General features: G+C 35.1%; 1 protein-coding gene, 1 non-coding gene and 1 pseudogene across 2 annotated transcripts; 1 reads left to right on the forward strand and 2 right to left on the reverse strand.

Moving 5' to 3' along the window:
• Positions 1-7,023: 7,023 nt before the first annotated feature.
• Positions 7,024-38,715, reverse strand: LOC150093038 (uncharacterized). Its single transcript, XM_090414131.1, has 4 exons — positions 38,666-38,715; positions 27,345-27,453; positions 18,982-19,073; positions 7,024-7,125 (listed from the first exon to the last, which is right to left on the reverse strand). Exons 1-4 carry the CDS (start codon positions 38,702-38,704, stop codon positions 7,024-7,026), a joined length of 342 nt encoding a protein of 113 aa, XP_090270257.1. The 5' UTR covers positions 38,705-38,715.
• On the reverse strand, positions 20,305-20,423 carry LOC150093039 (5S ribosomal RNA; annotated as a pseudogene).
• A 13,907-nt stretch (positions 38,716-52,622) lies between the features above and the next one.
• TRNAR-CCU (transfer RNA arginine (anticodon CCU)) lies at positions 52,623-52,695 on the forward strand. Its single transcript has one exon. It is a non-coding gene; the product is annotated as a tRNA-Arg (tRNA).
• Positions 52,696-72,089: the final 19,394 nt, after the last annotated feature.

Below are 72,089 nucleotides of genomic sequence, written 5' to 3' on the forward strand. Positions count from 1 at the left end.
AAACTAAATAACTGATTCTCATAACTATCATAATATATAGTTCATCTACATGCTTGAACAGTTTTCTCTGAATACCCTTGATTTTCTTGACTTTCATTAAAAACCTTGAGTAGGGAGCCATAATTCAGTATTTGCCTGACTAAAGACTTGCACAATGGTATTATTACTTCCTTTTCTTACGAAGTGAAGAATCTTTTAGTTCTTTTAATTTTATCCTAGTCTGCTGAGCTTGACAGGTTGTCTTACCAAATATAATGTTCCCGAATAACTAAAATATCCAAGTCTTTTGTATTCATTAACTTTCTTCTAAAACTCTTATAAATCCTGAATAACTAAAATATCCAAGTCTTTTATATTCACTAACTTTCTTCTAAAACCTGTCCATTCAACTTATGGATTGTGTTCTAATATTTTCTTCTTACTGAATCAGATATACTTTCATTTGTTCACACTATCCCACTTCCCTGTCCACTTTTCCAATCTTTTGAGATCGTTGTGTAAAGAATTTAAGTCATGTGAGCTAATAATTTGAACAATATATGTGATGGTAAAAAAAGTAGCCTGTTGTTGAAATGTTGGATATATCAGCCAACATGAATTATGCCAAAAATTAAGAATATTTCCTACAACAAAAACTGCTTGGCATTAAGTGGGCATTGAGACACTTATGATTGACAACTGATTTCTTAGAAGTGTAAAAATAAGAGGGGAAACTTTTAGCAATTATTTGGTTTAGGATTGATGCAAAAATTAAGTTTTAAAATCATGCTTAAACTCTTGCTGCTTCTGATGTTATGTATATTTCTTGGAAAATCTAAATGAAATAATTAACTGTTAAAATTATGAAATTTCAACAACAGTTATAATCATGAAATTTTCTTAAAAATCATTGAAATGGTGAATCAAAGTAAATGTTTGAGTTCTAGCTGATGAAACAACTATGTTGAGAACAATTTACTGTTTGTGTTAAATTTGTTGATCATTGTGAAGAAAAAATGAAAGTGAAAATTTCTTTGCAGTTTCTATAATATTGACACTTAGAAAAGATGTCACAATTTTTTTTTTTTTAGAAGCAGTGTTGGGATTTAACACTAGCCTCTGTTAAAATTGAGGCCAGTGTTAAATGGCCTTAATAACCTCACATTGATGGTGCAACAATTAGTGATGTAGAAGCTAAAATTTTAGAGAAGTATCCTAATGCTATCCACATACAATGTGCATCACATTCTCTTAATCTTACAAATAGCAGATGTTTTGCAAATAAGAGATATTAGAAATTGGATGGAATAGTTGAAAGATATTGTTCTTTTATGAAGATCCTAAAATGCAACAAGAAAATATAAATAATTTGCCAAACTGTATTCAAGAGAATGCTTAGAAAAGATTTTCCTCTTAGAAAAGAGGCATATCTTTTCTAAACATTTTCTTAAAGTATGTGAGCAAGCCAGATTGAAAGACATGAATTCATGATTATGATTGAATTGTTAAAACCATTGGTGGCATCATTAGTTTTTGTCGGTGTGTAGTGTTTTCAGAGAGCTCCCGAAAGCTAAGTATAATTTTGAGTGAAAATTAGAATATAGATTTAAATCATAATAATATTGTCTAATTTTGGTAGCTTGTTGTGTCTGTGTAATTTTGGTGTGAATTCCGTTTTATTTAATTTAGTATTTTAACGATAGAATAGCACATCGCGCCAACACGCCGTAAGATAATGGCGTCCAAAAATATGACGCCTTTTGTTCAAAAACTGTAATGTGAGGGAGTTTGTCCAATGTGTGTGTGGGATGTATGCATTCCCGAATGAGGCTGGAGTTTGGATTGAAAGTGATAGTGGTGGGAGAATGTGAAGAAGGTGTAAGCAAAGTGAGGAGTTGAAGTATGTGGCAGGTTGTGAGATGGTTATGGTTGAAGAAAGCCAGAATGTGAGTGAAAATAGTGGCTTGATAGGGAATTGCGATGTTGTACAAGATGGCAATGAGAGCGGTGATCAAAGAAAGAGTGAAAGCAACTATACAGAGAGAGAAAATGGTTTAAATGATGAAAAAAATGAGGAATTATTTGTAGGGAGTGAGATCGCTAGGTTGCACGCAGTGATACAAAATGCGCAACCGCAATTAGAGCACCTGCAAAGCTCTTTCCAGAGTGATTCGGCTAATGTAAATAAACAAGTGTTTGAAAGGAAAAATAAGCGTAAGAGTGGGAGAGTTTCTGAAATGAAGGAAAGAGTGTTGTATGGTGACTCGTTATTAAGAGGAGTGATAGATGGGAGTATAACTAAATCGTACTTACCGGGTGCGAAATTTAAGGATGTAAGTATTAGAGTGCAAAAACAGAGGGTGAAAGAATTGATAGTTGTGGCGGGTACGAATGAATTGAAAGGAGATAAATTTTTTATGAGAGAGGACTTGAAAGTATTGTTAAAGGTAATGAAAGAAAAGAGTGACAGAGTTAGAATGGTGAGTCTGTTAACGCAGTATGACAGAGAGGAGTTTAGAAGGAGGGCCATAATCGCAAATGACATTATGCACAGGTTATGCAGACGGTGTGGTGTAGAATCCGTGTTCTTGTGGAATGAGTTTGATGGGCGAAAAGATTTATACAAGATGGATCGCCTGCATTTGAATGGATTTGGTGTGTGGAGACTGGAAAAAGTGTTGCTGAATGAAGTGAAAATGGATGTGCAGAACCAGGGAAACTAGAACTACCAAGGGGGGGTGGAGTGGATATGCAGACATCAGTGAGACAGTTGAGTGTAAGAATGTATATAATGTACCCGAGCCAGTACTAAGGACAAAAAATCGGAATGGGATGGTTAGAATAACGCATCAAGATAGAGGTGAGACAAAGGTACTACTGCATTTCATGTATACTAATGCCAGGAGTATTAGGAACAAGAAGGAAGAATTTTTGGCCTTGATTGGCTCTTCCTGGCCACAGGTTATTGGCATTAGTGAAACATGGCTGATGAAAGATGATATAGTTAGTGGGATAGAATGTGTAGGTTATAGTATGTTTAGGAGGGACAGAGAGAATAAAATGGGGGGGGTGTTATTGATGATAGCTGATGAACTGCAGCCAAGGAGAATTGAAATTGTATTGCAGGATAGTGAAAAGAGCTCATTTGAGGCTATTTGGTGTGAGATTGAGACTGGCAGAACAAAATATACAGTTGGGTGCTGCTATTGACCAGGTGATGGAATAAATGGTGGAGATAGTATGCATAAACAAATTGATGAAATGAGTAGGAGGAGGGTAATTATTATGGGGGATTTCAACTATGGTAACATTGATTGGAAGGAAGAGAGGACACTTGTGAGGAAGGAAATGGATTTTATTCAATTATTAAGGGATAACTATCTGAGACAGCATGTAATTGAAAATACTAGGGGGGGGTGTGAGAGTGCTTGACCTGGTAATAGCATCTGAGAATTTGACTGTAATGAATATGACCATGTTGCCACCTATTGGTGAGAGTGATCATAAGGTCTTGACCTGGGAGGTGGCTAAAGGTGTGGAATTTTCGATTAAGACAGGGTATATGTGGAATTACCGTGCTGGCAAGTATGACAAGCTTAGGAGATTGCTTGGATCAGTGCCATGGCATGTACAACTGCAAGGGCTGGATGTCAACAGAGCATGGGAAGTGGTCAAGGAGCATTTACAGAAGGTTATGGCTGATTGTATCCCTAGGGTCCGAATAGTAAAACAAGTAGGGGTTAAATGGATGAATAACACCATTAAGCTTGAGCTGCAAAAAAAAAAAAAAACAACTGTGGAGGGAATTTAAAGAAAGATATGACCTGCAGACACATGTACGGTATAAAGTGCAGGCTAGAAGGGTAACGAGTGTGGTAAAAAAAAGCAAAAGCGGATTATGAAAGGAAACTAGCAATGCAAGCTAAAGAGAATCCCAAACAATTCTTTCAATATGCTGCAACCAAAAAAAAAAAACTGTACACGGCAAAATGATTTTAAGGAATGATGATGGTAAGGAGGTCACTGAATCAGTCGATATAGTGGAGTTACTGAGCGAGCACTTTGCAAAAGTATATCATCCAGGTGGTGACATGGAAAAAATGAAGGAACCATTAGTTTATACGAGAATTGTGATTCATCACAATTGGAGGTGATTAGTCTATTACCTCCAATTGTGAAATGGGTGAATAGTTTATTACAGAACCTTAATGTGAATACATCTGTGGGATTGGATGGTATACCGGCACGAGTCTTGCGTGAAGCAGCTAAAGAATTATCAGTGCCCTTGACCACGTTGTTAAATCTGAGTCTCGGGTCTGGTTTAGTCCCAAAGGTGTGGAAAGAAGGGAAAATAGTTCCACTGCATAAAGGAGGATCCAAGACTACGGTTGCAAATTACCGACCGATCAACATATCAGGAGTCATTGTCAAGGTCTTGGAGAAAGTAGTCAAGGGAAAAATACAGGAATGGATTGATGAAAATGAGATACTGTATGGGGGATGGCATTGCTTTGTGAAGGGTAGATCATGTGACGGCTGAACTGGATAAGGGTAATGGGGTTTACAGTGATACTACTGGACCTGGCTAAGGCATTTGACAGGATACCACATGGAATTCTAATCCGTAAACTACAACAGATGGGAATGGATATAGGATTGGTGAGATGGATAGGTGGGTGGTTGATGGAGAGATATCAAAGAGTAGTTTATTCAGGAGTAGAGTCCAAAAGATGGCCTGTGACTAATGGTGCCGCAGGGTTCTGTTCTTGGACCACTGCTGTTTAATTTGTTCATTAACGATATAGGGAAGGATCTAAGGGGAACAGTTCATTTGTTCGCTGATGATGCAAAATTGGGTAGGGCAATAGTGAATGCAGAAGATATCAAAATCTTGCAGGATGACTTGGATAGATTGGAGTTTTGGGGTAAGGAGAATTGATGTCAATTTAATGTGACAAAATGTAAGGTTATGCATTTTGGGGTGAAAAGATTAGCAGGTATACCACATTATCAGCTCATCAACTCACTTGGTTGTTGAAAAATACCTTGACGAGCAGAGACAAGCAAGTTATTGTACCTCTGTACCGAGCCTTGATAACACCTCATCTCGACTACTGTGCCCAGATTTGGTCACCTAGGTTCCTTCTCGATGGGGAGGAGGTGGAGAGGATCCAGAGGCGAATGACTAAGATGATAGCAAGTTTATGGAATGAACCATATGAGAATAGGTTGAAGATTTGTGGGTTGCAGAAATTAGTTGATAGGCAGAAAAGGGGAAATATGATTGAGACATTCAAATGGCTAAAGGGTTTCTATAGGATTAATTCAGAGGATACTTTTGAGATCAGGACTGGTGGTGGGAGAACTAGGGGACACCTATGGAAGCTGGGCAAGAGTGTGGTTAGCAGGGGTGTTAGAGCTGGGTTTTTTACTTTTAGAGTGGTATATGAGTGGAATAAGCTGCCAGAGTCTGTTGTGGGTGCTATGATGGTGAGTGAGTTCAAGGCAAGATATGATAGATACTGTAAGAATGTCATATAGTTGTGTGGACATGATGTTTAGGGCCTCCCTCGATGAGTCTAAGGACTCCCTGGAGTCGCCTGTAATAATAGTAATAAAAAAATTAGAAACAATTAGATCATGGAATTTTTTTATTAATAATGAAAAAAATGTTTTTCATGGATATTTCCACTAAGTAAAACATTAGTCTTAATTTAATAGTATGCTCCTTGAAATCAAGGAGCATACTATTAAATGATTAAAAGAAATGAGGAATTGCTTTAATATGTTTTATTTAAACTACTACATAAGTTCTGCAAAGTTAGTTTCCTCAGTAATCAAATAATAAAACAGCTGCTTGAAGTATGTACTTAAAAAAATTTTGGTTAACTAATTTAATTCCTGGTCACATCAAATCAAGATAAAAGATTTTTACCAAATTATTCTTCAGATTTGGAGAACTAGTGCCAGCTACCTTATTGGAAGATTATATTTATAGTAGACAAAATTTAAAGTTTTGGAAAAGATGCTTTTTCTAAATTAGCAAACGATGCTACAATAGTGAGATTTTATAATATCTGCATTCTTTTGAAATACTTACTTTATCAGCGTATACTCCACAGAATATACCAAAATACCTAAAAAATGAATTGCATGATTCAACAAAGTAGGGGAGAGAGAGAGAGAGAGAAAGATTAAATGGATTGGCATTGTATACAAAACAATAACTGCATATATGGATTTTTTTTTTTTTTTTTTTTTTTTTTAATTGTGGATGTGCAATAAACATTTATGTATAAAATTTGGTATATTAGTGTACATTAAATTTGTGATGATACCAGTGACAGCCTGTGAAGTTTTAAATGGGAGTGCTACAAAATATTCTACAAAATACTCCTATACAAAATAATTTTAAAAAATTCTTTTTTTCCTAATTAGTAACCAATTGATTAATAAATAAATATACAGATTTATTTATTAATCAATTGGTTACTAATTAGGAAAAAAAATTTTTTTTAATTATTTTGTATAGGCAGCACCCTACTTAAAACTTCACGGGCCGCCACTGGATGATACATAATTTGCAACTCCAAGAAAAATTCCAACTTGCATCCTTGTAGTCAAAAGTAATTATATATTTGTATAAACATATTAAAGCAAGGGTGTGGAAGGAAGATAAATTGGATTGACAAAGAATAAGATGGCAGTGCTATTTATATTGAATGAATTTAAAGCACTATATGGCAAAAATAGTAATACAATGTTGCCATCCCTTAATGACTTGTGGTTTCATGAAGAGGTCCATTTTTACTGCTGAACTACTAATAGTATTATTTACTATAATAAATGTTTTTGTGAATGCCTCTGAACAGTCAGTTTATATTGTTATTATTACTATTCACTACCCCATTAATCAGTAATTCCTAGCAAGAGTCCATTTTGCTCTATCATTAAATGTATTTTTGCAAAAATTGAATGCAGGCTAATAATATAAAAAAGATTATAGCAACATTGTTTTATTTGGCCTCTGTTCATTTGATTGTTTTACCCAAAATGAACAACATAATTGAGAGGAATGACTGCACTTTTCTTCCATAGCTTCACAGGGTCTACTCTTCGTTCATGAATTTTTTTGCACTTTCCAGACTATAAATGAAAATAAATTTATTGACTCAGAGAATACTTTATGAATATTAGTATACTGCAATAGATTATCTAAAATTTAAAATAAATAATATATATACTGAACATTTTCTATGAATATGATAGTTTTATCTAAATTTATTGAAGAACCATGCAAGTTAATATATAAATTAACATTTTGTAAATACAAACATTGTTTTTAAAACTATTTAGTATAATTTATCTGCTGAATTTCATGTTCATCTTATGCGTTCCTCTTCAATGAAATGACTATGAAATGAAATACAAAGAGAATGTGGCAATAGAATAACAAATTTCATGAAATTAAAAAAAAAAGTGGAAAAGGACTTAATGACCATACCAGCCATTATGGATGAAATACGCATCCTCATATGCTTCATATCCATCATATATTTCAATGGAATATCAATGGTATTACAATTTTAATATGCACTTTGCATCCATGGAAACTTGGACGTATATATACGTCCTGGCTAATAAAGTGAACACAAATAGTACCACTCTGCTAAGGAATTGGTTGTAACATGTCCAGTTTAATAGCTGCCAGAATTTTTATTATTTTCAGATAAACTTGTATGAAGGCATACAGTTGTTTCTGTTTACATTTGCAGTGTTCTTGAGTTCTGCACTAAATTTTCTACTTTTCTTCTTTTCTCTTTGAAGATTGAATTGAAAGTAAAAAACTTCTTTCACAGTTTGTAAGTTACCATAATTTTCCATAGTATGTTTTAAATAAGAAATTGGCAACTTCTAAACTGGATTTATCAATTTCTGCATATATTTCCAGTGAAACGATACCTTGTTTCACTGTCAAGAGTTCTTTTTATTTTTTAATTTTTTTTATTTATTTATTTTTCATGTTGAGCCCATATATGAGAGGTTGGTTGATCAACCTATAGTACATTGGTACCATATATGGATAGTGGGTTGGGAAAGAAGAAACTTGTTTATATTTAATTTAAAAGCCTGTATATTGTATTCCTTGGGAAATACATCAGGGGCAAGACTGTTCCACAGTACAGCAATAGCAGGGATGAAGGAGGAGGAAAAGAAACTTGTTCTGTGGGTTTCAAGGTGTACTGTTAAAGGATGTTGAGCGACAGCTGTACATGTTCCAATGGGCTTAATACTGAGTGGGTGAATTATTGATGCTATTTCAGATGAGCATTTGCTATGGAAATATTTATAGAATATACCAATTGCAGAGGCTGAACGTCTGTGTGAAAGTGGGTGTGTGTGTGGGGGGGTTGGTAAGATATGGGTCATTTATCAATCTATTTGCTCTCCTCTGTATTGAGTCAAGCATTTTGAGTGAACTTTTGGGAGCCCCACTCCAAATGTGAGATCAGTATTCGATAGCTGGGCAGATTTGCGATTTGTATAAGGTTAACAGCTGTTCCGAGGTGAAGTAATGCTTTGAGTAAAAGAAAAATCCTAGTTTTTTTGAAAGCTGAGGATGCAATGGTTGTGATGTGTTTATGCCAGGAGAGGCTTGATGTTAGAGTAATTCCAAGATGAGAAATCTCATCTTGTCTGGAAATTTGAGTGTTATCAAAAATAATACTAGGGAAAAATGGTTCTTTTTTGTGAGAAATAAGACAGAACTGGGTTTTTACGCATTGAAATTGACAAGGTTATCTGAGCCCCTTTGGAGGATGACTTGGAGATCACAATTGAGGGCAGTGGTGGTTGATGTTCTGTAGGTTAAGGTGAGTTGTGTCGAGTAAGGTTTATCAAATGAAATGAGAGCAGTGTGCTGTCATCTGCAAAACTATTGGGTTGGAGGTCAACTGAAGTCATTGATATACAGAAGGAAGAGAGTTGGTGAGAGACCAGAACCTTGTGGAACCCTGGCATTAGTTGGATGGTGAGAGGATAAGGAACTATCTACCATCACACAGTGTGCATCCAGACAGAAAGCTAGCAATCCAACTGCAGAAGCCCTGAGACAGTCCAAATGATGGGAGTTTGCTTAGTAAACCTTTGTGCTGACCTGGTCAAAAGCTTTGGAGATATCAAGTGCAAAACACTTTAGATTCACCAGATTTCTCCATTGCATTTATCCAGAGATGGGTGATATATGAGAGTAGATCTTCTGGCAGCAATGGAATCTATACTGGTGGTCGCTTAATAGCTGGGTACCTTCAAGGTAGCGTAAGAGTTTGGAATTGATGGTTTTCTTCATCACTTTAGATAGATGAGTAGGATAGGGTGGTAAGTGGCAGTAATTTGTTGCCCTTCTTGGGAATGGTTTGAATATAGTATATACTCCACCATTTCCAATTTGTGGTGGAGTAAGAGAGTATGTACAGGTGGCATAGAGTAGGAATTAGTTCTAGTGCACAAACCTTCAGGACAATTGGAGAAATGCCAGGGCCGGGAGACTTTTTTTGTGTCTAATTTAGACAATAGGTTTCTGATCTCTTTCTGGCAAAAGGATATAGGGGCATTGTATGTTGGGCAGCCGGAATGGTTTGGGGGGAATTTCCCATTGTCAGTTATGCCTGCATTGGCATTTCGTGGGTGAGGATGCAATAGAGCCATCTGGGTATAATAGGAGTGGGAATAGTGTTGGGTAAAAATTACAACCAACTGCTTTGGTAAGAGACCAAAAGGTATGGCTGCTATTTGGCAGGCTTCAAGTTTCCTGCTTTTTGCCTGTTCAAATTCTGTTTTGGAAGCATTGAAGGAGGAGGATGGAGTTTCTTGATGTAAGCCAGTTGTGGTATGCTTGATTTTTCATTTGTACAGCCTTGACACATCTTTTGGAGAACCAGGGTTTAGTTAGGGTACGGCAGTTCAGAGAGGAGTGGGGAATGTATATTTCCATGCCGGTGAAGATTACTTTGCATGTTTGGATTGGAAGACCAGAAACATAGAAGGCATATGAAAAACATAGAAGAAACATATGAGGCATAGAAGTTATGAAGGCTTTGCCACTTGGCACTATTATAATGCCAAACTACTCTTGTATAGAAGTGGCTGTAAGCATTGTTGCATGGGGGAGGAGACGAGCACTAGACTGTGGTCGGAATTACCCAGGGGAGCTCACTGCATTAGAGATCTGGGGTGTTTGGGGAGTGGTTCAGGTTATCTGGTATTCCAGTTGACGTGAACAATTTGTGTAAGGTCATTAGTGATGGCAAATGTTTCAGCATCTGCCTACAAGGTCTGTACAACTGGAGGAGGAAAGCCTGTTGTTGTTGTGGACATTAAAATCTCCTAGGAGGATGATGTCACTGTTAGGAGAGTGGAACTGTAGAAAATCAATTTTTAAGGAGAGGAAAGTAAAAAGCTCAGAGTGGTTATTGGCATTAGGAGAGCAATAGAAACGGCTAATGAATTTGACTGAGTGGGGAAGGGATATTTTCAACCAAAGAAGATCAGAGTTGGGTGATTCTAGGTTAGGTGCTCTCTGGCAAGGTATGTCAGAGCAGATATATGTGAAGATGCCACCCTGGGGTTGAAAGGAGTTAAAGAGTAGTTTGGAATGTTGAGATGGATAGTGCTGGGGGAGGTGAGATTTCAGTTTCTGTTAAAGAGTAGGTGAGGTTTGGTGGACTGAAGGTGGTAGTGGACACTATTAAAGTTGGAGTTGAGGCCACAGATGTTAGTGAAGTGGATGTGCAAGGTTCTGTGGGGCATATATTTGACTGCAAGGGTCTTGCATATTTCCTATGCAGTGCATGCATACTGGTCTATGGTGGCTACTAGTGGTGTCACTTGATTTTGACACTAACATGTATGATCCAACTGTTGTCCCCATTTTGGCATTTTTCTTCAAGTTGTCTTTGAAGATAGCATCCTTGTTCTCTCTAGGCAAATGCTAAATCAGGTCAAGCACATGCGCGACTGGGGGCAAGTATCCTTGAACTTGTTATTTATCGTCGTCATTAATTTGGATGTGCTTGTCAGTGTGTCACAGAATACTTTCACGAGATGCAGAAAGTTCGTTCTAGCCTTTTTTTATTTATTTTTGGGTCCGAAACAATATTTCTGGGATCGAAGTTGCAGTCTCCTGCTAATTTGTGGATGCTTCTTCTTTTAATGATTTACCATTTTCGGTAAGTTCAAAATAACGGTGTTTAGTCTCCTGTTTTCAGCCTCGATCGAATCGTGCCCGTTGATGTGATTAGGTCGCGGAGTTATTAGCGGGCAAGGGTGTACTTGCGATGCGTCGCTGATCGTCGAGTAGCTCGAGCTTAGTTTCTAGCGTTCGGATTTTGGAAGAGAAGGTTTCCATCATAGTATTAAGGTGTTCGAGATTTTCAACTCATTTGCCTAAGTTCAGAAGTTGTTTTATGGGAGGCACAGTAAGCAGGCAAAAGGCTGGTTGAGATCGAAAGAAAACTTGTGCGCCGATTCATCTATTTTTGCGCAGGAAGCATGTAGCCAGTAGCAACAGAAATCGCACAATATATCATTTTATCATTATTATTATTATTATTATTATTATTGCTTTTACAGCTGTGGCACTTCATATTGTCATTGGGTTTGTCGGCGATCGACGGCTCTACTCTGACGAGACCTGAGGTGCTCTTTCGTCGTTGGCCTTTGTTGCTGCCATCTTTACTTCGTACGGTAGGCATAGCTCACGCTTGCACGTGGCTTTTTTTTTTTTTATTGTAAGGATAACTGATTTGATGGACTAGGTACAGATTGTGCAGAAGTAATCGGTTCCTTAGTACCTGCTTAGTTTTCCGTTTACTGATTAGTTTGCACGAAAAACAACGATAAAATGTGGGAGCACAAGTTTAGAGCAGCTTATTCACAGGTGCCATCTGGGGGAAGGCAAGCATATTTTGAATATTTTAAAGAGTTGGTAAAGTCTCAACTATAATAGACATCTCATGTCTGTTTTTACAATCATTTTTAAATCATTACGATCAATTAGTTAACAAACAGCACCTGTTAGCCTGCATGATGTCCTTCGTCTCTGCCTTCTATATAAAATAACTCAAGAATAGATAAACCAATTTTTATGAACCTTAGTATTTAAGATGGGAAAATATGTAATTAAAAGCTTGCATCAAGACCAAGATATATTTTTTAATGCATGTGGTGTGATTAAGTGTTGATGACACATCCACAGAGTGAATTTATCTCAATATGTTAATTGCTCCCCAGTAACCTATTCTCATATTAAACCCCTTGTCTTTTATTTAACAGTCATTAAACAGCTACTACTCTGATCAATGCTTTGGAATATTAATTGCACCCAGGGAATGGGCGAGCAAGTCTTCAAAGCTTCACTGGTAAATTCATGTTAATGCTGCAGATTAGATTGGTCATTGTGATACATTCGTAATGACTTTAATTGGTAAAATTTGGCTACCCATGCTAACATTACCTTATCAAAGCCTCAGGTGCAGATAAGTTAGTGAAATGATCACGGATATACCAAAAAAAAAAGGTGCAACTTCCTTAGGGAATTTATAAAGTAATTAATTTTCCTAAAGATCGATAGCTAATAGACATGTTGCCTAAAATTAGCTCATCTGAAGTGTTGACTAAATGTTCTGTTCTTCAAGGTTTTATAATCAGGAAGGGATAAACCAATTTTTATGAAACTTAATATTTAAGACTGGAGATAAATTATGGTGAAGAGGGGTGTGAGGAGTAGATTTTTTACATGAAGAATTGTGAGTGAATGGATTGCATTACTGGAATATGTTATTAATGCAACGAATATTAAGGATTTTAATAAATAAGTTTTCAGTTGAATGATCCTCCCATGATGAGCTTACTGACTCCATGGAGGGTGTAATAATAATTATTTAAATTTCATTAAGAGAGAGAGAGAGAGAGAGACAGTCAAATATTCTGATCATTCTGCCTAATGGAAATATACACACACAAAGAGAGAGAGAGAGTGATTGTGAAAGGCAGACAGTTTGATAGTAGAATCTAGTCTCTATCAATTAATAATAAAATACGTTAAATAATTGAAATTTATGACATTGATCAAAGAATAAAATTATATACAACATGCAAACTAATGCTTTTTTGCTGTTATGACGTCAAAAAAGGAGTTAATAACATATTACATGGGTTTGGAAGGACAGATGAGGTATTTGTTGCTTACAGTACTGAACAACTTAATACACTATAGATTTCTAAGGTATTCAAGGTTTCAGCTTGACTTTGATGAGAACAAAGACTTAAGTATTTCAACACTAGGTAGTATATGTCAAAGGTTATGTGGGTTCCATGCACTATCAGTTACTTATATTAATTACCTAATGATGTTTTTTGTCATAATTAATGAAAACAGAGCATAACACTATATATATATATATGCCTACTACTATTAACTCGGGGTTGGGATATGTTCATTTTTAATATAAACTGACTATAAACCCGAGAATTTTAAACACGAACAACGAAAGCCGCCAACATGAAGTAAATTGGACAACAACTTCAAACCTACACATTTGCCATGATGAGGTAGAACGCCGCATTGTAGAGTCAAAAGAAATCACCTTGGACCCTCTTCATATGAACAATAATCTCAGCTATAATTGCCTGACTCTTTCAGCTCTACTATCAGATACTGGAGATCGCGTGGTTCCACATACGCACAAGTGTACAACAATAGAACTTTAACACGGAACTATAGCACAAGTTCATAATAACTGTAATTTACAGTCGAATATCATAACTTTATAATTGTATAGCTTTAGAGTGTCTCAATGTTTATTTCAGTCTTTTAATATCTTTCTATGTTCTTAACGCTTGATGAAGTCAATTTCGACGAAACATGTTGCGTTTTTTCAAATAAATCTCAATTTATTATAGTTCTCGGGTTTATAGTCAATTTATATTAAAAATGAATATATATATATATATATATATATATATATATATATATATATATAAAAAGTGGAAATGCCATTTTTGTTTTGTTTTTTTAAGTTATCCCTTTTGTTTTCTTACTGTCATTTAGTACAGTGTTTCTCAAACTTTTTTGGCAGTGGCCCACTAGCTCCCATACCCATTTACCTATAGGTCACATTTTACTATCAGATAAGCCTTCATATGCTGTCCGTAAGTACAGAAATGTGGTGTAGTTGCCATAACATACACAACATAAGGTTGTGTATGTTATAGCAACAACATTTTTCAATGGAAAAATTAAGTTGGGTGAAAATTGGGACAGTATTAGGATATGTTGTGAATTATACCAGAAATCCAGGGAATTCAGTTGTATAAAAAAAATACAAAATATACTAATGTGAAGGAAGACACTGCTTTCTTTCAGTAAACATATGTTTCATTCTAAGTTCGAGAGTTTAAGTAGTTTTAGCCTCGTATACAGCCCCACTTTTTTTTTTCAGACAAATGTTGAAAAAAAACCAACTGTGCAGTTCTAAGTTTGCAGAGAACAGTAGTAAGTACTTCATTACGATGTCAGCAAGTCCATGATATTCCAACAGTATATGGAGAGTCCATCAAACAAGCTCCTCAGTGACACATTTAAAGTTATTTTTACATAGTTGCATATCTCTTTCAATGAGACCTAACTCTCAGTATTTATTTATATTCTCCATCCATATAGAAGGATTTTTGATCCACTCTTGTTTTATTCTTGTCTCTGATACTAAAAAATATTTTTTCAATTGCTTGCATATTTTGCAAATAGGCCTCATAGGTGCTATTTAAAGTCTTCAATAATCAGGTTAGACTTTTTTTTTCTCCAGAAATATGAAATAATACAGAAGTGTGGAACTCTGAAAATCATGATTGTCAAAGTGCTTCTACCATAGTCCAGTTTTGTGCAATCCCAGACCAACGTCGCACTCGTAAGCAATTTGTCTTGGAGTCATGGATGTGTGCTGAGAAAGAGTTTATTTTTGAATGCTTTCTGGGAATGTATCCATTTTATAGCTACACAAAATGATGAGTGGAACACTACTGTCTACACTTGTTTATACTATTAAAAATGCACACTATTAATTAATATCGTAGAGACAGTTAAAATACGCAGCACTCAACCAAAATAGTATAGTAAACCAAAATAATTGTGAACTGAAACCAAAACTAAAAACTTAACGAAATTAACAGATTGCCTAAAATAAAATATCAAAATAAATTCAACACTCATCTCTTATATTTCTGTGGTTCTTAATGGACTCATAACCGTCCAGAGTATCCTTGGATTTCGTAATCATGATTCCAGGTAAGGTAGTCCGAATCATAATATGTATATAAATTTTTCTTGGAAGGTTCCCCCGTATGTGGGATGAAAAACTGGAATTTGCAGGAGGAAAAATCTTTCAGGTAAGTCACCGTCACTCGAAAAGCTCCGAGAAAGGTCATTCGGATCTTAGACGGCATTTAAACACGTCTTATCAGCCAAAGGGCATCATTAAAACCTACTGAGCTACAGAACTCAACGCTGATCTACAAACAAAATTAATAAAAATTATATCAGCTGGTGGAAGACGAACTAGGTTTTCTTTAAAGACTCCAGTCTAAAAACAATAAAATCACCAATATCAATCGAATACTGAATACATTTAATACAAAGTACTAAATGTAAGGTTTAGTAACAGGCTATCAGGAATTTTCTGATTGACCAATGTAAGTAATTATTAATTCCACTTTGATTTTATTAATTTATTTTCTTACCACAAGTGATCGGCTAAGTAGATTAATTAGTTTTAGCTATTATGTAGCTTACAAGTATATGGTTCAAGCTGATTTAATGTAACGTCTACCATCAGACCTCCAAAGACACATCGTTGGACATCCCACACATACACTGCATGGGAAGAAGTAAACGGACACCATAGTATGAGAAACAAACAGCCATGGCGCCCACATGAAATGTAGTAATTACTGCAGCAATCCTATGGGACACTTTCCACAAACGTACGATAGCAGTCAATGGGAATTTTAGACCATTCTTCCTGTAGGCGTATAATGAAGTCCTGAACTATTGTGAGGAGGGCGTCCCTTGACCTCACCAGACGCTCCCGTTCATTTCACAGATGTTCAATAGAGTTGAGATCAGCACTGTGTGGAGGTTAGTCAAGTGTAGTAAAGTTCATGTCCGCAAACCACGCAGTTACAACAGCAGCCTTATGACATACTGCATTGTCTTGATAAATAAAAAATACAATCGTCAGTTTCGTAGAAACACCACAAAGTAGGAAACACCGCATTCCATTGCATTGTCCAGAATGTTCAAATACCTCTCAGAGCTCAATGTTCGTACACTACAAACAGAAGTCCAAGGCCAAATTAGAATGAGAAGAAATGTTCACTGGGCATCCATATGCTCAGTAGATGGAAAGATGTGGCGCTCCATAACACAGCTTTCCAAGCCTCCATATCCCACTATAGTGGGGTGCTGCATGTTGGTTCGGGTAATATGGGCTTGCATATTGCAGACCTGCCATTGAAATCATTGTTGTAAGCTTCAGATTCGCGTTCCATATGAAAGAAGGGTAGAAAATATGTCTATATGGCAGTGTGTATTTGTTCTAGTATGTATTTCGGTGTTTTTTCCCTTCCTGTGACTACTTTGGAGGAAGGTGCTGTTTGAATTTGTTTTTTCCTGTATTTCTCAGTATGTCATGTCTTGTTCAACTCAGTAATCGATGCTATAATAAAATCCTCTTTTCTCAAGAAATCAAATACTCTGAATTAATAAAATAAATAAATATATAAAAAATTATTCTTCACACTACAATTTCAGCAATATTCAATGTTGTATAGTGAAAATCATTAAATTCTCCTTCCACCTCCTTATCTCTCTCTCTCTCTCTCCTCCCTCAAGAAATCCAACATAACAGAACAGAAACTAACCATCCCACCTCACCTAGAAATGCAAAAGGCCAAGGAGTGCAAATCGAACTTCGAAAAGGGTGCTTTTCGAAGTTGGATCTGCACTACTTGGCTGGGGAAAATGAAAGCAAGAAAAAAAAGATATCCGAAATATACATAACTCCACTCCACACAGAAACTACATTTTCTTCAAAATGATACACCACCAACTACAAAAAACAGACAACTGTTGGTTGTAGGGTTGTCCAAAGTAAATCCCTCGAGGAAAATGGATGAAAACAATCCGTGAAATCTATGAATAAACAGGGAAACATTCTCAGGCATCAAACACAAACCATACAAAATGATCTCAAGTCCCCGTGGACAACAGGGAAGAACTCTTTGGGTAAATAACACAAACCTTTACCAATGTCTCTTCCCACATTCACCCTCCTCTATATGTTTTCTGAAGGGGACCACTACCTGACTTGAAAATTCTGCCATATATATTGTTGGGACAAGATACAAGAAGCAAATTACAAAAGTAAATACAAAACACAGGTTTGATGTTGAACAAAATTCTCTTAAAATCCAACTGACTTGCTATTGTCAAGATGAATCTTGCACTATTGCTACTGATTTATATTCCAGTCATGAAACAAATATATTGTTTTCCATAGCAGCATTCCTACATAGCCAAGAAACTGCAATGCTACATTTTATATTTCTGCCAAGAACAAGAGGTGTGCTTATCCTGTCCTAAGTAGGAAAGTTCTCTCAACACATAAGTGATCCTTTGCGATACAACACTTATTGTACAATACAATACTTATAAGTGATACAACACATTATATGCGATACTTTGTTGATACAGCATCAAAGTGCATATAAATCTACATCAATCTTATAACATTGTGACAATTTTCTTTAATACATAGGATACTTTACACAAACACCTCAGAATTTAAGATTAGATATGAGCGTATCACCATTTCGGGCAGAATGATCAATCATTTGTAATGTACAAAATAAAGAGCAATGTGATGAAATTGCTTACTGCAGATGGATAAAATCAGGTCTTTCAGGCCATGAAAGTCTCAGGAAGTCAGCTGGGATGCAGTCATCATTCCTTTCTACAATGACAAGAAATATGACATATTTCTTGATGAAGCTCTAGTCAGTAGTGAAACTAGACTTTTAACACCTTTGCCAAAATTGTAGCTAAGAGCCTTTTATATTGTTAAAATTTTAATAACTGGTAAAATCCCTGCCATTGATGCCTTTCTGACACGATGCTCTTTGCAACTGTCCAATACTAAAGTGTTCTTACACCTCTGGTTCTAGTGAAAACAATCTACAGATGGCTTTAACATACATAGTTTAAATTGATCTAATCATTCACCTTAGGCTTATTTGTGAATGAAGAATATGTTTCGCCAACACTAATACATAACTAGAATATAGCATCCATCATTGTCTTCAACATTAGTTAGTCAGCTGGTACTTAGAACTCGGATTTTATTTGAATGTTTTGTGTTGCATTGAGCTCATCTTTTGCATTTAGTTTTTTTTTTTTTTTTTTTTTTTTTTTTTTGTACGATGTGCTGTGGGAGATGATTAACAGTGGGGATTACTTATTTATTAAAATACAATGTGGTTTGAATTGTGAAATTTTAAATTAAAGATTATTAGCATTTGTTGTCGCAAAAATAAGCAGGTTAGCTAGTTCTTGAAACTACTCGCCAGCTTTTGCCTAAATCTATGGAATCATTTGCTTTATCTTTATTTAAAGTTTCATCACATATCGAGATGTCGTAATGTTAAAAATTAGTGAAAATCTCTTCTTTTCAGCAATGAATAATTGTGCTATTTATGTTTGAAATTTAAAGAATACTGTACTTTAAAAGAATATCCTTATCTGATTGTTGTTTTGCATTCATCTTCTGAACGAAATGCACTGAAATGGAGAATTTTATTTAAATGTACTAAATCTTTCAATATGCAAAAGATGGTAAACATTTTAATTGATTTTACTAATTTTTTTTAGATAATTAAATTCATTCTTACAATTTTTTTCACATCAGAGCATTCCAGCCTTGCAGCACAAGGACAGTTATACAAAAACACGGACTGACCATTGGAAATGCTACATCGTTCTCCTGAAAATCAAAGAAAATCATAATAATGAGCTTTTCTGTTTTATAAAAGAGTTCGAAATCTTTATGTTCAAACAATTATAAAGCAGGTGTAGCTATTAATTAATGTGGGCTGATATCACTTAAATGAGCAGGAGTGATATGTAGTGAGACAGATTCTCACACCTCACCAATTTCTGACTCCACCAGAAATAGTTGACTATTAATCAGATTAGTTTGCTACTAAAATAGACTGACAAATAATGATAAGGAATGTGTAGTCTGCATTTGAATTTCTGAAATTTCATTTCATTTAGCTTCAATTATCTGAAGCGTAAATTACTAATGTGTAACAACAAAACTTAGTGGAAAGGTGGATCATTCATACTGTTGACTTGCCATATATACTATTGGTTGTTTTAATCTAAGTTTTTTAAATTTGTATTCTTATTTTTTTTATTGCTACTATTTTATACTCCTATTCACCTTTACTGATTCTTCGCTTTCCACATTATTTTAAGCTCTATTATTAAGTTCTACACTAAATAGAAAAAAAAACATAAGATAAAAAACCCTGGAAGTACCTCTTTAAGCATATTTAGGTATGTTTGCTAGTCAGTAACTTTTTCAAAATAAATTTTAATGAGAAAAATAAAACAATTGATTTTTAGCCTTACAACGTGAGTGGTTATTTGAGGTTAGCTCTATTTCCGCTAAACTTTGTTTCACATTATTTTGATCTCTTTCGACTAAACGTGAGTTAGCGATCTCATACGGAGATATAGGAGTTTTCCATCCGGAAACTCGGGTTTTTAGTTCCTCGGAACAGGAAAGCCGGCCTTGTGAACACAAAAACACACACGGATTTTCAGTCAATAATATATATATATATTTAAAAAAAAATATCAGCTAACGCCTTTTTATTCCCGTATATACGGGAGTAGGCGAGGCCATTTAGCCCTATCTAACTTTTGGAGACTGAGTGGGCAGTTCAATCTCCACTGGTACCCAATCAGAGACAGATGGCCCAAGGCTATCACTAATTAAGCGGTACGCAGTGAAGAGAGACGGCTCAAATGTGCCGCCATCTCGTGATTCCTAACCCTAACACAATATATTTAATGTCTGAACCGGTCGAAAAAAGGCTTAGAAAAATTTCCTCTAGTCGGCGACTAGACTCGAAACCAAGACTTCCTTCGTGCGGCGGTATGCAAACGCCACATCCACTGAGCTACACAGGCTCTTAAAGAAATAAAGCCAGCAGCACCCAGGTTTCCAAGATGGGCACCCTACCAAGTACTAACTGGGCTCAGGTTTGCTTAACTTCAGTGATCAAACGAGAACTGGTGCTTTCAAACCGATGTGGCCGCTGACTTATATATATATATACTGTATATATATTATATAGAAATTAAAATTATATATAAATTAAAAACAAACAAACATAAAAACACTGTGTCGTTATAATAACAGACTTGAAAATTGAAGTTAAGTTTGAATTGTCGTTATAGTCCGTGCTGTAGTTCTATTGTTGTGCAAATGCGAGGCGTATGAGTTCACGCGTATGGCAGTACCTAATGGCGAGTCAGGTAGACTATAACTGAGGTTGCTCTTGATGTGAGAAGGGTCTAGGACAATTTCTTTGGATTCCACTATGCGCCGATCCACTTCATTGACAAATATAAACGTTTCATGTTGCGTTCCAATCTACTCCGTGTTGGCGGCCTTCATCGTTTGTGTTCACTGAAAATAAGACGTGACTTGAGAGAGCTTGCGCTGATTCTATTGTATGAAATGTCTCTCTGATGCTCCTCTAGCCGTAGGAGGATTGACCTCTCAGTCTGGCCATAGTATGGCCTCCCACAATCACATATTATTTTATATACACTGGGGAACAGAAGATGGTTATGAGCTTGTTTTGAGTGGCTTAGAACTGACCTTAGTTTTGGAAGAGTTGAAAAACACGTTTTTATATTAAATTTTTTTCAAAATTCTTCCTAGTTTCCATGAGAGCGAGCTGATGCACAGTAAAGAAATATAACCCTTGGGGTTGTTATGGATCTCTGTGTTGTTTCGAGGGCGCTGGTATAGTTGCCTCTTAATGTTTTTGGAACAGAGTATCCATTATATAAGAAAGTTCTTTCTAGATGTTTTAGTTCATTTTTTTAGTTCTTCATCAGACAATACTGAGCGAGCACGGTGAGCCAATGTGGAAGTGATACCTAACTTTTGTGAGGGATAGTGATGTGAGGATGCATGTAGGTATCTATCTGTGTGTGTTGATTTCCTGAAGATTGAGATCCTTAAAGAATCAGACATCTTAGTAAGCTTCATGTCTAGAAATGAAGAGAACCATTTTCTTCAATCTCCACAGTAAATTTTATGTCTTGGTGGAAGTTGTTTAAATGATTTAGGAAGATGTGAAGATTCGCTACACCATGTTCCCAAATAAGGAATATATCGTCAACATAGTGCCCACTGACATTTATATGGTAAATTATAAATTTTCAAAATAGCTAGCCTCCTCTTTAAAAGGGGTAGTAGGAAAATCTACCTTTTACATTAAAAATTCAACGGACTTCGCTTCTAAAATCAAAGATATAAAGCTGAAGAATTCCGATATTATGGCGAGCTTTGATGTTGTGGCACTTTTTACAAATGTTCCAACGCAAGATGTTTTCGGAATTTTAAAAAAAGATCTCTAAAAAGATTTTTGCTCTTCTCTCACACTGTATTAATTCGAAGTATTTTGAGTTCTAAGAGAAGATTTATAAACGGAATAAAGGACTAGCTATGGGTATCCCCCCAACCCCCTGTTTCCAATACTGGCCAACATTTTCTTCGAGGATTTCGAGGAAAAAGCCATCTCTAAAGCAACATGAAAACCTAGAAAATGGCTCTGCTATGTAGACGATATATTCCTTATGTGGGAGCATGGTGTAGAGAATCTTCGTATCTTCCTAAATCATTTAAACAACTTCCACCAAGATATAAATTTACCGTCGAGTTTGAAGAAAATTGTTCCCTTTCATTTCTAGACATGAAGCTTACTAAGGTGTCTGATTCTTTAAGGATCTCAATCTTCAGTAAATCAAGCACAAAAGTTAGGTCTCTGTCGCGAATGTCGCAAAGGTGGTCAAAACAGCACATCAGGTTACATGGTTGAAGAAGACACACTGAAAAGCAGGGATAGGGAAATTATAGTTTCATTTTATGAGGCAGTATAAAGCCATATGTGGACTACTGCGCATAGATCTGATCGCCTCTATTCTTTGGTGATAAAGAAGTGAAGAGGATTCAGATACAAGTCACAAAAATTGTGGCAGGTGTGTGGAATGCTTCCTATGAGAATAGACTGAAGGTCTCTGGACTCCAAAAACTAGCTGATAGGTGTAAGAGAGGAGATATGATAAAATCATATGTTATTAAAGAAGTTTTTTATAAGATTGACACTGATTGCGGTTTTTGGCACAGTGCAGAAGGAGAGAGAGAGAGAACGAGGGGTTACCCCTGGAGTTTTTGCTTGAACTGTGGTGAATGGGTGGAATGCGTTGCTAGAGGTATGCTAGGTATTGTGTGAATGATGACTAGTGTGTCACGTGTGTCAATATATGGTTTCCCGCGATGAGTCATCAGACTCCATGGAGACACCCCCCCCGTATTAATAATAATAACAATTTTTTCTCATTACTTGATAGCCACACCTCACAGAATAAGATAGTTTACCATAGCTCAATTTTATAATAATTCGCATACTTACCTCAACAGAATTAGCATTCTTTCTAAACTCATTTGATAAAACTATCTACGAGAGCACTATACTAAAACAAAGCCAGTGATATTTCAGATTAGATTGTTGAAAATTAGTTTAGTCATCAGTCTCAAATAGTGCATTTTGAGATTGACCACCACTATATTTAAACACACACACTATTTAAATATTAGAATAGTTTAATTCAACAGTTGTATTTCTGTATAGCGCCCAATTGGCACGTGCAATGTTTTATGCTTATCAGTCTATATAAATTCCTACACAACAATTGAATAAAATTAGTGTATGTAGTATGAAGAAAACTACACAATTATTATTAAATATTAAACCGAAATTCTTACATTTTGATCATTTCTTGTTGTCACAGATTTCTTCTCCTACACTTTGCAATTGTACTGCCATATAAGTCACAAAAAGTTATATAAAGTTAAACGGCCTCGCCCTATTCCTATAGGAAAAAAAGACGTTCGCTTTTTTTTTTTTTCCCGGTTTGTACTTTGTGACACAACATTGTCATTCCGTACAGCTCTTCACTGAACAGTTTCTCTCTCTCCCTTTCCAATTCCAATCTTCACTACTTTAGCTTAAATACTTTTTAAAGCTTTCACACCAAACGACGTTTTTTAATTGCCTTGGGATGAAAAAAAGAAAGATAAACAAGTTCTAGACAGGAAAAAAACAAATAGATTTTCCGTCTCAAAGTTTGATGGAATTCAAGCCCAGGTTTTTTCAAACAAAGGACATCATGAATATCACCTGATCACAGCCTGCTGCCCTACATAAAAGACGAAGGTTCACCTAATTATGCTGAAATTACTACAACTTATAATTAAAGAACAGATTTGATTATTTCCCTTCTAAGTGTTCAAAGTTATTGCTAGCCATGCTGTTAAACATAAACAATAAATTAAACATGAATTTTCAAACCATGTGACGCTGACGCATTTCTACTACTAGTTGATTCCAATTGTGCTCCATGCACCTTTAAATTGGATCTTTCATCTCGTGTGAAATAAAAAAAAATTATATCCAGATTCTCCATTCTGAATATCAAATTATTGCACTTTCTAATGCAATGAGGTTTTCAGTGAGATTTGCTGAATTGTACTGAAACTTTTACAGACTATTATTTGCAAAAGTTTCAAGAAAGCTGTGAAATCTGGTTGGATGGGATTTAATGGGATACATCGTAGAATAGGTCTCCACATAATACAATTTTGGTTTCAATTTAATGTTTTTCTTGGCAAACAAAAAAACAAAATCAGCATATAACTGAATATTTCCGTCCAGACGATTCCAAATATACAGAATCAAAAAGGCGTGGCCCAAGGACAAATCCCTGTAGTATCTTGATAGCCATACTTGTTCTCTTAGATCTGCTTCTCCATACATTATCACACTTTGACCCATGTCAGATAACCATGCTCTCCTTTCCATTCCCTTCCCGTTGAGTCAGTATAATAACATCTTCTGCAGAAGTCTGTCAAATGCCTTGGCAATATGTAAAAGAATCGTTATGTATCCAATTTCCTTATTCAGCTCTGTCGTCGCTTTATCGCAAAATGTGAGTTGATTGGTAAAACAAGACCTATCTTTAACAAAGCCATGATGTCCTCTCAAAAAGATCAAAATGTCTCCCACCAATGACTTCTCATCAATTTCTCTAACACCTTAATATTTATTCCTGAGATAGAAATTGGTCTATAACTGACTGCATCGGTTTTAGCTCCGTCCTCGTGTACCGGAATGATCTTGCCTTCTGTCCACTCACTAGGGTCGTGTTCATTATTATTATTATTATTATTATTATTATTACGGGCAACTCCAGGGAGTCATTAGACTCATCGAGGGAGGCCCCAAATCATTTTCATCACAACTATTCGACATTCATACAGTATCTATCATACCTCGCCTTAAACTCATTCACTGTCACAGCATCCACCACAGACTCAGGGAGCGCATTCCACTCATTCACTACTCTAAAAGTAAAGAACCCAGCTCTAACACCTTTACTAACCACACTTTTGCCCAGTTTCCATGGATGTCCCCTAGTCCTCCCACAACCAGCCCTGTTCTCAAAAATATCTTCTGAATTAATTTTATAGAAACCCTTCAGTAATTTGAATGTCTCAATCATATCTCCCCTCCTCCGCCTATCAACCAATTTTTGCAACCCACAAATCCTCAACCTGTTCTCATACGGTTCATTCCACAGACCTGCTATCATCTTGGTCACTCGCCTCTGGATCCTCTCCACCTCCTCCCCATCAAGAAGAAACCTAGGTGACCAAATCTGAGCACAGTAGTCGAGATGAGGTCTTATCAAGGCTCGATACAGAGGAACAATAACCTGCTTGTCTCTGCTTGTCAACGTATTCTTCAGCAACCAAGTGATTTGATGAGCTGATTTGGCCACTTTTGCAATGTGTCCCCTAAATTTCAATTCCTTATCCACCAACACTCCTAAATCTCGTGCCTCATCAATTTCCTGGAGCACGGTTCCACCAATGCAGTAAACTGCCTCCCATCTTTTCACCCCAAAATGCATAACCTTACATTTTGCCACATTAAATTGACATCCATTCTCCCTAGCCCAGACCTCCAATCTATCCAAATCATCCTGCAAAATTTTGACGTCATCTGCATTCACTATTGCCCTACCCAACTTCGCATCATCCGCAAACAAATGAACTGTTCCTCTCAGATCCTTTCCTATATCATTTATGAACAAATTAAACAGTAGTGGTCCAAGAACAGATCCTTGTGGTACACCACTAGTCACAGGCCGTCTTGTGGACTCTACTCCTGAGTAAACCACTCTCTGATATCTCTCCGTCAACCACCCTCCTATCCATCTCACCAACCCTATGTCCATTCCCATATGCTGCAATTTACTGATTAGAATTCCATGTGGTATCCTGTCAAAGGCCTTAGCAAGGTCCAGCAGAATCACTGTAAACCCATTACCCTTATCCAGTTCAGCCGTCACTGTGTTATAATACGTGAGCAAGTTACTGAGGCATGACCTACCCTTCACAAAACCATGCTGTCCCCGATACAGTATCCCATTTTCTTCTATCCAATCTTGTATTTTCCTCTTGACTATTTTCTCTAAGACCTTGATAATGATTCCTGTTATGCTGATTGGCCGGTAATTTTCAACAGCAGCCTTGGAACCACCTTTGTGCAGTGGAACTATTTTCCCCTCTTTCCACCCCCTTGGGACTGACCCAGTCCTGAGGCTCAAATTAAACATAATGGTCAAGGGCACTGACAATTCATATTGCAAGACTCAAGTGAAACAATCTATTATGGAAATAACTCATATTCTAGCACTTTCCTTTTACACACTTGCTGATATCTCACCCAAGCCCACTGTCGTGTTAGAGTTATATTTTGATAGACCAGAGAATGGTCTATCAAAATGTATACCTAATCATGATGGTTACTTAATAGCTCAACTATTTCCAGCTCGTTCGAGATTTTTCTTTCTGCATCTGTATATATCAGGAGTTGCCAAGTTCCAAAATAATTAAACATAAATAGACTTACATAGGTTTATATATAAATTTATATTTAAATATTAAATATATAGAATAGTATAAGATTAAATATAAGTTGACATATAAAGACATTTTTCACAGATAATTACATATATATTATACATGTATCATTAATTTGTCTTTTATAATAAATCCAATAAAAACCAAAAATACCCAGAGACCGGTAACGAACAACCTTGCAAGTCGCAAGATTTGGTCACCGTTGGTATATACAAAGGGTGTCCTACTGTGGTAATTCTTTGTTTTACTTGCCACATAAAAGAATTCTCTCAAATTTCCTTTAACGTCAATTGCCACTGGTTGTCACAAGAGATCTTATGAGAAGAGCATGTGTTCAGACTGATGAGAGTTTGGAGCATTTACATATCGTTCATTACCTGTCAGGTCAATTACAAACATTTGGATAAATGCTACTATTAAGTGATTGGAATAACATAAACAAGCAAACAACATTTGAATCACGTGCTTCCAAAGACTACGAGAATGATGATTACATACTCTATTCACAACAAGAATGTCCATGTCTTTCAAATCATCGTGTTTATTATTATTATTATTATTATTATTATTATTATTTTATTTTATTTTTTTCTGTTGAACATCAACATACGCATATTTCAATGAATTACCAATCACATAAGACAAAATTATTTTGTCCTATGTTAATCATTTTGAGATGCATGATTTCCTTAGACGAGAACTTGCCATTACATAAACAACAGTTTAAATAAAACAAGATTACAGCTCACAATCGAAGGAAACTAATATTATAATTCCTCGAACAACAGATTCTCCCTTATCGCAAGAGGAAGGTACTATTGGTTCCTTTCAATTCATCACATCTGATGAATATCTGTTGGACATACTGAGGGAAGGTGTTTCACAATCAAGTATTTTATAATATTTTTCGCACAAAATTATATGTTATGCACAAAAAGCACTCTAAACTGATATACTTACCAACGGTTCGTAGAGGACTGCATCTGCTTCCCTTACCATGATGCATTACGCAGCATTCGTTAATTCCACAGTCCAAATTGGTCTCACATTTCAGTGATCGCTGTGTTGTCTAATTAAATAAATAAATAAAATAATTGACAGTACGTGATTTACCTTAATTTTCCGAATATAACGCATTCTAGACAATAACGCGAATATTCGCAAAAGTTATATTAAATTTGGAATTTAAAAAAAAAAAAAAATGCAGAAATTCATGTCCGAAATCCTAAATATTCATCAATGATTTAGTTGGTGAAAACGTTTCCAACCTATTAATATTGAAAAAATTAATGTAGTAAGTCATAAAATAAAAAAAAAAAATAATAATAAAAAATAAAATATTTTATTATTTATTTCAATTAAAAATAAAACGATGCTACAATACAATGAAATATAGAAAATATTACATGTAAAATGCGTGTTACTGGCATTAAAATATACGTTTACAACAACAACAGCAAATCTGAGAATAGCGATTGCTCACGCAATAACAAATCAGAAAAAAAAAAAAAAAGGAATAAGCCCTCTAAATGCTTTTTATTCTTCAAAGCAGTACTATTTTAGTCCTAATTTTTGGAAATCGGCAGGCAGAGATTAAATAATAAATAAACAAAAAAAAACTGTATAAATTTTTTAAATTAAAAATTTGAAGTATCAGTGGTGCCAATGTATTTCTGTGGTGCGAATAGGCTTAAATAACAGTACACCGAAAAAGGAATATCCGATGTCTTAAAAGTTATCAGATATTCAGTCGACGGCTAAAAGGTGAAGTCTAGCTGCCCACTGCTTTCAAAAAACAAAGACTAAAAGAGCTAGAAGGTTTATTTTATTTAAATAAATATTAGAAATTATTATTATATAAATATTTCTATTCATAAGCAAACCGAAATTATTATATTATAAATATTTGAAAATATATTAAAATTAAATTAACTATATTAATAGCAAACTATTGATAATTATTCTACTTCTCCTAAACAAGTTTAAATCTCTTGATTTATTATTATCATCATTACCATCGAGCAGCACATCTCCATGGAGTCCCAGGATGCACTGTGAGAGGCTACTGCACACTACACTACACTATCAAGTAACCGAAGTTTCTGTGAAGATTAGGGAATTAAGGTTGAGGTGGTTTGGTCATGTTACGAGGCAAAACAAAAGCTATGCGGGAAAGGGAGTGCTGAGATGAAGCCACCAGACAAAAGCAGTAAAGGGAAACTTAACGCTGGCTGGACAGCTTCAGAGGGGGAACTCTTATCTATTTAAAGGAGAACATGGCCCTAGACAGAAATGAATGCAAGGTTGATCCGCTGCAGCGATCCCACCAGCGGAAATGAAACTGAAGAAAAAAATATATATAACAAAAAAAAAAAAAAAAAAAAAAAACGTGAACTTTCTTACGATTACAACCAGGTATTTTTGTGTTTTCTTTTAACTTTAAAACTAAAAATGAAATTTAAAAAAATCAGATTTAAGAGGTTATAAATGAGGTAACTTTATATGTAATGCATGTTTACTTCGCTCTTGGCTTTGAGATGACAGAAAATTATTTAGACAATAATAATTTATTTAGGAATATCTATTCATCTGCATAAAATATTGCTATATGAGGGGAAGGGAGGAGTAAACCTGTGATTTTTCTATGATGAAAGTAAGAAGCTGAGTGTGGCTCATTGTTCTTCTGAATGAGCTCTATGTGGTTCATTCAGAAGAACGATCTGGTACCCTATGGTTGTCAAAGGTCAGAATTTGAATTTCGTGAGATCTTCTAACTCCCCTTGAGTTGAAAATAGCTGAAAAATATTCTTCACGTCGTAGAGAGATTTTCTTCTGACGACTGCGCTTCGGAGATGAAGTTAACGAAACAAGTTATTAAAAATAAAGGTCCGTTCTTATTCGAAAAGGTGATAGTATAATATACTGTCCGATGGAGAACAGTGAACCGTGAGAATATTCGCATTGATGATGCCTCAGACTTTACATTGATCCTACTGTAGATTTCATCGATGAAACATTCAAAAAGACGAGAAGCTGAAACTGTCCTGAAATATTTCAAGGACGTCTACAATCAGACTGAAAATTTCAATCCAAGGTAATTAGCAAAGTTTTTACGAAAAGCAACCTTCCTTCTTCATACCGAATTCCACTTCATCTAGATCGTCAGATTTATGATCAATGTATAAAACCTCCATCTTAGAGTAACCTTCGTGTATTATATACGTTATGAGGGATATCTCGGAATAATGCTTCCACTGTGATAGCTTCCAGCCCAAAAGAGATATCAGTAAAATAATAATAATAATAATAATTCCTCCCGAAGAAACACGGCCTTGTCGTGGGGGTGGGACTTGCGTGCTTCAGTGATGTTGAGAGCTATTCTGGCGGTAGCATAGCTGCCAGCAGGGCCACCCTTGTCAGACAGGTCTCAACTGAGGAGGCAGACTAACAGTGTTCCATCTCCCATCTTAATGGTGAAAAGGAAGAAGAGATCTATATACCGGATCAGTCGACGCCCGGGTCATCAAGGACTGTGTCAGATGTTGGGGATCCTGGGCATCAGGCGACAATGGGCTACAGGAGCCAGCTATCCTTGCTGGGCAATCAGGGCAGAAAGCTGAAAAGCGATTGGAAGAAACCAAACGTAAAAAATGGACTGTAGAAGAAACAGAGAAGTTATGAAATGTTTTTACAGATCAACAGCAGAAAAACGGGGTTTCAGAAAGCGTATGCATTTAATTTGGAAACAAAAATTCCCAGAATCTGCAATAACAGAACAAAGACTTATGGACCAAAAGAATTTTATTTTCCGTAACAAAATATTTACTGAACTTGAGCTGCAAGATTTACGTAATAAACCAACAACTCCAGTAACAGCAAATCATCAGGAGGTAGCTATATCAAACTTTGGAATTCAACTCAGTAAACATCAAGCTGACGACATATCTCAGAATGCTTTGACAGAAGTACAGTAAAATGAAGTCAGGGATATTGGAACATATGAACTCCATAAATGACCGTATAAGACTACCACCATTAAAAGTTTTACAGAAATCTAAGCTAAAACAGCTCCTATAAAAAGCCAAACGGCTATTTTTTCTGGCGAAGTTAATTAAATTAAGCGGATAAAAATACCTTATTATTTTACAGCCAGTATGCGAAACTCTAAGATCGAAAACTACGATCTAAGAGTTTCATGCCGAAGAACTATTAGCGAATCTCAGCGAATCCAAGCATAAGTGAACACCTGGTAGTACAACACCAAGGCAACTCGAAGCAAAGGTGGAGCAAGCTCCCTCACTAACCTTGATATTTTCCCATAATGTAAAATATACAGCTCATAGGAGATGTAATACAGCCTTACATTATGAGGAGAGGTCACTACCCAGACCGGTTTCAACCTTTTTTGAGGTCTCATCGGTGAGTAGGTAGACCTGGATGATATCAGAGTTTAAGTGAAAAGAACTTACATACCTTCACTATACGAATGCCAGAAAGGTGTGCCCATATATTATAACTAAGATAAAAAGACAAAGGGCTATTTTTTCTGGCGAAGTTAATTAAATTAAGGGGATAAAAATCCTTTATTATTTTACAGCCAAGTCTTTTACAGAGGGTAGTGACCTCTCCTCATAATGTAAGGCAGTATTACATCTCCTAGGAGCTGTGTTTTACATTATGGGAAAATATCAAGGATAGAGAGGGAGCTTGCTCCACCTTTGCTTCGAGTTGCCTTGGTGTTGTACTACCAGGTGTTCACTTACGCTTGGATTCGCTGATAGTTCTTCGGCATGAAACTCTTAGATCGTAGTTTTCGATATTAGAGTTTTGCATACTGGCTGTAAAATAATAACGAATTTTTATCCCCCTTAATTTAAAACAGCTCCTCTTAGACGCAAATGCTGTAATTGAAACCATCACAACCAACAGAATAAAGGAAACAAATCAGCTCCCATACAGCACAGCCTATATCATTACAGTGAAGCTTGATTGCAAACCGGAAGAACAAAAGTCGAGGATGAAAAATCTGCATCATGGAAAATCCGGTTGGAACGAAAAGTCAACAAACTTCTAGCCGATCTGAGCAACTTAAAGAGTTTTAAAGAAGGACGGGTGAAAAATAACATCAAAAACAAACTGATTAACACATAATTTGGCCAACAAAACAATTGCTGAAGTTATTGAAGAGCTAAAATAAAGAATTATAGCGACTGCATAGAAAATTAAAAGATATGAAGCAAGAATAAACCAATAAAAAATATGCAATTTCGACAAAACCAACGTCAGTCCTTTCAGTCTCTCTAGAAAAATACAAATGTAAACAATCATTCAGCAGAAAAAGAAAAACCACTCAAATTTTGGAAGTCAATCTGGGATAATCCTATTGATCACAATAAAGATGCCTCATAGATTAAGGAAATAGAATAAGAAATGAAACAAAAACAAAATGTCATTATCACTAAGGAAACGGTCAGTGCACAAGCTAGAAAATTAAAAAACTGGAGTGCACCTGGCAAATACGAACTACATGGATTTTGGTTAAAACATCTAACCAGTCTATATGATCGAATGGCAGAACAATTTAATTATTTGTTGCAGTCAGGCTAAGTGGAAGACTGGATGATATTTGGGCGCACTTTTCTCTTCATGAAAGATAAGATAAGGGTGCAGACCCAAGTAACTATCGTTCAATAATATGCCAACGAACTATGTTTAAGATGATCACTGTAATCATAGCAAATTCCATATACCACTATTTATCAGATAATCAGATTTATCCGATTGAACAAAAAGGAAAATTTCAAAAACCTAGAGGAATAAAAGACCAGATCCTTATTAATAAAATGATTCTCAGAAATTCAAAAAGATGAAAAACTAACTTAAACATGGCATGGATAGACTACAAGAAAGCATTCGATTCCCTCCCACACTCCTGGATCCTATAATCACTACAAATATTTGAAATCAGCTAAAATATATATTCGTTTCTGGCTGCTGCTATGAAATTATGGAAAACAACTTTAATAGTAAATAATGAACGATTCGGAGATATCAGCATTAAACGTGGAATTTTCCAAGGTGATTCCTTGTCACATTGCTCTTCAACATTTCTTTGATACCTTTCTCTGTGATTCTGAAAAACAAAACTTGGATATGAAATTCCTAAATGAAATATTAAAATTTCCCATCAGTTATATATGGATGACTTGAAGTTATATGGAAAATCGGTCCAGCAAATAGACTCTCTATTGAACACAGTACGTATTTTCAGTGAGGACATCAAAATGAAATTTGGTTTAGATAAATGAGCAATTTTATCTATTAAACAAGGAAAAATTAACGATACTAGCAATTTTAATTTTGATCAAGAGAAATATGTAAAAGCAATTTTAATTTTGATCAAGAGAAATATATAAAAGCAATTTTAGCTGACGAACACTATAAATAACTAGGAATATTAGAAGCAAATGATATTCTCCACTCGAAAGTTAAACAACAGGCAGCATCAGAATACATCAAAAGAGTTAGAAATATTCTGAAAACAAAACTAAATGGATTAAACACAATTAGAACAATGAATTCTTGGACTATACCAGTTATCCAAGAAGTTGGTATTATACACAGCTGGCATAACAGATTGGACAAAAAAAAAAAAAAAGACCTGGGCAAACTGTACCGCAAAACTAGAAAAGTAATGACTGTGCATCATAAATTACATCTACGAAGTGATGTTGACCGGTTGTACCTACCGAGGAGAATAGATGGACGGGGACTGCTGCAAGTGAGACAGACTGTGGAAGAAGAAATTAGTTTAAGAAGTTACATCGACAATAGCTCTGAGCCAATGCTTCAAGCAATTACAAAAGAGGACCTTCTAAAAGCAACAGGAAACAAAGGCGATTACAAAAAGGAACAACAAAATAACCGATGTGCGCTGGAAAAATAAACCTTGCATGGCCAATTTCTTCGAGATACTAAGGACAAAATTGACGTGAACAAGACGTGGCAATGGCTACAATACGGATACATTAAAAAAGAAACAGAAGGATTTATTCTAGCAGCTCACATTACAAACTAATGCGATGAAAGCAAAAATTTTGAACATCAATAATAACAGCAAATGCAGATTATGCGATCAGAAAGATGAGACTGTAGAACATCTAATCAGTGCCTGCAGCAAGATAGCTCAAACTGACTATAAATACCGCCATGATCAAGTGGCCAAAATAATTCATTGGCATGTATGCAAAAAATATGGCTTCCCTACTTCTGATAACTGGTGGCAGCATAAAATAGAGACTGTACTGGAAAACGAAACAGCAAAAATTCTCTGGGACTTTAGAATACAAACTGATCGGCATTTGGAACACACTAGACCTGACATCACAATTATCGAACATCGACAGGTTTGGATTATTGATATCGCAGTACCCAGTGATAACAACAAAGAACTGGAAAAAATTACTAAATATCGAGATCTAGCAATCGAAGTTGGCCGGCTGTGGCTTAAACACACTAAAGTCATCCCAATGGTTATCAGTGCACTTGGTGCAATTTCAAAGAAGCTATTCAACAATTTACAGCAATTGAACATCAACGAAATGACCCCATATGACCTACAAAAAAAACAGCATTACTTGGAACAGTCCATATTTTACGACACTACCTGACGGACGAATATTCTTAGATTCTTGGGTAGAATCTGAATTGTTCTGTATCACCAGTCAAATTTTTGTTTATATGATATCTTGTTTTGACTGTGTATCAATTATATGAATAAAATAATAATAATAATAATAATAATAATAATAATAATAATAATAATAATAATAATAATAATAATAATAATAATAATAATTTTTTGTTGATTTCTGAAATATTTACACAATTACAATAATCATCTTTCGTGACATTCCAACTTGTAATTTTTACAAAATTCAGCACTAAGTGCTGCGTGATTCATTTTCTACATTGCATTTCAATTAAAATTTTGATAATAATACTTTTTTTCATTATGTTTACACATTATGTATAAAATAACAATTTTTCTATTTTCATCGTACAGAGTGTTTACATATTTACAATTAATGCATATTACACTTGATGATCTGTACATTATACTGTACGCAGTTTAAGGCACATTATTTCTTTTCAATATATTTTTCTTTGGATACAAATTCGTGTACTTTTTCTTTTATATTTGTATCTTCATTATAATTATACACCGTACTGACTCTTTTGTTACATAATTTGCAGTCTTTGATCATGAGGATTACGTGTGGATGAGTGAGGCGAATTAATCCCACCTACTTCGAAGCTTGGGCTAGCTTTTATGAAGAGAGTGGGATTAGCCTTCACTATTTATGTTGTTGTTACTGTTTATGGATGGGAGATGTAGACATTGGATGCTGGTGATTTGTGATGTGTATATTAGTGTTAATGGTATATTAACTTTGTTGGTATATTTTCCAGAGCTCGTGTTTTAATGTTCTGTAGTTGTCTATGTGTTTTAAATTACTTGGTAGGTTGTTGAGTAGCGTGGGTATCTGATGTGATCTCACCAAAGAACCATATGAGTTGTTGAAGGATGTAGGGATATAGAGTTGTTGTGAGTCGTGTTATACAATATGTGTTTCTATTATTTCGATAGGTGATGAAGTAATTCCTTAGTAGTATTATTGTAGAGTTCAGATTTTTAATACTCAGGATTCTGTGTATCGCCATGTGCTGGTCGGATATTGGCTGTTGTGTATAAGGTGTTCAAATCACTGCTCACACAATTTTCCTATGTAATATTTCTAAATTTGTTAGGTGGCTGTTTGATGTGTTTGCATAGACTGTTATACGGTATTTGAGTAGGGATTCGCAGATACCGTGATATAGGAGTTTTTTTTTTTTTTATGTTAGATGGAATAATGTCTTTTACATGGAAGAGTTTCGCTGCGATGATGCGGAGTTTCGTATGTAGGTATTCTATATGTTTTGTCCATTTAACTATGTAAAGACCAAGGTATTTTATATGTGTTACAGGTTTGATTTTGGGATATTGGCAGGTTTTTTTGTTGTTAATGCAGCGGTATATGTGACAGTGTGATAGTGGTGCGGGGCGCATGATTCTCGGGTTGTGTATTATTAACATTTGTGTTTTGGTGCCGTTAATTATAGTTGTGGTCTGGTAGAAGTATGTTGTGATTTGGAGAGAGCCGTGTTGATGTCTGTGTGGATTGTACTACGGTGTCATCTGCGTACTGAAATATTTGACTTCTTATGGCCAGGTTATGAACATCGTTAATGTATATGTTGAACAGAGTGGGTAATAATATGGAGCCTTGAGGGACACCGTGTTTTATTTGTATACCCCCGGCTGTGACATGTACCTATTTTTGTTACTTGTGTTCTTTTTTGAGAAATAGTTCCTGAACGGTATGCAGTGTTCCTCTTATACTTATTGAGTATAGTTTAATGAGTAGTATGTCAAATTCAAGTGTCAAATGCTCTGGTTAAGTCAAACAGTATAAGGACGGCGTACTTGTTTTTGTCGAGAGCTTTGTTTATTGCGTTGGCGATGTCTTCTAATAAAGTGATGGTGCTTTTAGTTTTCTGAAAGCCTTATTGGTTTTGTGCGATGATGTACTTCTGTAGATAGTTCTGTAGTCTGGTGTGTGTTATTTTTTCTAGAATTTTTGAAATGACTGGTAGGGAGCTATTGGTCTGTAGTTCTGAATATCGTTTCTTTTACCATGTTTGTAAATTGGCGTAATTATTGCAGTTTTTAGTTGTTGTGGAATAATACCAGTGTCGAATATTGTGTTGGATTTATTTGTTCAAAGTGTGTTAAAAGGTCTGTGAGTCTTATTTTTTCTATTTCTGGAGTGGACTTTGGTTTTAGCTGTAAGAGCGCTTCTTTCAGTTCCTATTTTGTAACTGGTAGAAAATACATAGTTTGTTGTTGACTTTGTGTCGGTAGTTTTTTGTTGATCGTTGGTAGATTGACTTTTTTGAGTTGCGTGATATTGTTTGTGAATTCATGGTTGAACGAGTCTGCTAGTTCATCTTGGTTTGTATCCTGACCGAAACTTTTTGCAATAAAATTTTGTGCTGAAGTTTTCTTTTTTCGAGTTACTAATTCGTTAAAGTGTAGCCCATGTTTGCTTCATGTTGTCGTTATATTCCATGAATTTTTGGAAGTAGTAGTGTCTTTTTGCTTACCAGTTTTCGCTATTAGTTGATTTCTTGTGTTTTTGTATAATGTTTGTAAATGTGTGTTACTGGGTGACTTTTAAAGTTTTTTCGATAGATTTTATTTTACAGTAATGCTATTTAGTATATCGCCATTTATCCATGGATTATTGTCTGTTTGTCGCTTCGGTTGTGTAGGCTTTGTTGCTTTTTTGTATTTTCTGTGAACTTTAGTTGGAAATTTTCATATAACGTTAGAGGATCATTTATTTTAAGTAGGCAATTCCAGCCTGTATTTTTTACACGGTTGTCGACAATGCTCTTTAATATGATCGAGTTTTGTTGAATTTTGTGGTAGTGAGAGGGAGGGGGTAGGGGGGTAGGTAACATAATAAAACGAAGTTGAGACAAAGTCGTGATCGGCAATTTTGACGTTAATTATTGATGATGTATATGTATGGATGGGAGCCCATATGTTGATATGATCAATGCATGATTGTGTTAGTGAATTGTTGAGTATTTCTTCTCTTATTGGGGAGTTAATGGTAGGGTTTATGTTGTACTGACTTAGTATATCAAGGTTAGTGGTCGAAGAAGCGTGGTCAAGAGTATTTATATTAATGTCTCCTATTAGGATGAGCCTATGTGTTGTACGGAGTTCGATGCCTCTTAGCCATGATTCTAACTCATGCAGAAAGCTGAGTTGATTACTGTCTATGGGTCTGTATATTATGTTTATTGTGTATTTCATACTATGTTTGTCGCTATTTGTGATTTCCAAAATCAGTGTTTCCGCGTGTTCGAAATATTCTAATAATAATAATAATAATAATAATAATAATAATAATAATAATAATAATAATAATAATAATAATAATAATAAATACATAAATAAACAAACAGTTTGAAATCTCTAGTTTATTTTGCACACCGTTCCTCAACATATTTTCCCTCCCTTTCAATACATTTTCTCCATTGCGTACAAGTTTTTCAAAACCATCGTAGTTGTATTCCAAACCATTTTCTCATTTCTACTTTGACTTGTTCGTCATTTTCAAAATGAAAAAATAATCTAAACTTTCATTAAACTTTAGATTATTTTCTGGAAATAATAGGAAGTCCGATGAAGCTAATTCCGGGATATAGGAAAGGTTTTCAACAAACTTAAATTCGATTTTATTGGATACGAAATAGGCTACAATCACTACAACTACAATCGTTACGCAAAAAGACTCCAATTATTTTATTGTAGCCATTCGTGTACCGATTTAGTTGATACTAATCAACTAAATCGGTACAGTTTGAACAGTTTCAATTAGTGATTTCTGACTTATTCGCTAATTTTCATTGATTAGCTGCTCATCTTTCTGCTTATGGATATCATTAGTTGCAGTTTATGGTCGCCCAGTTTGTGATCTCTCATTAATGTGAACTCCGCGTCGCTATTGCTTGTTCTTGTTATTGTACCAACAACAACATATAGTACTCACATGTACCATACCTTCACCATAATCGGCTACAGATTTCAGGTTTGGGTATCCCTAAAATCTGTAACAAAAGCAAAGAAAATAGGAAAATAAACCAGAAAATACCAGTATTATTTTAAAAATACCAATGTCCGCATCACTCTTCAAAAATAAAAAGAAAAAAATTCCTGAACAGTGTAAAAAAAGAAGTTGTGGAAGAGGGCGCTAAAGAGGCTAAAAATGTTTAGCTATGCTATATGCGCCTGTTGGCTAGGTTTAGCGATCACAATTCATGCCGTGTGATGAACTCTTGAATTGCAAATACAAATGCATGATGCTATATGCATTATTGATTAAATTACTCTCTTTCTCTTTCTTTAAATGTTGCATTATATTATAATTAATAGACGCGATCAGTTCTGATTAAGCTTTAAGTTGGACGAAAATACAATATAAGTATTTATTGTATGAATTTTCTTGCAGCAGTCAATACTATAAACAAATAACAAGACTCGTTATTGCAACTTAATATAACGTAACATATAATATTACATTTCAGGAACAGGAATTTAAATAACATTTGCTTATACCATTAAGATAACCAAACGCAGGAAACCAACACGTAAAATTACTTACACACATGAAAAAGGGTAGCAAACAGATTGAGAAATTCATCGTGGATAGAACACAAAATATTATCCTCCTTTCCTTCGCTGAATAGTTATTTCCTCTGATCACATTCCGCTGGCTATTTCAGCAAGTGATTTCTTGCATTGTGTCACGCTAACTTTGTGTCACGCATTGTTTCAAGGAAACTAATCCTTCAGGTAACTGAATATATTTCAACTTTGAAACTGCAAGCATTTGTTATACATTTTTCTTCACACCTGCAACACTGAAATATAATTTAATTTCTTCTAATGACTTGATTTTACTGACTATAGATTAAATATAGATTAACCTCCATACCATCCTTCAATGGGGTGATAAGCATATAGTCATCTTCAGTGTTTCAAAACACTTTTTTTTTTCTTGCAAAAAAAAAAAAAAAGTTTTTCAGTACATAACCCTTTATGGGCAGATATATTTTGGATAACTATTAAACATGAATTGGCTGTACAGTTAAAGACCAGCTCTTTTCAAGATGCACATCAAAAGTTCAGCATTTTCACTACACGTAAAGGCATGTAACTGATCTTTTGGTGGGATAGGGGAAGAAGAGACTTTAGAAAAACAAACCCCATCCTCTCATTTCAAGCATCCATCATTCTCCCGTTCCAAAGAAAATTTATTCTCAATCTTTCTCAACTTACTCTTCGTCTTCTGCAGAGAAATTTGTCCCACTCTTTTTCAGTTAATTTTAACCCGCACATCCATTAACAGTATACAAGAGTAGTGAAGTTTTGAAAGTTCCAGCACTTTTTTTTTCTTCTTTCGAAACCAACACGACAAAAAAAAGTGTTTCATAAATAAGTGAAATACACTGTTTTCAAAGATGTACTTATTGTGAGTGTCAAGTTTTATTCAATTTTAGTATTTTAGCAATTTATTTAATCCAAAAACTGTGCATGAAAATCTAGTAAAAAAAAAGGGTACTCAGTATTAATCATTTAATGTATTATAACAGAGTGCATTAAGCAGCTGTTCAATGATCATTAATCAATGATTGCACAATCGCTCACAATGTTCATTTAAATTTGGCAGGAAAAAAAATCTCGAAACGAAATATTTCAGCTGAATCCGAGATAGTAATTCCAAGCATAAACTCGAAACGTAAGATTATGGTGTGAACTAGAGTTGAATCATGCTAAAATATAATGTTTATTCTTATTCGTGACACCTCCAAGGACCCATCGAGGGAGGGCACTCTACTCTGCAACTCTCCATCTCCACCACTTTATACACCAACCACACGGTACTAACTACGCCACTACCATCATCAACACACAACGCCATCTACTGCCCACCACCGCCAGTATCTTTTGTCTGTATGCGGGATGAAACTCAACCAGAGTTTCCCGGAGATAAATCCTTCTCCCTCCGTAAAAGATCGCCTAACTCACCTTCAATTGATAAGCCATACAAAAATTCCTCTGGTTATGACGAGAATCGAAATTAGACCTTTTCGAAATGGAGCAATGTACCGTCATTCTTCCAATCGCACTACGGAGCTGCTTAATATATTATTTTAACATTATTTCGACGATAACCTTTAATAATAATCTGGTATAATATATAAAAAAATGCATGCAAATATCGATGACTGTACATAAACAAATCGTGAAAGTGTTAGATACATATGTCCTATAGTAAGCATGAATGAAATGCTGCGTGCTTAAATATTATTCTTTCTTTTCGAGTTTCTTTGGAAGGTTATTATTTACAATATTAGTTTTAGCGCTCAATAGTTTCAGAGTATAAAATTATTTATATATTACCATATTAATTGTGAAAATAAGCCAAGCAATGAGGAAATTTACGTGTAAGATCAGCATGTAATACGTGCCATTCCGGTTGTCAATGCTCATCGTGTAACACACAGTTAATTAATTAAACATGTCAAGTCAGATTCCGATTGCACTGTTATTGAACAACATGCTCTCGTACAAGTTTTGTGATTCCCTCCGTAATTTAAAGAAGAAATGTTAGTACAAATCTGGTGAAAAAGCGTATGAATGGTTGAAAATAGAAACTGAAATTTGGTATTCGCAATAAATACTCAGTACGGCTGTTAAAAGATCAACTTTTAAATCACGACACAATTTCATCTCATTCAGTGGAATCAACCATTGGAAAAAATTCGAGAACTTGAATTTAAAATTTTTATTCATGCCTTACAGTTTGTTTAAGCATTTTTCCATTGATGACGAAGTCTGAGTAGTGGTGTCTTTGTGGCAGAAGAAATAGCCAAGTAAATATCCTCAGATTCATCTTCGAACCATTCTATTATATAGAAAAATATTAAAACTTGCACAGTATTAATATTTTCTATATAATAGCATAATGGAAAATCTTTTCAATATGGCAGTGTAGTAGCACAGATCACTGCACATCTGTTTGGTGTGCGTCCGTGCGTGAGCGAAGGCCCATATGTGCAAAAGAGGAGAAAAAATTGTAAAATTCCTGCACGCTAGATGTGCTTAACACAGCAGGAAAATAACTGACAAAAGCAACTGGCTGAATTCCAGAAAATGAGGAGACATTTGATACTATTCGGAAGTCCGCCAGATTTATTCGCAAGTACCTGTTTCGCAGTTACTAGGACATTCCCTTTTGTACTTGATACCACTGTAGCAGAAACACACTCACTCCACGGTTGCAATAATCACGTTCACAAACGGTAAATCTCTTCAGTATATTACTTTGTAGACGTTTTTCTGTCATCAATCTTTCTTGGTTTTGTATTCAAGATGTTATCGTGTCTGTTTTGAAAGCATGCTTGGCGTTTGATTCTTATTTTTCAATTAGCTTCAAGTTCTCCTCTCGTCTCATCTTCTCTTCACATTCCCAACAGGACAAGAGAACATACAGTTCACTATTACTTGAATGGATAATGTTGAAAATGGAAAAAGAATGAGTCATTCGATCCGTTTGTGTGTAGTGCGAATCGGAAGACTTTTTTATTTATTTATTTTTGCATGTGTTTTAACACAATTCTAAAGCAATTCAAAGAGCACTGTGATTACAAATGCTAATGTAGATGAATAGAAAATCAGAATTATGTTGAGAAAAGTCAAGACGTAGTAAACAGTGATCATTTGTGGGATATAGCAGGGTTTTTTCTCCCGGAAACTGGGGTTTTTCATCCCGCATACATACAAATCGGCCCTTCAGAACACACGCAATTTACAGACAAAAATTACTAGTTGTGGTGGTGTTGGAGGTGGGCGGTAGATGGCGTTGATGGAGATTATTCGTAGTAGAGGTTAGGTGTAGAGACAGTTGTAGGTGTCCTCCCGCGATGAGTCTTCGGACTCCTTGGAGGTATCAGGAATAATAATAATAATAATAATAATAATAATAATACTGTAAATCAATTTAGCTTGATTTGGTAGCTCAGTTGGTAGAAAAACCACCTGCTTACTAGAAAGGCTGTCGGTTGGAATCCCGCAGTGAAAAATGGACTTTTGTAAAATCCTGCACTAGAACAAGCTTGCATAAATCGTTGTATAATACGTTCTGTCATAAACAACCAGGTCAATCAATGGACTGACGAAAGTTGTAGACGGAAAGAGTTCATCCATTTATAAGGTTCCCTAGCAGAAATCTGCTCAACGTCGGAGGACAACTCCTTGAGTGAGTTAAAAAAAAAAAAAAAAAAAAAAAAAAAATTCTAGCATTCCATGCATCCATCCAAGATTGGCTGAATTTCTTCATTAGAAAACTTTTAAGGCAATTAATGCAGCCGGTTTGCCATTCCTCTGCTACATCCTCTAGGGAAAAGTGTTTTTATATCTATAGATATGTTATGTTCACTGGGTTAGTTTTACTATTTTAAGGGACGAAAAGTCCGACTTTCTAGGAGAAAAATCCTCTACCTTCATATGGGACTGGCTAACACACCTTTAATTAAAAAGCCCTGATAAAGTATTTACTAAAATAAAGATCCAAAAGGCTTCACTTCGACGATGCAAATTTATAAAAATTAAGTGGATATTAAATCCAGATAATTTCAAAGCCGAATATAGAAACTATAAAAGTTTCGTATGAAATTTGACCCTTTCGTATGAAATTTGGTCAAATTTGACCCCAAGAGTGGGGGACCTTAAGATTTTTACCTTAAAAGAGCATTTTAAATCGCCGGGGAAAGTGTTTTCCGGCGTGGCCCGTGGGGGACTTTGTCGGTGGATGCTTTTCCCTGGAATATGAGCGGTTCTGCTCAGTGGTGGGGTGAGCCTGTCACTAGATGGAACCAACGCTGAGTTGGACGATCTTTCGGTCAGGGAGTGGTCCGGGGAATCGCCTAATTTTTAGAGAGACCCTTTACTTAAACACCGGTCTCTGACGATAACCAACCAGTTTGAAACAGCTGTCAGGCCAGTGAAACCTGTTCAAAATGGACCAATAGGAGGGGAATATATGGACGCTTGGGCAGTGATCATCTCTCCTATAAGGTCCGGCTAGGGCAACTCGTAAATATCGGCGAGTGTATTCCCGTAAGCCCTGATAAACGTTTGATTATAGCAGTATGAATTCGATTTCTAACTGGTATGTGGAAATATAGCAAATGCAAGGAAAAAAGAAAAAAAAATTGGAAAAACTCATTAAAATGTTTATTTTAAAATCAGAAGTTACAAAATATTTTGTTGACATCTTTAAACTTACTTTTAATTTGTAACATGAATTATTTTGATAAACGAACATCACTTTAAAACAGTTGCTTCGTATTCCTACCTTCTAATCGTATACACACATTTCCGCGAATCGTAATAATGCATAAATTGCTCGCTCACGGATTAGACATTTCTCTGTCACTGGAGAGTCAATCGGTCCACCACCACACGTTTGAACGTATAATGATACACGAATATCTGTAAACTAATGATGCACAACTACAAGACACTCTTCACCTATTCTCTTATGCCTGTATATCGATGAATTTCTTCCGTTGACTATAAATCCAATCCAAAGATTTGCTGATCTGTTTACATTTCTCTTTTACAGTTGACAATTCTTGCATTAAAAAAAAAAAAAAATCAACAAAACTTTTTCTTCCACTGTTCCTTTTTACAGTACCTAACCTTCACTCATTCTTCGTATTAGCATATCATGATTATAGAAATCAGCTTTCCTTTTTCGTTCCAGGTGTTAATAAATAATAATAATAATCTCGCATTTGGAATGATCATCCTAAGAGGTTCTCTAAAATCCTACACGAGATAGCTTTGGATAGATCTGGGTATACGAGTATTAATGACCCGTCTCTCACCAATTTACTCCACTCTCTGTCACACAGTTGTAAAGTTTCTGCTGTTATATTTTCTATAAATATTTCCATGGTCCCTGTTCGCATAGATAATTTCCCTCCTATCCCTGCTCTCTGCTCTAAATTTATTACGACAAGCACAGTAGTTTCGATTACTTGTTTTCGGTGAATTTTCCGGATACCGTAGTACTGGTGTTGAATAACTTCTGATGTATAGGATAAATATTGCAAAAAATAAATTAATTAATAAAAATAAAAATAAAAATAACGAACTGCATTAAAATCCGTGCAGTAACTTTTTTTAATTAACTTTTTGATAAACGAATAGTTTTTTTTTTTTTTTGCATTTAAAATCACTGCTTAGTTTATACTCTGAAATTTGTTGCATATAAGTTTTAATACCCATCATCACCTGTTGCAGACATACGTCAAATTTCCAATACTGTACTTGCAAATGCTCAAGTATTATTGTATTTTTTTTTTCTTTTCTATAATACGAGGAGCCAGTTATTGCTTATTTAAGTTAACACATAATACCTTAAAAATCCTTTTCGGGGTGAGCATATTTGCATTCGAAGCCAGGTATGTTAAAATCCGACATAAAAGAATTAATTCCGCGCACAATCTACAAAAAGAGATTAAGTGGTAGAGTGATTATCTGAAAAACTGAGCAACTACAATTTAAGGACTCTACAATTTAAATTGTCTTGTCATTAAATTCTTCCAAGAATTTAGATCTCTTCCGATCCCAAATGATTATGATAGGAGACCAATGTGAGTACCCCACATAACAAGTAGTCCATTTTATGAATGTTTTTTTTTTTTTTTGTTTATATTTTCCCCTTTATGACCGATGCAATAATTGAGTTAAATATATCAACGAAAGTATTTTTTCGCTTTACTAGTTCTGTAGTCGTTTTCTGCATTGGAGTCCCTCCCCCTCCAATGCAAAAAACGACGGGGAAAGGGAGAGACGGGGGGGGGGGGGGAGAAAGAGTGCAGCGATCGCTTGGTACCATGGTACTGTTGCTAGTGGTTGTTAGTAATTAATATTTCATTCGATTTTTGATAAGACTGAAAAATGTCATACAAGAAAACGAATCCAGATGCTTACCAATTTATAGGATAACTGGCAATGTAGAAGGGAGGAAGAACAGCGGCCAGTTTTTGGGAGTGAGAATATTTGCATTTCTTGATTACATAAGTAGAAATGAATGACAATAACAGAGAAATATGTCTACCTGGAGTTGGTGGAACGAACTGCAACACAGATTATTGATTAGGAATTAAACTTAATATGAAGTAGCGTATTGAATCCCTTCCGAATTCATTCCCTTAATAGTACTCGCATTTAATAGTGTTTAACAAATGAAAGTGTGCATTTACAACTTTTCATTCAATTTTACTCTCTGCACTATCCATCCTGCAATAATGTTATACTTTAATTATGCACTGCCCTAGAAAAGAAAATTGCCTACAACAAATATTCATTATAATGACATTTTCCTCAACTATTACTAATTCTCGTTATAAGAAAACTACTCATTTTTTGGGATATTTTTCTCCACTTGTTCACTTGAATTTCGCTCGGAGCTAAACCACGAGCTATAATTATTATCCATGTCTCACCTTTATCAAGTTTCCATAAGGCGTTTAATTTATTAAATCAACAGAAAAAGCCAGCAGTTAATTTTTTGTATTTATTTCCAAAATCCAAAAATGTACAAATTTCAACAACACTAATCGAAATCTCACGAAACGACATAATTATACTGATGGCTGCCTTAAACAACTGAACTATTGTGTTTATCAGTGGTGGCTCGTAGCTTGAAATCGTGGGGGTGCTGCAACTTTCGAAATATACATACACACTGTAAGTACAGTGTATACGTGTTTTGGATAAAATATCAAAATTATGGTAAAAATTAAGAAAAAATTAAACATGAAAAAATATTGTTTATTATCGATAAAATTATACTGTTTGGTATAATTCAAAATTACTTAAAAATTACTATAACAAATGTTATGTCTTTAATTGTAATGTCCAAATATTTAAAGAGACGGAGTAAACACAATAAGCCCTACGAACACTCTACTACTAGCGAAAACTGCATCTAAACAATAGTGGAACTGCGCAACGGACAGTGCCTCATTACGCTAATAGCTCGCATCTCACTATGACGTGCATATGCTTGCGTGCGTAGCAATATGACACTGTGGTAAACACAGTGCTGCTAGCGTCCTTCGCCTTCCTAAATGCTACAAGATGGATTTTTATTATTTTTTATACAAAATAAGAGAATTGCATAGGATTGTTGATGATAAAATTAAAAATTACAAGCAAATATAAATAAATTAATAAATATATTCATACATCGAAAAAAATTGGGAGTGCTGCAGTTCTGCAGTGTCTATGCACGAGCCGCCCCTGGTGTTTAGCTAAGCAATGTGGAATTTTATTTTATTTTTTTAAATGTAAGCCATTATTACATCGCCGCGTGAATGGAATAAAAGTCCAGATGAGATAAAATTCATCGTGTAATATATTTCACCTGTATTTTATAGCATAAAATCTGCTGACACAGAAATACAGTTTAATAAAAAAACATCCATGTGTGGTATAATCCAGGAAAGCATCCAAAGAACCCATTCCACTCTTTCAGAATTTATTATTATTATTATTATTAATATTATTATTATTATTATTATTATTATTATTTATTTATTTATTATTATTTTTTTAGAAACTAGCTCTTTTTTGTGTGTGTGTGTGTGTGCGCGTGCGCTCGCGCACCTAACACGACCAACGCTAAACTTTCTTGTGCTAGGAAAAAATAAATGACTCAGCGCACCATTTAAAAAATTATTTATTTTTATTAATCGGTACTTTTATAAAATTAAAAAAAAGTACAAAATTTAAAATTTAAATATATATTTTTGAATTTAAATTTGTAAAACTTGAAATTAGAATGCTATAAATTAAATTTGCCAATCAGTATATTTTGAGTCCCTTGAAGAAAATTTTACAAACTCTTGGCGCTTTCTTATACAAACTCAAAATAGGCTTATGATGTAAACGGTTTAATTTCATTTTAAGATAAGTTTGGAAATCTGATACAGATCCCATTTATAGTGAGATAGTATGTAATCTGGTTGGTATTTCACAGATGTATGAACTTGGAGTTAAAAGGGGGAGCGTTTCCCTTGCATTTTAATCGAATGAAGGGGTATGAAGAAATGACCTGATATTATATACCCCACTTTTATATCATAACATTCAGTCAATGAGGATTTTAAAACAATCAGCTAACGGTTATTATTTCCTTATAGGAAGTAGGCGGGGTCGTTTTAGCACTATCTAACTTTTGGAGACTGATTGGGCAGTTCAATCTCCACCGGAAGCAAATCAGAGATAGATTATCACTAATTATAAGTGGCAACTGATGAAGATACCAGCAAACAAGTGCTGTTCTAACCCTAACCGGATATGTTATTGTCTGAAATAGTGTGGGTTCTACGATCGTTTTTGTTCAGTTTACGGAACGAAAACTCCGAGTTTCCAAGAGAAAAAACCCGTTGTTCTGGCCAGAGATCGACTAACTAGAGAACCGGTCGAAGAAGGGCTAAGAAAAAGTTCTTCTGCTCAACCACTAGACTTCAACTTAATAAAGTCTATTTTCGGGCAGTCTAAAATGCGGATTTAATTATGACATTATTTACTAGCCTGTGTAGCTCTGGATGTGGCTTTGCACCCCACGGCGCTTGACCCCCATGAAGGATGACTTCTTGGTTTCGAATGTAGTCGGCGACTAGAAGAAATTTTTTTAAGCTTTTTTTCGACCGGGTTCCGAGTTAGTCGATCGAGTTAATCGGATGATGGGGTATGACGAAATGACATGATATTATATATCCCACTTTTATATCATGACATTCAGTAAAAAAGAGCTAAGAAAAAGTTCCTCTACTCGACGACTAGACGAGATAAAACCCGCTTGCACAGGCAAGCGGGTTTTTTTCTCCCAGAAACTCAAAAAAAATGACCGTAGAACCCACATTATTTCAGACATTAAAATACGAGTGTTAAGGTTAGGGACCACGAGATGGAGGCACTTGTTGAGCCGTCTCTCTTCACTGCATGTCACTTAATTAGTGATAGCCTTTGGCCAGCTATCTCTGATTGGGTACCACTGGAGTTGGAACTGCCCATTCAGTCTCCAAAAGTTAGATAGGGCTAAAATGGCCTCGCCGACTCCCTATACGGGAATATAAAAAGGCGTTAGCTGATTTTTTTTTATTATTTAGCAGACCATTCCACTAGTATGTAATCATTTATGCATTTATATATTAATATTAATAACGGGACATTGCGCTCTTAGTCAGGAAAAGATATGAGTTCTATTCGTCATGACGAGAGGAATCTTCATATAGGGTTTATCAGATAAAGGTGAGTTAGCTGATCTCATAGTGATTTTCCTCCCAGAAACTCTGTCAAGAGACCATCAGCAATTTACAAATATAAATAAATAAATAATTAAATAAATAAAAAAATGAAATAAAATAAAAAAATACTGTTACTGGTTGTTGACGGTAGATGGCGTTGTGTATGTAGTGGAGTAGAGTGTCCTTCCACGATTGATTCCTTTGAGGTGTTACGTAAACAGCTAAATGAAACTTATCTGTTTATATATTTTTGAATTATAATACAAAAAAAAATTAATTTTTTTAACATTACTGAAATTTTTTATAAAACCAACAAGTACTGGCAATCACTGCCATCTCAACTTCTCCCCAATACTAAAGACTAGATCGGTTACTGATTTTTACTTCTCATCTTGGTTTTCATATAAACCAACATCTTATGTGTTGGCGATATTCTGCCATATTCGAGAACAGTATCAGTTATTTCATTTACATAGTGAGTTGAAGTTTAGGGGACACATGCAAAAGTGGCAAAATCAGCTCATCAAATCACTTGGTTGCTGAAAAACACTTTAACGAGCAGAGACAAACAGGTTATTGTTCTTCTGTATCGAGTCTTGATACAGAGGAACAATATCTAGACTACTGTGCCCAGATATGGGCGCCAGGCTTTTTTCATAGCAAGACTATGGAATGAACCTTATGAGAAAAGGTTGAAGATTTGTGGACCGCGGAAATTGGTTGATAGGCGGAAAAGGGGTGATAGGATTGAGATATTCAAATTACTGAAGGGTTTCTATAAGATTAATTCAGAAAATATTTTTGAGAATAGGACTGGTAGTGGGAGGACTAGGGGCCATCCATGAAAGTTTGGTAAGAGTGTGAAAATTTCAAAAGGGTGCTAGAGCTAGGTTTTTTACTTGGAGAGCGGTGAATGAGTGGAATAAGCTGCCAGAGTCTGTTGTGGGTGCCATGACTGTAAATGAGTTTAAGGTGAAGCAGTAGCGCACTCAGGATTTATTCTTGGAGGGGGCTGAGCACTCAAGATATTTAATCTTGGGTGGTGGGATAGCACTCATGATTTAATCTTGGGGGGGAGCGAGTTGAGTAGACGATTTGAGAATGCACACTACATTGCATACGACCTATGACTGAGCATCTGCAGTGATCGCCAATGCATGATACCCGTGATCTCTGGCCCGGCTCGGGCAAACGAAGTAGCGCTCAGTCCTCAAGAGCACTACTTCGTTCGCTTTGCGTTCAAAGCGGCCGTGATTCCCGAGAGCTATACGATATTCCCATCTTATGTGGCCGCTAATTCATAAGTAGTATAGAAATAGAAGACACAACATAAATAAAAAAAAAAGAATTGTAATTAGGAAAAGATTTTTGGAAAATTTTCTAGTGTTTTTTCCTTTTTCTTTTTTTTTGGGGGGGGGGAGCAGGGCCCCTTGGCCCCCTCCCTGGGTGTGCTACTGGAGTGAAGTATGATAGATATTAACTGTGTGAATGTTGAATAGTTGTTCTTGACATGATGTTGGGTCTTCCCCGATGAGTCTAAGGACTCCTTGGAGTTGCCCGTAATAATAATAATAATAATAATAATAGTGGCAATGGAAATGTCGCGAGTCCCTTCCCCCCATTCCGGATTACCTGCAAGTAGCATGTAGAGTGCACCTCCAATTATATTATGTTATTAATTAATTCAGTAGAGAATGTTTTATTTATATTTAAAAAATATCAATACATACTTATAAATTTTCCACATTATTTATTTTTTTGTATTTAAATATTTATTGCAAATGCACAATTATATAGGTATATCAAATAATTACATTTGAGAGGAATCTTTACACAGCCTTTTTCAACTGAAGTTGAGTTAGCTGATCTCATATAGAGGTAGCAAGGTTTGTTCTCCCGGAAACTCCGGTTTTTCATCCCGCGTTTAGGCAAATCAGCTGTGAGAATATACGCAGTTTACAGACCAAAAATAATATTGTAGTTGATGGGCAATAGATGGCAGTAGTGTCATTGTGTGATGTTGGAAAATTAAGTAGGAGGAGAAACTGTGAGATGCGTGTAGAATAGAGCGGACTACTCTCCCTTGGACTCCTGGGAGGTATCACGTAATAATAATAATAATAATAATAATAATAATAATAATAATAATAATAATAATAATAATAATAATAAACTCTGCGTAATCATCATCATCATCATCACGAATCATGGGCTCACTGCCCGTTGATGTCTGATGCCTGTTTCACTATCTTCTTCCACCTTTCTTTGTCCAGTGCACAGTGTCGCAGTTTTTGTACACCCATTCCGCACCAGTCTTTTATATCGTCTATCCATTCTCTGTATGGTCTACCTCTTCTGTTTAAACCATCCAAAATACCAAATATAAATGTCTTTATCTTCCGGTCCTCACTCATTCTACAGATGTGTCCAAATAATTGCAGCTTCCGTTTTATAATCTTCTGCATTAGATTCTGTTTTGGTTGTATCTTCCGATAGAGCTCTTCATTGGTGATTTTCTGTACCCATCCTATTCTTAGAATCTTCTTGTAACAAGTTCTTTCAAATGACAAAATTCTTTTTCTTGCTTCCTTATTTATTACCCACGTTTCAGATCCGTACAGTACACCGCTGAAGATGCATGTTTCCAATACTCTTAGTTTTGTTTGCAGACTGATCACTTTACTTTTCCAGATGTTATCCATGGCCTTCTGATTTGTTCTTCCCTTTGCAATCCTGATCTTTATTTCTTTTTTACAGTCCAAGTCATATGTCAGTTTACTTCCCAAATGTGAATTGTTCTACATTTTCTATATCAGTTCCATCCACTTGTATCTTTTGTTTCATGTTCTTCTCACCAAATACCGTTGTCTTTGTTTTTTCAAAGTTCATAACAAATCCAAATCTCTTCCCTTCCTCATTTAACACTTTCAGTGTTTTTTGTAGTTCTCTTTCGTCTTCTTCAATAATAAAAATGTCATCTGTAAATCTCAGATTGTTAATTCTCATTCCGTGTACAGATATTCCTTTGGCATCTCATTACGCAGATGAGACATTAAACATGTCTCATCTGCGTAATGAGACATGTTTAATGCAAAACCAATCTTATTTCAAAATGGATTCGTTTACTAATCCTTCGCTGAGCTCAAAGTATAATGTTAATGTATAATATTTCTTTAAGCTTTTCTTTAATTTTAAAATTACCCCTTTATGAAAACCGATATAAGGTTGCATTCCTCTCTGAGCTGAAAGTTTATAATATTTCTTTAATTTTAAAATTTTTCCCTCTCTGAAAACCGATATAAGCTCAAAGTCTTAACTTTGAGCTCAGAGAGGAATGGCCTCATATCAGTTTTCAGAGAGGAGAAATTCAAAAATTAAAGAGGAGCTTAAAGAAACATTATAAGCACTGTGATGCGCAAGGTATAAACAAGCATATACATCTCCTTCGATTCCTTTATTTGTAGCCTAGATTTGATTTCTTTAGTGAAATAAGATGTGAAGCATACAAATACAGTAATGGAACCAAATTTACTTCAGTAAATTTGGTTCCATTTTTCGTAACATTTAGGAAAGCGTTTTTTGTCACACTGTTCTCTCAATTTTGGGACATCTTATTTCTTGGGGATCCAGCATTGCGAGCCCTGCGAATCTTCGGCTACACTTTTAGATTTGATATTATTCATACTTAAAATGATAATAAATCTGCATGGCTTGCCATTGACAATTCTTAATAACGAAGTTTTAGTTTTCAAAAATTTATTTAAATTAAATACCGTCTATTCCCTAAATGTGAATTCGTTTTTTGGATCATTCTCTAATAATAATAGTATATTACTACATATTGTGAACGCCTTTCTATTTAACGTAAACGTTAAAACGTGCTGCCATCTATTGGACATTAGTAAAATACCGTAGCAACCGTCTTCTACATCGCTTTTCATAAACAGTTTAAATCACTGTATACTAGTGTAGTTTCAACCTTTAAGTCGTGAAAGAAATTTAAGAAGGGAGGAGGACGTCGGAGAATTTAAAGAAAAATGTAACTAAACAAATAAAGATTTGATTATTTTGTTATTGTTTATAATCGTTTTACATTGCTTTTTAAAGCAATGTAAAACGATTAACTTTTATTCAGTGCAATGTCCCACACAGTAAAGAATACCACGTCCTCTTAATATGGGAATAACAATATATTACTGCATTTTTGGAAAACGTTGTGAACTGCCAGGCCCTGTGGCCTAATGGATAAGGCATCGGTCTCCTAAACCGGGGATTGCGGGTTCGAGTCCCGCCAGGGGTAGGTGTTTATTTTAATAACGCCTTCCTTCCCGAATCCAACGTACTTATTTTAGCGAATAGAGATGACCGAAAAATCTAGCATCCCGTATAAATTTATTGAAAAGTAATTATCTATTTTTTTTTGTTGTTGTTGTTTCTTTCTGGAGTTTCGCACAGAAAAAAAAAAAAAAGTAAAAAGTGCAACGGCGTTTAAGTTGGGGTTTATGAATAAGCCAAAGAAATTAGGGCGAATATATTACAACTTTTTATTGCATGTTTTCCAGTCTGATTTGTCTGCTTTTCGGAAACAAAAAAAAAAAAAAAAAATATCCAGATAAAAAAAAAAAACTGCAAATGGGAGTTGAAAATCATGAAAGTTACATTACGGACAAAGATCTTTCCAATCCAGCGGCACGATCGTTTTTCTTTTTCACCTACGAAGATGAACTGTTCTTAATTGTTGAAAATTAGTTAATAAAAATAAGACTACTTTTATCAGTCATCTGTCGTTTTGACACAGTTTGCTTTTTGCTACTAACAAATTATTTGAATTCTACCATGGGATGGTTGTTTTAAAAAAGGAAAAAAAAATAGGCTCCATATAAGCGAGATAACACTTTTATCTCGCTTATATGGAGCCTGGAATTGACTTAAAAAATACTGTTGCATTTTTTTTTTTTTCACTTGGCCAACTTATGATACAAACCTCTGCAATTTTCTCCATTATATAATGGAATTACTGACAACCAAAATTTTCGTAATTAAAAAAAAAAGGGGGGGGATAATAAACAATACAAAAGGCCGTTCTAGATACACTTTCTGCGAACACTAACTGCAGCCCAAGGAGCTACATTTTTTTCTTAAATGTTATAACTCGGTTTTATAATAAAGTAATAGTTATTTATTTATTTATTTATTTTTAAAAAATCGAGGACCCCTGAAACCGATGGCCGATCTCGAATATCCTACCCATCCATGCTATACTAGAGTTATTGAGGACCCAAATTCTGCATTTCAATTATGCCTTTCAAGGCCGCTGTCAGCTTGTCTCATTTGCAATTTTCCATACTAATAAATGTATCCCTACAACAGTCTCGAAAATGAGCATTTAATATTCTGTTACTATGATGCATAACACCAGTTTCTTATGTCCATTGCGGAGTACTTGATGCTCAGTGGGAGTGGGATAGAAGGGGACACCTCTATTTGAGAACCATCATTATGATAGTACTAAGCCAGTATTATTAGTCAATTTTATTTAACAGCAAAACCTAAGCTTGTTATTATTACAGCCGGAAAAAAAAAATCCATTTTTCATTTATACTAAACGACCTTCAAATCAATTATAGGTATTTCTAAGGGCTCAAATGCTTTTAATACTTTACTATAGTTTTACCAATCTCGCCACATTATTTGTATTGTGCTAATTAAGATGAAGTAACGCATTCTTTTAAAATACTTCTTCTTCTTCCAAATCTTTCATTTCAAGAAATTTACAGGGCGTGGAAATAGAGCAGAATTTAGAAGTCCTGTTACTGTATGGTAAATAAGAGGTGAAGGTTGTTGGTAAGGTGCAATACATGCCTGGGTGAGGCCGTTGGTGGCCTTCGAACCCGGAAATGTGTCAAGGTGTAATCAAGTACAGAGTTCCGTGGGAATATCATTTTTTTTCTTCCTTTTTTTAAAGTCTGGAAAGACTGTCCGAAGGGCGGAACTGGGAACTGCAAGCTAAAGCAATCTTTCATTCTTTCTTTCTTCTTTCGAACACAATTTAGAATTTGCTCTGTATGAGTTATGCCATTTTTCGGACAGCAACAATAAAATTATATTTGTTTATTCTTAAAGTCTAGAGGTCGCTGATATTCAAATAGAGATCTCATATCGACTTCAAAGCTGCAATTTCAACAAAAGAGAAAATGACATGGATTCAATCAGATTCATAATTTACTACAAATGAATCAATTCTTTCTCGAAATGATTAATAAATGATTAAATTTGTATAATAAAGAATTAGTACCGATAAAAAAGCAAGAAATAAAAAAAAACACATATTTCATGTTTTATCATTAACTTGATCAACCTCAACATGACTCGTACATACTTTTTATTTTTAATTACAAATTTAGTTTTATATACAACTTGTTTATTTCGATTAGATTAATAACATTTCACTAACGAATGTAATTCTATTCTTCGTATTTTATTATTTCAGTTATTTATTAAGCTAAACCATTTATTACATTTCGATTAACGTATGGCAGGAATACACGGATCATATGTGGCACGTTGCGATTAAAAATGGGACACAACCACTAATAGAGAGAGAGAGAGAGAGTATAAGACTGGACCAAAGTAACACATAATTACATAGAATAATCTTAAAAACATTTTTTTTAAAAATCTCTCTCTCTTTATATATGTATAGGATCACGAACTTTCTTATACTTAAGTACACTTTATCTTTAACTCCAACTTATTTTCATTCCAAGAGTTGACTGTCCCTCCTTGACCCTTCAACTGACGTCCCAACTCTCCTCTATCTACACCAAAATGGTAACGATAATATCATACTATAGGAAACAGGCCACGTTCAGACAAAGTTGTAAACCGTCTTTTACAATAAGAACAAACCTTGATTCTGTATCACCTACATTTGGTCCATGTCTTGATATATTTTACGTATCTGCCACTACCTACCACCCAAAGCTGGTTTTGGTTGCAGCAAAGTAGAAAAGAACAATGACCTGTTTAAGGGAGAGGTTGTACCAGCGAATGCAAAATCATCAGTCTTAAATTAAAAGGAAAAAACAAACAAACAAAATGCTCGTCACTTTTAGTTCATTTAATATTAGAATTAGAATATATCATTATTAGTGACCGCAAAAAATAAATGACTAAGGATCAACACGGCATTATGAACTTATTTATTTTTGCAACAACAAAAAAGTATGTATGTTATAATACCTTGATAGTAACTTACTTCTTTCGGTTTTTTTTTTTTTTCTTCCAATGAATTTTGAAATTATAATTTCAATCTTCATTGCTTCTCAGTGCACTTATGAAGTTACTGCGGATACCAAATTAAAATGATTAATATGAAATCGAGATTTATTTCTATAAACAATCATTATAAGTTAACGAAAATTAGTATTAAATTAAAATACATCGTATCTTTGTCTTAGGATATGCCTTATATATTATTGTGTGTGTGTGTGTGTGTGTGTGTGTGTGTGTGTGTGTGTGTGTGTGTGTGTGTGTGTGTGTGTGTGTGTGTGAGAGAGAGAGAGAGAGAGAGAGAGAGAGAGAGAGAGAGCCAACGATCTTTGGATAATCCATGTAGTGCAAAGTGCAATAGCACACGAGAATGCGATGAAAGAGAATGGCTGACGAATAGTTCTCATTTTCACCACCAGGGCAAGGAGAACTGGAAACTACTGTTAAAAAAAAAGACTTTGAATGATCGAAACAGCTTTATTGTCCCATTTATTATTTTCTTACCTAAACTGACAATAACGCATCACTAGCGATTCGAGAATATCGAGAATGCTATGATGACATGAGCAAGAACTTCTAATAGAACTGATTGCTTGATTCGTGGTTTATTGGCCCAAGCAGGGGCGGCTCGTGCATAGGTATTACGGAACTGCAGCATCCCCAATTTTTCTCGCTATATAAATATATTTATTAATTTATTTATATTTGCTTATAATGTTTAATTTTATCATCAACAATCCTATGCAATTCTCTTATTTTGTATAAAAAATAATAAAAATCCATCTTGTAGCACTTAGGAGGGCGAAGGACGCTAGCAGCACTGTGTTTACCATAATGTCATATTGATACGCGCGCAAGCAAATGCACGTCATAGTGAGATGAGAGCTATTAGCGTAATGTGGCACTGTCCGTCGCGCAGTTCCACTGTTGTTTATATGCAGTTTGCGCCAGTAGTAGAGTGTTCGTAGTGCTTATCGTGTTTACTTCGTCTCTTTAAATATTTGGACATTACAATTGAAGACATAACATTTGTTATAGTTTTTATTTTAGAACATTATCGGGGTTATCGACAATTATGACCTCAGAATTTTTAAGTAATTTTGAATTATACTAAACTGTATAATTTTATCAATAATAAACAATATTTTTTTCATAAAACAAAACAAGAAGAATATATTTTATTTTTAAGTAATTTTGAATTATATCAAACTGTATAATTTTATTGATAATAAACAATATTTTTTCATGTTTAATTTTTACCATAATTTTGATATTTAATCTAAACACGTACACACTGTACATACAGTGTGTATGTATATTGCGAAAGTTGCAGCACCCCCCCCCCCCACAATTTCAAGATACGAGCCGCCACTGGGCGCAAGGACAGCAAAGGGCATACTGCGCCAAACCAAAGGTTACAGCGGTACTCAAGGTAATCATAGATAGTAATTAAGAGATAAATTACTTTAAAAAATGTTCTGTACATAAAGCAAGTTTCAGAAAAAAAAAACAGAGTTAAGAAATGGATATCTACACAAAAACAGATTTTATAATCAAATATTTTGATTAAATTAATTCTTTGTAAAAACTTAAAAACTTGCAAAATAACTTCTGACACCAAGTATTGTTTGAAAATGTAATAGTAAATTTGAAGAGATTTCTTCATCTTCTGGGCAGGAATGCCCACAGGAAGTAAAAAAGCTTTACAATGATCTCGGTTGAGGATATTGCAACACCAGTCAACGAATATTCATGGGACATATCCTGCATGACACCAAGAATATTCTTGATATTTTGTGAGTACATATTCCGTATTGGAGAGTGCACGAATCATGGGCATTGCTACAAAGTCTATCTGATTAGCCAGCTGCTCGAACAGAGATGCAACAGACATCTTCGATTTGTTCTGTTCTTTTAGCACGGTTTAAAGAGGATGACTAGTTTTGGCAAACGCGGTGTCGAGGACGATACAATACAATGGCTTCGTGACTCGAGTAACTTCCGCTGTAATTCCAATTAAACCAAACCAAACTGGTTTGGAACATTCTTTGGAATCTGAATTCCATTTTCATGCAAAATGCACTATGAACATTCATAAATTATCGCATTTGAGCAATTTGACTCTCTAGTATGGGTACTCTATAAATCAGCAAAACCATGTGACATGCACGAGGTAAGACAATACAGTGCAGATAATAAACAATGTCAAATGCCAAAAACGATAAAAAAAATTCATATAACAATAATAAACAACAATTTAATAAAATTAACATAAATAAACAACAATTTAATAAAATTAACATAAATAAACAACAATTTAATAAAATTAACATAAATAAACAACAATAATAAATAATCCAGTAATAATAATAATAACACAACAAAAAATACACAGGAGAGAATTAGCCATAACACCACAACCACGTATAAAATAAAGAAACCGAAAATAATGCAGTAAACAATTCAAGATATTCGTGTTTTGTATTGAGAGACGTAAAATGTTAAGAGAATTCAGAGCTTTTTGAGTCAAGAGAATCAACAGCCAAAGAAAGAGCACAACCTTCAAATCAAGAAATTCCATCAATACCCTCGGCATCAGCAAAAATCCCAACATAGACATTAACAGAAAGAAGAAGACAAAGACAAAAACCGACAAGTGAAGAGGCACCGCTAATGTCACAACAATCTGCAAGTGTAAGAAAAACATAATAATGTACACCAGGGGTCTTCAACCTTTCAGACAGTGCTGCCGCATTAAAAATTTCAATGAAGCCCTCGGGCCACTAAGCTATACTGCAGTATTTAGAATTGTGAGATGCTTTCCAGATTCACAAGGAACGCTGTGCATTTGATACTTTACATAAAATCCTATAAAAATAAACAAACTCAGCTTTGAGAGCATAGGTAGGAAAACATTCATTTTTTTACAATGCCAATGGGCAACTTGGCAATGTTTTTCCTTGACCCCTTTTCAATGTTGGCATCAATGTTGGAAGTCGCTATGCGCAGAGTATTCTCGAGATGTTGGTCCGTAACGTAATCTGAGTTCTTGTCTTGGACTTCACATGCTTCATTCTGGAGAAGAGCTGCTCACATAAGTATGTGCTTCCTAACAAGGCGCACATCTTCAAAGCATGCCATCGAAGATTAGGGAATGCGTCCTCAGAAATGTAGCCTTTGTAAAATGTAAGCAAGGGCACATCGAAAAGTTGTTTTGGAGTTCAATCAGCTCCATTTGTACTGAGCCTGGCATTTCGGCATCATTGACACTGAATGGCATTGAAAATAAATCTAAAGAAGACTATTGGTTACGAAAATAACTAAATCTCTCTTCGAACTCACTTCGCAACACGGCTAGTTGTGTAGCGTATTCATCAAGAGATGAACAGTTGGACTCAGCGAGAAGCTGAAAATGAGTTGTCTTTTTTTTTTTTTGCGAGTTGTGCTTCCCAAAGTTTGAGCTTGGCCACAAAAGCTTTGATGTGATCAAAGAGAGTGTGTACCAGTTGATCTTTGGATTGTAGCCGCGTATTTAGGTCATTCATATGCAACGAGATGTCGGTCACAAAGGCAAAGTCTGTCACCCACTTCGGATAGTTAAATTCCGCAATCGGATTCCCCTTGGTTTGCATGAACTGCTGTATTTCGCTCCTTAAGTCAAAGACTCTTTTAAGAGCCTTCCCTCTTCTCAACCAACGCACATCACTATAATAAACCACATTGCCGTGATCCGCTTCGCACTCTTGCGTACAAACTCTTGGAATTGACGATGATTCAATCCTCTTGCCCTAATAATGTTGACGACAGTCACAGTAACTTTCATAACATTCTCAAATCCAATAGTTTTCGCTCACAAATTCTCCTGGTGGATTAAACAGTGGTAATGGACAAAATATTTTCCTTCTAGTTCCGGTTCTTTCCGTAGCAGCACAACAAACCTTTCGTTCTTTCCCACCATAGCAGGGGAACCATCAATTACTACACCCTCGAGGTTGGTTAGGCTGAGGTCGAAACGTTGGAGCGTTTTCTTGGCGGCTTCAAGAATATCAGTGCCTTTCGTCGTTCCCTTCATAGGTACGAGCGCTAGCAGTTCTTCTGTCACATTGAATTGTTGATCAATGCCACGGACAAAGATAGCCAGTGAATATGACGTAAATTCGGACGACCGTTTTTTTAAAGCTCTTCGACACGTTGTGCTACAGTTATCCCAGACAAACTCGGTTTTTTAAACATTCTTTAAACTTCCTTATTATTTGGGCACAGAATATCCCCAGCAGCGATGAGATGCTCTTTCTCACACTCGCCGTTCAAGAAGACTTTTGATTTTTTAGCAATTTTTTCAGCTATTACATAACTTACTTTGACGCACGCTTCGCTCTCTTCCCTCTGCCCTTTAAACGTACCCTGCTTGCATTTTAAATCAATTTGGAGACGGTTCTCTTTGTCCACACGAAGCCGCCCTTGAAGGTGATCGAAATTGGACGCATGCTTTGTCTCATAGTGTCGTTTTATATTGTATTATTTTGATACTGGCACTGACTCACGACAAAATAACCACACTGGCTTATCGTCGATCGGCACAAAAAAGTACAAATTGGTCCTCTTTTCATTAAAAACCCAACAAGAATCACTTGATTTACGCTTTTTACTCGTAGATGCCATAGTGATGGAAGGTGAACCCAAAAAAGATCCAAAATGGCTGTGTAACGGTTATTATCCACTGAATATGTCTGAAACTAATGAAAAAAGTCTGGCAATATAAAACCACAATAGGCTATGGCTGACAGGACGAACCTGCGTGCGCTTATACACGAATATCACACTATTCACGACTGAGTGAGTGACTGAGTGTGGATGAGATCCTCTTGTATTTATATGAAAATAACGAAGTATCGAGAACCTTCGAGATGTATCTGGAAGGCACTAGACAGCGCACTCGAACGAACTACTGCTTCAGCCATCTACCTACGACGTTAGTACTAGTACGTAAGTACCGCTTGACGCTGGTAGATGGCTGAAGAAGCATGTCTATTTAATATTTATTTTTATAGGATTTTATGTAAAGTATCAAATGCACAGCGTTCCTTGTGAATCTGGAGAGCATCTTACAATTCTAAATACTGCAGTAGCTTAGTGGCCCGGGGGCTTCATTGAAATTATTTTTTTTTATTTAACCGCGTTTTAATGTTAAGTAGTTATTCTTTTCAAAATGCCCGGCAGGTCATGGCAAAGGGCTCCGCTGGCCATGCGTTGAAGACCCATGATGCACACAATGCAGCAAAACAATATTGGGTTACATAGATATCAGCAAAGAAGAATATAAGGTTTTTCGACTACCTGATTATTACAGAAAGATGCAACAGAAAAAAGAAAATTACAAGCATAAGAAAATAAAGATAACAGATGTACACTAAAAATATACTAAAATATATAAAAATACATTACCAAACATCTCTGATCTGCAGTAGCTCTTGAAAGCTAACCTGACATTTTAAAGTCAGTAAAATCGACATATCACCCATTAGTTACAAGAAATTCACAGCAATACCAGACACACTGTAAAACCAACAATACTTTATCAAACACTTCTCGCTTGCAGCTCTACCAGCTCCGTATGAGATCGACTATCTCACCTTTAGTTGGAAAGCCTTGATAAAGGCTCTTTGCTTCCAAGAAGGGATTCGAACGCAGAATATTTTATTCAACAAAAGTATATACTTCTTTTTCATAAAAGTTTTATTCAAAGAAATAACAAAGCAGACTATAATAGTTTTTTTAAAAAAAGTAATTAGTGCAAAATATGATTTTCCCATATCCCACAATAAGCTTTAAGTGAGTCTCTTTCTTCCTTTTGAGAGCTTTTTTGAAGGCACTTAAAAGAAAAATATTATATTCCGAGAAATTCTTGGATGTAAAAATGTCCATAAAAATTTCCGTGGTTATTGTTTATTCATAAAAGACATGTACTAATCAAAGACCAAAATGTTAAATAAATAAATGACTCTGTTCACACTGACAGCCAGCGGAAATCAACTTCCTGTTTTCTTTTCAGAAATCTTATCAGGTCATGCAGTCTACATCATTTGTCCTAACAATCCTGTCGATGGTCTCTTTTGACGGGTGAAAATCTTATGTCGAAACAAGTTATGTCACTGACCCAATAACGCCAAGTCTTGCGGACTGCAAAGCAACCTGACGTGAGCACGTTTTTTTAATCTCTTTAAATTAAGTTTATTGTTATTATACTGTAGCAAACCACCGGCATCTGCGTGCTTACAAGAAAGCAAATTTGCTAATTTTCGAAGTTCACGAGAGGATAACAAACAGAATTACATATCGTCATTTACTAGCAGGTCAACACTGCCCACTTCTTATCTGCTTTATGTCTTGTATACTTTCTCTAGATTTCTCGCGGACGTGAAATTGGGTGAATATTTCTCTTTGTGTGGTTATTATAAAGCTGGTCTCTAACAATGATATCTTCCTATTGTATTCCGTGTTGTTTTATTAAAAGGGAGGGATAAGTCTGTACTCTAGAGCGGATATGGGCCGTGCTATGGTGTATTATGACACACACACACACACACACACACACACACACACACACACACACACACACACACACACACACACACACACACACACACACACACACACACACACACACACACACACACACACACACACACACACACACACACACACACACACACACACACACACACACACACACACACACACACACACACACACACACACAGCCATTTATTTTGAAAAGTAATAAATAACAAGATTAAAAATATAAGGAAGTGTCCGGTGGTTTGCTTTCCATAGAATACAGCTTTTCATCAATATTGCCACATCAACATCGAAGACAATAAACAGACCCGTCTGAAACCCACTCATGGAAGTAATGATTCCCATAGCAATCCCTACCAGGTGGAATATCTGACACTCACGTATAAAAATTCAAGACATCTGAAGTACAAAATATACAAATTAATACTTTTAATTAAATAAACAATTTCTAATTTGTAGTACAAAATACACAGATATTATGACCTTTAGACTTTTCATTAGCAGCAATTTTAAACCTACTAATATAAATCTAATTCTCTTTACCAAGAGGCAACGTTATCTGGCGTTATCTGGCAGTTTTAACGAGAGAACACAGACCGGCAAATTCACCTTGAAATGAAAAGCGCCCGTAACATTCCTTGCAACTTACACGGGATCTCAGAATGAAACCTTCTTTATTTTAAATGCCTCCATAGAGCAGGCGATACCAAAGACGCTCTTTCTTTCGAAAGACTTGGATGGCATTTAAAATAAAGATAATTTTTAATTCTGAGAACACAGTTGTAAAAATAAATAAATAAATAATAAATCATTTGGGATTTACAGTTTTTCTGCCATCTGAGAGGACAAAAAAGGAAATCTCTCACAACTGGCAGAAGAGTTGTAAATCCATCTGAATAACTGCATAAGCCTCTATAAATCCGGATTCAGCTATGGTATACTACTTTAATTTTCGGATAACTCTCCCCTAAAAATTCTGAACAATTCTCTAAAAATTAATGAGCTCCTTATATCCTCTTAGTCTCATCCATAGATTAAGTATCCCACAGATCCAAAGGTTAAAAAAAAGATAATAATAATATTCTAATATTTTGGTTATAATATTAAGATGAAATAAAATTGCAATATCATTTTGTTTGATAAAAATAAAATAAATAAATCCTCTAGTTTTTTTTATTCCACAAAGAGAGTAGGGCAGGACTCTTTGGCCCTAATAAACTTTTGGAAATCGGTAGGAAGACAGTTTATTCCATTAGCCGCCAATGGAGTTGAGACAATGACAGCAGTTGAGACAATGACAATTAAAAGCATAAAACATACTTTTAAGACAATAATAAATTATTGTCTTAAAAGTATGTTCTATGGTCGATTTTTTCGAACTGCGAGATTAAAAACTTGAGTTGCTGGTAAGAAAACCCATACTTGTTCCGAAAATCTCCTAACTCGGGACCGGATTAAAAAAAAATTCTGTCGGCGACTAGAATCGAACCTATAATGATCTTTCTTCTGGTGGTCTATTATTATGGAACCAGGAACACTTCCACAAAGTTAAGAGCATTATTATGTTTAATAATAAAACTATTAATTAATATATTAACTTAATATTGCAATTTTTATAATATAATGATATATACTAATAAGATATTAGCAATTTGTAAATACTTATTTATTTCTAGTTTTTTAGTTTATTATATCTTATTGGTCTGCCCATAGAATATTTAAATTGCGATCCAATGAATACAGTATAGAACCTTAGCTCAGTAACGAGGTAGCCATTAAGTTGTCAAACTTGATTCCCAGACGTAGGTTCGATTCCCATCCAAGATGCTCAGAACCGTTATGGGCTATTTTCAACTGAAGGTCGGTTAGCTAATCCCAGACAGGGATTTCTTCTGGAAACTTGGGCTGTTCATCCTGGGGAAAAAAAAAAAAAACGGGCTTAAGCATGCAGATAGCTGACAGACATAGTATGCATGCAAATAGGATTAAAAACTCTATCAGAGCATTCATTAATTTTATTAAGAAGCCAAGTGACTTAGTCATTAAATACCATTTAACCTAACAGATTAAGTGAAAGTAGTATACGAATACAACACACTGGAAGAATCAGGTTCTTCATATACTTACGTCATCGAAGCTACAAATTCATCCCGGTCAAGATATCTTGTGAGAAACAGTTACTCTACACAACAAGGTTTCTACTTCTGTGAAAGCAAGAGCAGTTGTTAGTCACTACGAAGGTTTTGATAAATAGCAACTTCTATTTGGATATGTCGCGGTTTCTAGACGTGAAGCGTTTGTATTTCTCATAGCATTTTCTATTTAAAAAAATGCTTTGAAGTGATTGGACACTACTGATTAAAATAATATGAATCACTTGAAACAATAGCGTCACTAGAGTACATTTCAATCTTAAATTTGTTCCTTCTTCCCTGATGCTTGGCATTTCTGCATAGGATGAAATGGAGGCATCGACTTTGATCTATATATGCATATACAGTTGAGATTTTTTCTATAAAACAAAAACTACTTCATTGCCACCTTCGATTATCATTGCGAATAAAAATTCTAAAGATAGCCATTAACTCGGACTATACAGTGCTATTCGTGGATAGCTAAGTGGATATAAGCTATGCAAACAAAATACTAAATAAATAACTGAACTCACGCTATTTTAGAGAATTGTATACAATGACAATAACGGTGTTAGAGTTTGGGACCACAAGATGGCGGGAGTTGTCTGCCGTGCTCTGGATACCTATAAAATCATCGATAGTTTTGGGGCAAAGTATCAGTGACAACGAAGAATGGTTGCCCATTCTTTAATTTAAAAGTTAATTAGGATTAAAACACCCTTGCCTACTTTACGGAATAAAAGGCGCTTGAGAATTTTTTTAAAATTTTTCTATAAATAACATAGAATAACAGAGATTATATACTTATACCAGAGCATATCACGTAACAGACATTACTGAAACCAAACTGTGATCAGTGATCGTGCTGAAGGCAGTTTCAGACACACACTTAAGCCGAGGGCTTGATCTCGATTTCTGATATTAAGCATTCTCTTCATAAGCTTCCGGATTTAATATAGTTTAAAGAGTATTTTTAACGAATATTACAGGTTGTGTGAACTCATATATATATATATATATTTTTTTTTTTTGCTTTTATAACCTTGAAATTCTTGGTACTTTCTTTCTTTTTTTTTTATTTTTTTATTTAATTCTCATAGGATGTGTCTGCTGCTGAAAACAGCAGCAGACCAAAAATCGTGTATACATTTATACATAGGCGCACCACGTGTGTGTGTGTGTGTGTGTGTGTGTGTGTGTGTGTGTGTGTGTGTGTGTGTGTGTGTGTGTGTGTGTGTGTGTGTGTGTGTGTGTGTGTGTGTGTGTGTGTGTGTGTGTGTGTGTGTGTGTGTGTGTGTGTGTGTGTAAAGGAAATGTTATATCTCTCTTTTGGTATTTAGCGCAACCATGTCACGCCTCGAGGCTAATCTCGAGTCAACCGCATGGACTTCTGAGGAAAGTGATTGTTTTTTTAGCGGTGGGCGACACCGGCTTAGCAAAGTTTCGGTTGATTGATTCCCACAAAGTATAGCTGCGGTCATTAAACAGGAAGCCATAATGCCACTCTCATTATGTCTACCTCCGCTACTGTTAATGATTCCGCTGTTGCTTTTAATAGATGACAGATGAGAAATTCCTGATCATCTATAGTTCATTCCTACAATGACTACAATGACAGCATTGTTTTAACATTGGGTTGTTTTTAATTCCTTTTTTTTCCTTCTGTCATATTTTTATTCATTGTTTCGTACGCATCATTTAAAGCCTGATATTTTTATAGTCTCTCTCTCTCTCTCTTTCTCTCTCTCTCACACACACACACACACACACACACACACACGCACGCACGCACGCACGCACGTTTTATTTGACTTGATAACCGATATTGATTTTAGTATCTAGAAAGCACAATTTCTTTTACTATCGCATCAAATCTTTATTACTGTGAATAATATTTCTTTCTTCTTGTAATTATCATCTATTATTCATATCGGTGCGCTTTTACTGTCACCTTTCCGCATTTTTCATTTAACCGTGTTTTCCGTTCATTTCCTGTTCGCTACATATCAGGCAGTGCTCCAGTGGCCTTGGAGAGCTGGTTTGTGACATATAGGATAGCAACAACCAGTAGTGTATCAAGTGCGGAAATTATTTGAATACTACCCAAAAAATGTGCATTTACTCATAGCTATGGGTTTCAATATTACTGTTGAAATCAAATTTGAAATTACTATAAATTTTAGTCCTTATTCCAAACACTGAATTTTGTCGAAATTTGTCCATCCCAAGATGTCACTCTACTCTATGCGAACAAACCTAAAAACGCAACAATAAAAGCTTTAAAATTCATTCAAGAGAAGCTGTTTTTTTACTTTTTTTTTTTTTAAGTTGGAGATTAACGAAGACTCATGTTCTTATTTTCGAACATCTGATTGAACATATATTAAATCAGATATACAAAATAAGAACATAACACGAAAAACATTGCAACAAAAAAAATATTGTATTAAAGTAAACAATCAGCACTAGATTACATTAATACTTGCATGCGTGATTAAATCGACACACACACACACAGAAATAGAGAGAGAGAGAGAGAGAGAGAGAGAGAGCTGCCATATCAAACAAGCAAGAGTAATGTAACTGGTTCTGAAATTAACATCCTCAGACCTGTAGGGAGTTTGATCCACCCAGTGCAAGGTCATCTGCAATATGAACAATGCATCATAGGGTGTTTGCTTTATATTTCCTCTATACTCGAAATGTAGACCAAGTATAATTTAGGCCACTTTGCTCATAAGGTGAACGAAAGTATTGGAGTCATCTGGCTTTCAAATTTAATGATTATGCTTGAAAAATTATCTTTGAATTATCTACTAAAAATTATGTTAACAGGTGATATGTTGGAGGTAATGGGCAACGCCGAATTGGGTCGCTAAACTAAACTGGACATTAGCTATCTCAGCAAGGGATAATAAGTACAACAATGTAGAGAGTAGAATAATATATATATAAGAAAGGAAACTGAAACAATGAAACTGAAGCAAAATAACATACAGGACAAAAAAGAATGGAATTTTAAGGGACGAACACATGTTCGAAAAAAAAAACATCTCTTAAAAAGAAAAGAAAGTCTTCCAGTTAAAGAAATTAATATTACAAGGAGGCAGCAAAGGCCACGAGGCGCATGTATTATGTCTATTAATTGCTTGTTTCAGTCACACAGTTTCATTTATTAATTTATTTTTATAAAAGAGAGCTTCTTAGCCGGTCTCATACAGAGGGAGAAAAGTTTTAATGAGGATGACTCTTAAAAGGTCTCTGCTTGAATATGTACTATCCTTATATTACGTGAATGGAGTTTTCCCTATAAATATACGAAGGGAGGCCTTCGTAGCGCAGTCACACTCGATGTCTCTTTGAAACGACCTGCGTTCAAATGGGAGAAAAAATTTTTTTTTTTCCACTGCAAAGCAAATTGATCGGCATGAAAGTAGACAAGCAATTTTCATAAATGAACACACCTCTTGAACTCAGTCGCCTCAATACTCGTTGCAAATTGCTTTACAATGGTTAATTTTTGGTCTTTCGCAAATAATTGAGCAATGTTATTTTTTTAACATAAAGTAGTAAAAATATCTAATGAACTAGCGGTAATTTTAAATAGCAGAGCATATGTGCAAAAACAACACACACACACACGTGCAAAAAAAAAAAGATGTTTTTTTAGAAAGAAAAAAAAATTCTCACGGCAACATTTCTTTCATTATGATATTTTTTTTATCATAGACAGACTAACAGAAAAAAAAAAGTCTAAATAAAATAGAAAGCCATTCATAAAAGTTCTGATTTAAGTAGATATAGTTTTAGTTGTAAATAATATATTATATTATGTAATTCAGCAGTACAACTAGAGCAGACAGAATATATAAATAATATTTAATCTAAAACATGTGGAGTTATTAATAGCCTCCATTATTAGGGCGTCAACCGTTCTCTTCTGAGTAGGTTGAACAGTAATAATCACACACCTGATGCAGAAAAACAACAAGGAAAGTTTGTTAACAGATTACTTTAGCCGTACTGTAATTGATATCCAACTGGCAGACTTCAACCTTGTCGTTTTACCTTACAGATAGAGATTTAATACTTATTTCACTTATTTTAAGCTGCTCAAGTGAATCCGCACCAGATGGTACACAAACACGAGAGAATAAGTTAAGCATATAATGACAAAAAGGCAGTTGATCATATTCTTTTATGACTTCCCCATATACCTAAGTGTACCAACTTCATCTTCATTAATATTGAGTTATTACACAGCAGACAAACAACCTCTAAATGGTTTCCTTCTGAAAAACTCACGGAAAATAAATTAAAAATCGAAAAATTTGGAATGGAACTGTATAATGTTACATAATGGAATGACTATGAGACAAGTTGTCTGTTTACTATTTTCATTATCAAATCATTTTAGACAAATGGTAGAAAATTAAAAATAACTTCATTAGGGGGAAAAAAAATTCAGAACTTTGGAAGATCAGGAAATTGCAAATTAATTTAATTCGTAAAACTTTATGCCTTTAATATAGATCTAGATGTATTTAATTGATAATAACAAACCCCGTCAACATATTCAACTGACATACATTTCGAAAGTTTAAAAAAAATAAAAAATTATATAAAAAATAGAAATATAAACATATTTAATAGCAAGATTTTTTTTTAATAGTAACTGCGAGCTTAGTTGACCGTGTGGTTAACATATTAGCTCTCCCACTCATAGGCTACGAGTCTGAATCCTGCTATGAACTTTGATTTCGGAGACTGTCTTTAGGTAGGAGACAAATTTCATTGCTCATTGTGAGCCCGTCCCTGTTTTACTGAAGACGAAGAGGCTTGAAAAAGTTTCATGTTTGACCTCTCTGCACCATATAAAAATAAATGAAATGAAAAAAAATATTAAAAAATCCAAGAGCAGCCATAATCAGTCGGTATGGACGACCTGGGTTCGAATCCCGTCTAGGACGCGAAGAATTTTTATTCAGGGCTTTTCAAGTCAAGGGAAAAGTGAACCGATCTCATACAGGGGTATCAGGGTTTTTCTTTCCGGAAACACTGGTTTTTTTCATCCGGCAACACAGGCAACCCGGCCAGAAGAACATTCGCAATTTCCAGCTATAGAACACAATGCAGTTAAGATTAACCGCCCTATCGTACGCAGCATCAAGTTTCCATGATGCCAAGTTATTTACATGGCCTTGACAGGCCATTGAGCTTAACTCGAAAAAGAAAGATGGAATGGTAAAAAAAAAAAAAAAAAAAAAAAAAAAAAAATCCTTAGCCCACCTATGATGCTAATATAGATTCGTAACCTTTCGTGGATTGTCAGCCACATAAAACAAATTAATATGTGTCGACAAATCTCAACGCCTAATCAAGTGTTTCTTTAAAACATGCCCATTACTTGGCATTCGCAATAATGATATTAATTATTAAAGAATACCAAGCAATTAATCAGAAAATTATGAATAATAACGAAATTATAACCATTCTTAGCAACCTTCAGCAATACCTATATATTTTACATAACAGCTCTCATATTATATAATTGAAAGATAATATTATTTTGGATCTAGACCTTAAGGCAACTGTTGCCAAAATGCTACCGCCTATTTCGTTCTTCACAGTATTATTTACTGATATCATTTGGCAAACAACAGAATAAAAAATCCTTCTTTATGAATAGATGAATCATCATCATTATCTCATTGAACTTTTTTCATCTTTCGTGTGTATATGTGTGTGCGTGCGCTGGTATTTATAAAGTTATCTTTAAAAATAATATAAAAAAAATCTCTTTTGGTACTGTGAGGTTAAACACACACACACACACACACACACACACACACACACACACACACACACACACACACACACACACACACACACACACACACACACACACACACAGCTGCTTAAACAGAATTCTGAACAAGCAATATTTTATTATAATATTTTTTTAAACTCTGTGATTTGGCATTGACATTACGTATTATAATATCACTCCAGAAAAACCCGAACTAGTGGAAATTCCATGAGAATAAAACTTGTAATTCAAAAGCGAATATGAAAAAAATTCATGAAGCTATTTGCATGGACAAAAAGATCCGATTGATATCTTAACTGAGTTTTGTAATGCAAAGTAGGACTTCCAAATCAAATGACAAAGACTACACCCTAATCCTTGACATGTGTCAAGGACCAGAGCGCGTAGACACACACACACACACACACACACACACACACACACACACACACAGTAAAAACAATCCTTAAGTACAATGCGTGTGTACGGATTACAGATTCAGGAATTCATAATTTTTTTGAGTGCTGATTTAGGACATTCTATACTCTTTATTGGCTAATTTTTCCTTTTTCTTTACATTTTCCAGGCTACGATATTGTGTATGTGCAGGATGATAGTGTTTGACTCATTTTTTTTTTTCTCTGTACCAAATTTCATATCTTAATGCAAACTGCAAATGAAAAAAAAAAAAAAACATTCGGACAGACGAAATAATAATAAATCCAAGCATTTTAATGTATTAAGAGACTAAAATAACTTTTCGGGATTCCCAAAATCTTGAAGATAGCATTGAAAGATAAATATTTTTCATTTCGGATTTCATTTTTATCACTTTTTTCTTTCTTTCTTTTATTTTTTCTTTTCGGATTTTATTTTGATTGAAAACATACCGGAAATATTGGTATTACCGAAATGAATGTCACTTTCGATAGCCCATTCTGAATTTATCCAGTGAGACATTCCCTAGGGGGGGAGGAGGTACATTTTCCCTTTCCTTGTTAGTATCAGTAGACGAGTAGTTCGGGTGGTGTCCGTCACAGTTACGACATAGGTCAGTGTCCATGTTGTAGTTCTCACACACGCATCTACGTAATGAATGCGATGTATGTTGAGTGCGTTTAAAAAGCTAAGAAAGTCAAATGAGAGTTTGCCTGGAGGCGCGAGCCTTGAACGTAGCTTTAAGGAGAGGAGCAAGGTAATACGAAATAATTATGAGAAAAGAGACAATTGGGAGTTGGCGACACACAAAGCTTTGACCCAATTCGACAAACGAGGAAGTTCGTTTTTCTTGCGGTGTTTACACGTCTTTCCTATCACGAATGGTAGACACGGAACCAAAGGCAAAATAGTGGGCGCTTTATATGTCTGTCCGTATAACAAAAGACAGGATGACAGAAGAGAAATGGGGCTTGAATTTCATGCTTATCACGGTTTCAACTCTCTTTCTGTTTCTCTCCTTGTTGTCTCTTTTATCTCTTACTATATATATATATATATATATATATATATATATATATATATATATATATATATATATATATATATAGAGAGAGAGAGAGAGAGAGAGAGAGAGAGAGAGAGAGAGAGAGAGAGAGAGAGAAAGAAGGAATGAGCTTATTTGTTGTTTATTTATTTATTTATTCTCATTTTACAATTTAAAGGTCAGTTAACCTAATAAACGGATTATGACGGTTATGTATATCTTCACAATCTCACCCATCAATCATTTTATATTTTGACAGTCAAATATCAAAGCAAAAACCAAGATTCACTTTATACAAATCACAGCTTTTAATTTTGAGAACAAAGAACATGACACTGATTTTTGAAATCACGTGGGGCAAGGAAATTCGTTTAATGATTCAAAGAGATGCTGCTGTGTGACCACAGATGCGAGAC

This window comes from Typopeltis vanoorti, chromosome 24 (genome assembly GCF_054136105.1).
Source record: "Typopeltis vanoorti isolate ZY-2024b chromosome 24, IOZ_Tvanoo_1.0, whole genome shotgun sequence".
Classification (NCBI taxonomy): Eukaryota; Metazoa; Arthropoda; class Arachnida; order Uropygi; family Thelyphonidae; genus Typopeltis; species Typopeltis vanoorti.

Bases quoted from the DNA above. Each gene is read 5' to 3' on its own strand.
- LOC150093038 (XM_090414131.1), bottom strand. From the start codon at position 38,704: ATGAATTTCTCAATCTGTTTGCTACCCTTTTTCATGTGT. The intron at 27,454-38,665 runs GTAAGTAATTTT...TTATTTAATTAG, and splicing joins TGCTACCCTTTTTCATGTGT to ACAACACAGCGATCACTGAA. The intron at 7,126-18,981 runs GTAAGAATGAAT...TTTCATTTATAG, and splicing joins GCTCTGATGTGAAAAAAATT to TCTGGAAAGTGCAAAAAAAT.